The following is a 61317-nucleotide window of genomic DNA, read 5'->3' as shown; positions in this document are numbered from 1 at the left end:
TTGTTGTATTTTGGCATTAAAAGGTTTATTTATTTTGTTTAGTTTCGATGTTGTAACTGGATACAGACTGACTTCGCATCGACTTGCAACGAATTTATGGTTTAACGTTTTTACTTATCTTTTTTGTTCGATTTAACAGTCCCGTCGCGAAGCGCGAGTTCTTATATCCTAGTTATATTACATTACATTAACTGCATCTTAAATCTTAAATGTATATAAACGAAGCTTTTAAAAGCTCTTTGGTTGCTCCCCGTCTCCTTTTAAGCCACCAGATTACTTTGTTTGTAAATAGATATCTCTCATACATTTAACTCGAATTCACGTGTATGGGTCTTACCAAACCCAGATAACCCTTAAACGGGTTATAACATTTCATTAAATTAAATATTAATTTTACCAATCATATTTTATGAAAATCCTTTAAAATAGGGATATACTAAAGATTAATGTTCGATTTTTTTTTAAAATATATCATTTATAATTAATAAACAATTTTGTAGTAAAATAATAAATGGGTCATGGGTGTCACCAAACCTAGATAACTTTTAAACAAATTATGACATTTAATTTATTTTTTAAACTCTTCCATCATAAAATTCAAAGTATATTATTAACTTCCTTACAATAAATAAAATTAAAATCCAAAAAAATATATAAATATTAGAAACGAAAATTGTAAAACAACCCCCCCCCCCCCCCCAATACGAGAAATACAAAACTAGTTATATTTTATTAGTAAACACCAAACATGTCTATCTCAATTAGAGCTCAATCTTAGACAAGCTCAGGGTTAGCTTGACCCGTTTACACTTTTAAGTACTCTTTATTAAAGATAACAATAACTTTTTTATATTTTCTATTGAATGCGGACTTTTTTTTATGTTTAGGTCACCGTACTCTCCAATTTAGAGAACCTTATTACTATTATAAAAAGCAGAGCGAAGTAATTAAGCTTATTAGGAGAATAGGATGAAGGAAAAAACTCTATAGTTATTGGATTCAGCTTCAAATTTTACAAAACTAGGAAGATTCTCGGCGCTGGGTTGATCTTATTGACAGTCATACTCGTGCAACTTATCAAATCGTGTAGTGCGTCTGCGAGTCGAGGTGAATTCGATCAATAATAGGTTACGAAACCAGGTTACGAAACTAGTAATGACCCCACCTCCCCCCACCCCAAAAACAATGCAACAATTAACATAACAAAACACGCATTACGGTTATGAACGGATGTCACTTCGATTGGTATATGGTTACTACCCAAAGAAAATCATAAATTCGTCACTCTTAAATACACAACAATTGAACATATTTAAAAAATTTTAAAAATGTAACGAACAAAAAAAACATGCGCGTTGCAGTTGTGAACTGGTACGAATTCATTGATTATGAATCGAGGATAAAAAAGCTATAAAAAAACCCCCACGCAATGCATTTGCGAACTAACGCGAATTCAGTAGGAATCGACGTTGTCGAGACTAAATCGTACATATAAAACCATGTATTGTGGTGGTGAACCGATACGGGTTCAGTTGGTATCAAGTTACGACTCCAAAATAAGCAATAAGTTAATTCGTCCACACTCTAAACACAACAAATTAACATATTTATATAAAAAAAACCATGTCAAAAACCAAAAATATAGGCGCGTTGTGGACTTGACCTTACGCGGATTCGTCCAGAATCGAGGACTAAAAATAACTCACGAGGATAAATAATCTTGGGTTGCAACCGCGAGCTTACGCGAATTTGACCGGAATCATTTGACGTATCAAAGATAAAAAATACCCCGCATTTTCCGGTAGCGAATCGAAACGAATTTGGAATTATAAACAAACTAAAAGCAAATACGAAGTTTGGCGACCAATCACATGATTGTGACCAATCACATGATTGTGTCGCCAAACTTCTTAATTATCATATATAATAATATCAACAATTCCACTCAAACCCATATCTGAATCAACATCAGTTTGAACACCCTTTATTGATTCACCGGAATTAGCAACATCCACCGCCATTTCCGCCGGCGCTGTCGCCGAATATACGCCGGAGATTTAGTTGAAATATATCTTGGCTGCATGTTATCTGGGAAAATTTTAGCGGCACTTGATGATTCCATTTATTGGATTTGAACACGAGATTAGTGTTATCAATATACAAATAAAACATTAGGGTTTTACATTGGGTAACTTAGGGTATGTTTGGCAAAACTAGCTGGTGGCTGTTAGCTGTAAGCTGGAAGCTGAAGGCTGGAAGCTAGTAGCTTTTTAAATTTATTTAGGTGTTTGGCAGATTAGTAGAAGCTTTTAATAAAACTAGCTGGGTGTCCGCGTGGTGCGGCTGAATGAGCGCACAACCTAACATCAACCGCATAATTAGTGTCGGTACATGATTCACTTGATGACGGTGCATGCATAACCTGAATGTAGACGTGTAATTCATGGAAAGACTGTAAGCGTGTAACTGATGGCGAAAATCAAGAAACAAAGCTGAAATATATAGTAATTTCAAATAAATAATTTTTTAAACCAACCTATTTTTCTATGAACCCCTCTCTGAACATGCACTGTTCTAATCTGAAACATGTTCTGACATGACCCTTTTCGACTCAAAAACGTACCGACACGAACCGAACTAATTTAACCCTTTTTGTATCGACTCGTTCTGACCATAATTTGGTCTTACACATGACTCAAGTTCATATGACTCGACTCCTAATTCGGTCTTACACATGACTCGTGCTCACCTGACTCAACTTGTTACCGATCATAACTGATAATCACGTAGTATGTTAATTTTTTAAAGTTAAAGAAGTATAACAATATCATACTCAATTAAAGAGAATAAAATGCTCGTTTTTATGATGTAATTTGTTTAAAAAATTATTAACGTGTGAAAAAGTTACGCCCCTTAAAAAAGTCGTGGGGGTAGTTAGTTTTGAATAAGGGTTGAATGTGTAACTATTATATAAATTAACAAAAGTTGATAGAAGTTCAAGTACTAAACTTGTAAATTCAAATGTAAAGCTTGTAGCTAGCTTTTTCTCAAACGCTACCAATACTAGCGTTCAAATACAGAGCTTTTTCTACCATCTAAAAGCTTGAGGCTACTTCTACCAAACAAAACTTTTTACTAAACATAAGCTTTTTTTAAAAAACTTAAAGCTTGAAGCTCCTAAAAGCTCTTAAAAGCTCATTGCCAACATACCCTTAATAGAGAAAAGGGAGAAGATGGAGAAAATAAGATGAGTTTTAGTTGAAATATATTTTGGCTGCATGTTTATTCGTAAATCGTCTCCGGAGTTTAAATTCAGATGAATTCAAAGAAACACCAAAATCCACCTTTTTAGAAAACTCACGTGTAAGATAGAGCAAGACCAAATATCACGTATAAGATGGTTTTCATAAAGGAAATTTTCAGATGAAATCTAACTCTTCAAACAGATTTATATGGAAATATATTGTGGTAGGTGAAGACCCTTTACACGTGTCAGAATTATTTAATTGGAGAATGAAATATTGCGGCGGTATTCCCAATATCACGTGGCTGATGGATTTAGATGGGTTAGATTGGAATTTTGAATTTCTTTGGATCATTTTGATAACTTCTTTCATCAGATAGATCATTTTGAAAATTTTCCCTTTAATTAATCCTGTATACATTATATTTAATACATGTTTTCTGCAATAATGAGCTAATAGTGAAGTTGTAAAAGAGAAGCTTTGTATTCTATTTAACCCACTTTCGATTCCTGCACTTAACATTTAGTTTCATAACACCAGGATGATAATGAGAGACTATGTGAATATGTGACTTTCACTGGTTAGATCCTTGAATTGAATGAATTTTATCTCACCACATTGTCTTGCCTTCGGACGAGTGCTCACAAGCTTGGCCTTAGGTGATGTTTTTTATTGGATAAAGAATGAGTGTATTTTTGATGTGGTGAATTTAGCCAATATTTCATTTGGAGGATTCGTTGGCCGTTTAAAAAATAAAATACATGTTTTTCTAGTAAGTTGATTTCACTTGTTTTATTTGTTTATATAGGTGAGGAAAAACCCACCCGGCCGACCCGACCCGAGAAGACAAATTTTATAAATCTAATGTGTTGTTTGTTTTTTCAGAGGTAAAATGTATGCAGTCTGTGGAACAAATCTGCTAATCTATAGCAGAAGAGGTGGACCAAACCTCTACAGTCTGCAACAAGAAGACTGTTTATTTTTTAACGTCTGTAAACTGCTAAAATAAACTAAAATTTAAATAAAATAAAATTTAAATAAACTGAAATTTAACAAAAAACTTTAACAATTTTTTTAGTTTAACATTCAGCTACTACAAAGCGATTACAATAAAGTGACAGGCAAATGGGCAACAAGCTGCGTCGCAACCCCCCTTTTGAATAGCAAAGCCAATCCTACTAAAAACGAAGCATTGGGACCTAGGAGTTGAAGAGGTTCCGTGTACAACACACTAGGCCATACTCAAACAATTCACAGCCTCTGGGTCAGAAAACCAAATGTATCAAAAGCAAATTGGTGAAAGACATGTTGATTCTCTAGAAAAGCTTTCTCGTGTTTAACAACTTTGTCCGATTCAGCCTTCAGCGGAGCCTGACCCACAAGAAACCCATGGTCCCTGAGCCCGGAAAGAGGAGACACTCCTGTAAGATCCACACGGGCGTACTTTCCCCCTGCCCACCCGAACACAAGAATATAACAAAAAACCTTAACAATTAAAAAAAAACTACAAACTTTTTTCAACTACAAACTAATAACAATAATTCATCAAACCTAAACTTTCTACAAACTAATAACAAGTTTGTAGTTTTTTGTTAATTGTTAAAGTTTTTGTTAAATTAGTTTATCTAAATTTTAGTTTATTTAGCAGTCTGGAGACGTTAAAAAACAAACAGTCTTCTTGTTGCAGACTGCATAGGTTTGGTCCACCTCTTCTTCTATAAATGTTTGCAGATGTGGTCCGCAGACGGCAGACATTTGTTAAAACTTGTGGAAAAACAAACAACATCTAAGTGTAGTGTCCGGGTCTTGATTTTTTTGGAAAGGGTATGAAGCTGAGAGTGAGGCACAGGACACGTTGTTGTTTGTTTGCCCATAAAAAATAATAACAATAAAAAACACATTATTTGCCTACTACCATAACAACCTTTTAAAATATCTAGCTAGCTTAATAACTGAAACAACACAAGCAAGAGCATCAGTGTTCAGTGAGCATAAAGATGGCTAGTGGAACAGCAAGACGACGAATTGAGACGATCAGCGCTCACTTCTCTGCCGCCGATAACATCTCCGCAACTCATCTCTTCCCTTTGGTAATCTTTTTTTGTACCAAGTTAAATATTTGCTTAATTAGAAATGATTAAAGATTATTATTATTTAAAGGGAAACTTTAGTTTTAAGGTGTAAATTATTTGAGTTTGTGTTATTCAATGGATTATTATATCTATGGTAAAGTGATTATATATTTATATATAAAATCAATATTGTGTAGTGTTGTAAACATCAGTGTACTCGGTAGAGTGTCGGGTGATTTTCTTCAACTCGGTCAATGTTACTTGGAATCGGTTAAATTCGGAGCTAGGCAGTCTAACTCGAACAACTCAGTCAAGTTGGATTTTCGTTGATTTTCAAGGAGATAACTTGGAAGACGAGAATTAAATAATTACTATGTCTATGTATCATTTTGATTTATATTAATATTCACGTTATTTTGCTATACATGTTACTAAACTTATGATATTTGACATATATATAATTTCCTGAAAAAGTAATTCTTTAAACATGCCTGAGTACTCCCCGCCTAGGCCAAATACTCACAACTCCCCAATCAACTAGCCTGACAACACCTAGCGACTTATGCAACATTATCTTGTAGAATTTAGGGGTGTAAAATTTATCCATGTGATCAGTTTATCTAAATGAGTCAATAAGTTGAAGGTTGACCTTACAAAGTACAAAAAATTTCTTAACTTTATATTCAATTTTAAAAGGTTGACACGTCAAACTTTTTAGTTAAACAGGTTTAACATATCAACTGTGGACCGCAACGCGTTTAGTTAAATACATTAAACAGGTCAACACGAACTGTTTGGTTGACCTTATAAAGTATAAATATTTTCTTTTATATTCAATATTAAATGGTTAACACGTCAACCTGTCTAACTAAACGTGCTAACAGATCGACTTTGAACACGACACGTTTAGTTAGATAGATTAAACAGGTCAACACAAACTGTTCATTAAACAGGTAAGATGTGACAGGCCAAAACCTTATTATTTTTGTGTCATATTTCAAGTCGTGTCAGAAACCATTTACTTACGATGTTCTGTTTCGAAAGATATAGAAGATTATGCGCATATTATATTATATAACTTTAACTCTTTTGGTTACTTCATTACCTCAGAATTGCAGTGGCGGGTTAACCACGATCAAGAGAAGATGCGATAACACTATGCATTTTGCAAGACAAGATTCGAGGTCCCAAGGTGGTTTCATGAGGCCAACTTCAACACAACAGGTCCTGGTCAACAAAAGTCAAACAACGACAGAAAACGAATATATATTTCTTTACAAATGCATATCAATTCCTAACTTAAGCATACTAACATTCACAATATCTTTGGCAGGATAGCTTTGACCAGTCAAGTTTGACTTTTAACTCAACTCTTTCTCAACAAGACTTGTCATCTGAACTTGTGACAACACCTATGTTTTCTCAACCAGCAAGTATTAATTCCAATCCTCCAAAAGTTAGAAATATTCAATATGATGTCGGTGATTACGTGTCACCTTCGTTACAACCCCCTAAGTTTTCCAGAACAACATTAGAAAGAAATGTACCAATGAGACTCGGTCACAACAACACGCATGCTACTAAACGTCTCGGTGATAAAACTTAAGACACATCAGCTATTTGTTATAATAATATTTATATATTGAAGAAGCGCGAAACGTACCAGGCATAGTTCGGATCGTCTTCTACGGGATGATGTAACCAAATCTCGCTCTCCTCCGTTCAGATCTGCAATGGTTTTTGGGGGTGTGGAGGTGACTGCTAAGAAATCTCGAGGATCTCTTGTTTATAGACACAAAAATGGTTATGGTGGTGGCTCTTATTGAGAACAACAACCCTTAATAAGGAGGTGGAGACCTCCTTATATAGGGAGCCTCATGGCCACCATCATGGTACCCTAATGGGCCTAGCCCAGTTAGGGTTACCTCCACAAAACTCCCTCAGCCCAATAATATTGTATTAGTCCATATAATAAAATAAGCAAGACATAATAAATTAAGGACGTAAGCCGGTTTTAGTACCATACCCCTACAAGCCCCCCAAGTCCAGTGTTGCTCCTAGGCGTGCAAGCGTTTAGGTGGAGCGCTGGACTTCATAAGGTGTGTTAGGATATGAGGCGGTTTTTTCCCCTTTCTTCGGCCTTGTCTTTATTGTCTTTTAGTTTTGAGAGGTTTTCTCCATGATGGTGACATGTTGTGATCCTTATGATAATAATGGTGCACTGGCATGAATAAGATATAGCACGCATCATAACAATAGTGGCGTGGGGCCTGATAAAAGATAGAGTGCGCATCTCGATAATAATGTAATGCAACTTGCGCGCGAGGCAGCTTACGAGCTATAAAAATAATGAAGCTTGCGCGCGAGGCGACTTACGAGCTATAAAATAATGGAGCATGCGCGAGTTGCGGCTTATGAGCTATAATATGATGATAATGACTGGCCCACAAGGGCCTCTTCTACGCAGGATGACTATCCCAACTTGTTTTCAAAATAATAATGGAGGCACAAACGGCCAGATAATAATAATAATAATAATGTCATAGGTGCTTGTGCGACTCGTAGCCGAACCTGCAAAAACATATCAACTAAAAGTGGATGTATTACAAGGTTCCCATCCTCGGGCCAATTATGAGGTGTGCCCAACCTACGTTGGCGCGTGGCCGTTTGGGATATTATTAGGCTCCCGACCTTTATGTTTGGCGCGTGGCCATGTGGGATATTATTAGGCTCCCGACCTTTATGTTTGGCGCGTGGCCATGTGGGATATTATTAGGCTCCCGACCTTTATGTTTGGCGCGTGGCCTTATGGGTTTATGAGGATTCCCAACCTTTAAGTTTGGCGCATGGCCGTATGGGTTTATAAGGATTCCCAACCTATATATTCGGATGTCTTCCATCCTTAGGCGAATTATGAGGTGTGCCCAACCTAATATTCGGCGCGTAGCCGAGCGGGTTTATTAGGATTCCCAACCTATATATTCGGATGTCTTCCATCCTTAGGCGAATTATGAGGTGTGCCCAACCTAATATTCGACGCATAGCCGAGCGGGTTTATTAGAATTCCCAACCTTTATATTCGGATGTCTTCCATCCTTAGGCGAATTATGAGGTGTGCCCAACCTAATATTCGGCGCGTAGCCGAGCGGGTTTATTAGGATTCCCAACCTATATATTTGGATGTCTTCCATCCTTAGGCGAATTATGAGGTGTGCCCAACCTAATATTCGACGCATAGCCGAGCGGGTTTATTAGGATTCCCAACCTTTAAGTTTGGCACGTAGCCATATATTTTGCATTAATATAAGCACTTTTTGTGCCATTTCATGCAAATCCTATATACTCATACATCAAGAAAACACCTTCATTCATCATACGAAAGACATCCAGATCGCTTCTTCAGTCCCCGATGATGGTGGTAGAGTGAATTTCATCCATGCGGAAGCGTGACGAGCCCCGGTAGTAACCCGCAAAAGTTATTTACGGACGCGGAATGGCGCGAATCAACCCGCTATGGAACTCTCTCGTGATCTGCGGGAGCCAGAAATGACCCGCGATACATCCATGATGGCTGAAGTTAACTTGTGGGAGTGCGCATGCGGCTCTTTATGGTTGCTGGTTGATCCTCGTGAGTGCCCAGATGACACGCCGTTAGTGTTTCATGGTGGCACTGTGTCGGGGCAGAAATATCTGAGCGCTTATGTCACCCGCGGGAGCGGCTGTCACGTCTTGCAGTCCGCGTATATGACCTGCCACGGACGGCTTTTAGCACGTCTACTCACATGTGACTGGTGGTGGAGTTGGTCTACTAGAGGGAGTATGGAGCACGCATAATGCCTGCGGGAGGCGGAATCGACCCGCCCTAGTTTTACTCGGAGCTTTCATGTGGTCTACGGAAGCCATAGTGGTGGAATTCATTCGCCGGAAGTTTTGCACGTAGCTCGCGGGAGCCCGAGGCGATCCACCAGATGCTTTGGATTCCCGTGATTGTTGGTGAATATTGTGTTGATCTATCAGAGCTTGCATGCGAAACGAGAGGGTCCCACCATGAGTGATTAACACGCCATCAATAACTTAACCTGCCGGAGTCCGAGGTTAACTTCTCTTCCCGCAGGTGTTGATGGCATTGCCAACCCGCAGGTGTTGATACGCGGATCGCGGCTATGATCCGTGGGTGGCGTTGCCAACCCGCAGGTGTTGATACCCGGATTGCGGTTATAAACGGGTTTTTCCTTCGCACGTGTATAAACTTTCTTGGACATTTTATACTTTGTAAAATTTGCTTTTTATCAAGCGCGGTGCAGACAAGCGGACTCCGTGGATCTAACAAGTTAGAGGCGCGGCTCCTCGGCGGAGGTGGTGGGTGATCCTTAACGGTGTGCATGCATGGAAGCGGAGACTTGATCTCCGATGGCGCGTATGCATGGAGCGGAATCTTGATCCTTGGTAGTGCGCATGCATGGCGGCGGAGTGGTGACTTGTGGGCGCACATGCATGGTGGCGAAGTCTTGATCTTCGGCACTGCGCATGCATGGAAGCGGAGACTTGATCTCCGGTGGCGCGCATGCATGGTAGCAGAATCTTGATCCTCCGCAGTGCCCTTGCATGGCGGCGGAGTGGTGATCCAAGGTCGCGTATGCATGGCGGCGGAGTGGTGATCCGCGGGCGCGCATGCATAGCGGCTGAAAGTTGAGCGCGCATGCATGGCGGAGAGTTGAGTGCGCATGCATGGCGAAGAGTTGAGCGCGCATGCATGGCGGCGAGTTGCGCACAAGCATGGTAGAGGGTTGCGTGCACATGCATGGCGTTGGAGTCTTCTACGTAAAACCAAAAGCATAGAGTCGTCTTTCGAACTCACATGGTGGTTTCCGCGGGCGCGCATGCATGGCTGCGGAGTGAGGATCCGCGGGCGCGCGTGCATGGCGGCGGAATGGTGACCCGCTGGCGAGCATGCATGGTGGCAGTCTTGATCCCGGCGGTGCGTACGTATGGTGGCGGAATGGTGATCCAAGGTCACATATGCATAGCGGCGGAGTGGTGATCCGCGGGCGCGCATGCATAGCGGCAGAAAGTTGAGCGCGCATGTATGTCGGGAGTTGAGCGCGCATGCATGGCGGAGAGTTGAGCGCGCATGCATGGCGGGAGTTGAGCGCGCATGCATGGCGAAGGGTTGAGCGCGCATACATGGAGTGTTGATCTGCGGCTGCATGCATGGCGGAGAGTTGAGCGCGCATGCATGGCGGGAGTTGAGCGCGCATGCATGGAGTGTTGATCCGCGGCTGCATGCATGCATGGCGGGGTAGTGCATTATCCGCGGCCCGCGCATGCATGATGGTGGAATGTTCATCCGCGGGGACGCATGCATGCATCGTGGCGAAGTCTTCCACAGGTGGTGGAGTGTTGATCCAAGGTCACATATGCATAGCGGCGGAGTGGTGATCCGCGGGCGCGCATGCATAGCGGCAGAAAGTTGAGCGCGCATGCATGTCGGGAGTTGAGCGGGCATGCATGGCGGAGAGTTGAGCGCGCATGCATGGCGGGGAGTTGCGCACAAGCATGGTAGAGGGTTGCGTGCACATGCATGGCGTTGGAGTCTTCTACGTAAAACCAAAGGCCTGGAGTCGTCTTCCGACCCACATGGTGGTTTCCGCGGGCGCGCATGCATGGCGACGGAGTGATGACTCGCGGGCGCGCATGCATCATGGCGGAGCATGGATATTTCCGTGGTGGCGGAGTTTTTCCGAGACTGTTAACTTTAGTTGCTCCGGTGGTGATGGAGGAGCACCGATATGCGTGTGTGGGGTACTCTTTTTTCATCACATAAAGGCAAAATTTTTTGGGGATGATTAAAAGCTGGAGTGTGTCATGCTTTCTTCAAATGAGTCATCCCAAATCATCATATTGTTGTATGAGAGTTAGAACCAGATCTGATTCCAGACCTGCGAAGGAATTAGAACCAGATCTGACCTCCGTCACTCCAGAAACACAGATCTGGACATGAAACCGAGAAGATTGAGGTGTGGTTCGTTGCCGGTCCCACGGATGGCGCCAATGAAGAAGCGCGAAACGTACCAGGCATAGTTCGGATCGTCTTCTACGGGATGATGTAACCAAATCTCGCTCTCCTCCGTTCAGATCTGCAATGGTTTTTGGGGGTGTGGAGGTGACTGCTAAGAAATCTCGAGGATCTCTTGTTTACAGACACAAAAATGGTTATAGTGGTGGCTCTTATTGAGAACAACAACCCTTAATAAGGAGGTGGAGACCTCCTTATATAGGGAGCCTCATAGCCACCATCATGGTACCCTAATGGGCCTAGCCCAGTTAGGGTTACCTCCACAAAACCCCCTCAGCCCAATAATATTTAGTCCATATAATAAAATAAGCCAGACATAATAAATTAAGGTCGTAAGCCGGGTTTAGTACCATACCCCTACAATAATATATATTTATTATTATTTTTTATAAAATGAGTGTTGTACATTTGTACAAGATTAGAGAGGAAAATATCCCCGAGAATGGACGTTGTAGAATCCGGAGGAAAATATGTTGTGCTGATAGAACTGCCCGGGATTAGTATAGATGATATAAGAGTTGAAGTTGATAATACAACGTAAGACTATTTTTATAAAGTTTGTGTAACAGGTGATCAAAACGGTTTTGGGTTGAAACGGGCCATTTTTTTAATACGGGTTGGAACTTGGAACGACCCAACCCGCAACTTTTTTTAGTCAAGTTTACTGATTTTGACCTTTTTACCCTTTTAATACAACGTAAGATTATTTTTATAAAGTTTGTGTAACGGGTAGGATTTGGGTTGGAACGGGCCATTGTTTTAATACGGGTTGGAACTTGGAACAACCCAACCCACAACTTTTTTTAGTCAAGTTTACTGATTTTGACCGTTTTACCCTTTTAATACAACGTAAGATTATTTTTATAAATTTTGTGTAACGGGTTCGGGTTTGGATTGGAACGGGCCATTGTTTTAATACGGGTTGGAACTTGGAACAACCCAACCCGCAACCTTTTTTAGTCAAGTTTACTGCTTTTAACATAAGATTATTTTTATAAAGTTTATGTAACGGGTCAAAACGGGTATGGGTTGGAACGGGCCATTGTTTTAATACAGGTTGGAACTTGGAACAACCCAACCCACAACTTTTTTAGTCAAGCTTACTGATATTGACCTTTTTACCCTTTTAATACAATAGAAGATTATTTTTATAAAGTTTGTGTAACGGGTCGGGTTTGGGTGGAACGGGTCATTGTTATAATACGGGTTGGAACTTGGAACAACCCAACCCGCAACTTTTTTTAGTCAAATTTACTGATTTTGACCTTTTTACACTTTCAGCCGAGTTTTTTTTATTTTGACCCGTTTGAGATAAAAGACAACCCAAGTTGGCCCGTTTATAAGTTAATGGGCCAAAATTGTTAAATGTCAACTCTTTTGATTTTCTAATGGTAACTGGCATAATTATTGGTAGTTTGACTGTACAAACAACCAATGGGAAGACTAAAGGCTGCTATATAAGTGACTCTGCAAACTCTTCATATTACAAGAAGGAGATTCTAGAAGGACCATTTGAGATCAAGTGGGCCCTACCGTTCGGAGCGAACCCGGATTCTGTTTCAGCTGAATTTTTGTAAGTCAGCATCTTTACTAATATGACAGTGTTATTTTTTAGAAAGATGAATGGGTCGGGCCCGTTAAGTAGAATATGCAAACGGGCCTTTTAAAACTGGTCGGGTCGGGTCAAGCGTAACAGTTTTTTACTAGAATCATGTTAATTTTGAAGTAAAATGATTTGGAGGGTTGATAGTTTTTGACTCGGTTGACCGGTTTCTCATTTGGTAAGGAAATTTGAGGTTGATGGAATGTTACTTGTGCAGGGACGGGCTTTTACGTATTACGATTACTAAACTTTGAGTCGTGGTCTCGTGATGCAACGAATCGGGTTATTCGTAAATATATACTTGTATATTGTAGAATTGGTCTAAAGTTATATTGTTGTTGTATTTAATGGTTACAAAGTATAGACTACTTGATATACCATATGTAAACAACATTATCATGTTGTTTTGTAATGTTAAGAACTTGTGTTTGGAAGTGGCCTTCATAAAGAGGATATTATTGAAATGATGCGAAAAGACGGTTAGACCTTATGCTAACCGAAGAACGCAGAGACTTAGCCACAGCGCGTGAAGAGAACTACAAGCGACAAATGCAAAAGTACTACAACACGCTGGTAAAACTCTGCAACTTCAATGTCGGAGACTACATACTGCGTAACAACGAGGCTTCGAACCAAGAACGCCCAGGAAAGCTGGCCCCGGTCTGGGAAGGGCCATACATTATCAAAGAAGTTTTGGGAAAGGGCGCATACCGGCTCGAAAGGCTCGATGGCACCCCCATCCCAAGAACATGGAATGGAGCTCAATTACGCAAATGTTACATGTAGATCAATTCCAAACTTATAAAGAAAAGGCCTAGAGCCACTTCTAATGGAAATGATTCTCCTTTATCACATTGTGTTGATAGCCTTACCTTTATACTTATTCAAAACACTGATATGCCGGTATTCACCGCATAAATAAGTGGGGAAGTAAGTCGTTGCGTGTGGAAGGCGGCAAAACCCGCATAAACACAAGAAACGGCAAAAATTTCTAAGGAAAAGATGAGGAAAACCTTCACGCAGGTCAGATATAGGTAAAGTTTAGCCAAGTGAAAGTGACGGTCTTACCCGCACAATCACGAAAGAGAGCAAAACTTTAACCTATCATCTGCCACGTTGAAAGGTTAACTTATCCAAACTACTCAAGAAATTGCTAAGTTAAACTAAAATATGCGTGAAACAAAGATTCAAAAATAAGAGGGAATATACCCCCTTACCTTGGTAACCAACAAACCGTAAGACAAGTGCGGGTACAGTGTCAAGGCGAAACCCTTCACATACTTAGCACCTGTAGGGAATTGAAGCCAAGAATACCTTGGAAATCAAGTAACTATAAGACGAGTGCGGGTACAGTGTCAAGGCGAAACCCTTCACATACTTAGCACTTGCAGGGAATTGAAACCAAGAAGGATCTTCTGGGCCATGCTTGTGGAAAGGGAAATAACATCCCCGCATAGCGGGAACGTTGACAACTAGATTGTTTGAAGCTCCAAGATGGAATTGGTTGTTTAACATAATTGATCACTATGTCTAAAACTCCCAAAACCTTGTGGAGAATCTACACAAGTGAAACTCAACGCTCCTGGCTTGCGAGGAGGTTACACACCTACCCGCATCATACCCAAAGATCAAGCAGAAAAGTCGGGAATTTCTGCACGTGACATTAGGAAAACCGCGGGAAGAATCCCCACGGAAAACCTTAAAACTAAAAACCCTTTTCAAAACCCTTTGCTTAAGTTCAAAAGTTCACCTCACTTATTAACAATTCATGAGAAGAACATTGGACTGGGGGGACTTGAAGAGGTAGGTCCCAGCAGGGCCCAGTTGGACCCGCAAGACTCACCTTGAAGAAGGACGTCTGCGCAAAGACCAACTGGTTCCGCAGGACCCACCATGCTCAGAGAGATGAAGACCTTACGCGCAGTACGCCAGCTGTTCCCGCAGGAAAAGCCTCCCAATGGTGAAGTACCCCGCCTGTTCCCGCAGCTGCGGATACAAGCCATCAGGGAAGGCTACCCGCACTAATAGCAAGGCTACACGCACAAGGCACTAACTCTCAATAATTCAGTAATGTCACCTGAAGAAGGAATGAGCAAGGCGGGAATACTCCCGCCCAAATGAGCCAGTCTGTACGCTTCTGGAGGATCTTTTGTACTATACCTGCCAAGGTATGGACAAAATAGACAAGATCTGACCAAAACAGCCCATGAACCAATCACAGGGTGACAGCTCACTAACAACAGTACGACGAGGAGCACGCTCTAGTACAAAATGTCACTATCAGCCGCTGCCTACTCACCAACCCTTGTCGTGGCACGTACATAGCCTGCAGTTGGTGGAAAATGAATAGTACACAGCCGGCCATGTCACTATCAGCCGCTGCCTACCCACCAACCACCAGCATGGCACGTGCGTAGCCCACAGTTGGTAGAAAAGGAATATTATACAGCTGGCTGTACCTGCTTGGAAACCTACCTTCGGCTATAAATACTCCAACACCTTGGAACGGTATCATATACTTTCTTATACCATCACATATCTTATCTGCTCTAGCTATTTCTCTTAATATACATTTATATTCAGAGCAATCTAGTCTGATTCTCACGCCGGAGGGTGGTCACAAGGAGGTACCCCCCCCCCCTTCTCAGTGACGAGCTCACGGTGTCTGTTTTGCAGGTCACCAGAAGAATAACCATCTTTGCCGGACCTAACCCTCGTGGGAAACATCTACTTAACCCTAAGATTATCCGTAATCTGCCGGGGTCACTTAGTGTTTCTTCATGGACTTATATACAAGTCCAGTTATTCGTATTGAAACTTGGAGACTTATTTATTTACATACTTAAAACCTTTGCTTTTTATGAAGATTTTACAATTAGTATTAGATTAATATTGTTAGAACAAGTTGAAATCCTATACTAGTTTGCTAGTTGCATGGTGTTCTATTGAAACTATTTTAAAACCATAATTATCATGTAACGATAGTCGATAGCTAGCAATGACATTAGAAGTCTAATCAAGCGCTTGCTTGTACTTCGAACCTTCGAAGGGTATCTTGCTTTGATGTCGTGTTTTAAAAATAAAATACGCTATTAAAACTGGTGTCTTTCGTGACAAAGTTGTTAAGCTTGGAGAAATGGGAGAACAAACTTTTGGGCCATTTTCCCTTAACATTTGAGAGGAAGGGGTTGTGCACAATCGGGCCAAGTTAACCGAATAACCGATATAAATCATATAATTAGCTCAAAGTGAACAAAACAAAGCAAGAACCCTAAATTTCAGTGCGGTTTGTTTTTGCAGCTGGAACTGAATTGTATTAACGGAACCAACACACTATATATATTATCTAAATTTTAATATATTTTTATAATCATAGCTTTAAGTAGTTCATTTGGTAATCTGAAAATGTTCATATTAATATATGAGACTATTTTACAAACAAAAAAAAAAGAGGATTGAAAATTTTAAATTATGTTTGTTGTATTTTAGCCCAAAAGTATGGACTCAAAAATTCAAAATTGTGTTGGCGGGTGAAAGCCCAATGTCAATAATCAATTTAATCAAAACCGAAAAAAGAAATATAATTAAAAAAATCATTTTAAGTAGTACTTGGATAAAATTTTAACTATATGTACTTTATGAAATCTTAAATATATCACGTACTATAATAAAAATCAATTTTGCACTATCATTACAAAAATAACATTACTAGTCTCTAATTCTCAAGATTCATGTAAACATTTTATTACATAAAGCTTTCATCCGATGTTGTCGGCAACACTAAAAGTTTTATCTGTCCTTTGTAAGTAAAATAAAAAGTTTATTACATGTTATAAATCTTGGTTTAACATTACAAGTCACTTAATTAATCAATTATGCGTTGAAACAATTTTACAAATCACTAAATTTTATGTACTTTTCATGACATTTAAGTCATTAGACACCTTTAGGCCAAAATTGATAAGAACAAAGCCCAATACATACTTACTTGGACATAGCTAAACTATAATAAAGAACATTAAAGAAAACTGTTCATCTATAAGGGGAAAGGGGGCACTTATGTCCTCATGAGTACCATACATGCATTAGCAAATTCTGCAATGTCATCTGACTTTTATCCTCAATTACCCATAACTCATAAAATCAACAACACCAAAATTAAAAATATTAAACAATTAAAAATATTTCATCAAAATTAAACAATTTTGCTACTATCGTTTGAAAAATTAATGTTATCAGAATCGTTTGGTGGTATGATTATCCTGAGATCTTCGTTTGAGAAATTAGCTATTGAGGGTTTGAGTGAATAAAAATAATGAAGGTTTGAGCAAGTAAAAATCGTGAAAAGTTAGTGAATAAAAATGATGAAGGGTTGAGATATTTATGTGTAATAATAATATGTAATAGATTAATTATTAATTCACTTTAATTCTCCGACCTACAATAATTGACAAAAAAAAATTATCATGTAGCAAACATTTGTCATGAAATAAAGTCAAACACTCATACATCTACTCACAATGAGTGAGGCGGTATTGACATGTAGTTTGAAAGTCGTACACATTAGTACATTACCCATATGGGTGACCCGTTCTCTCTAATAAAGTTTTATTTCAAAAAAATTTAAGATATCTTGATAAACACTTCCAGAACCGTTTTTAAATTTAAAAATTAAAATGTAACTATGTTTAATATATAAGTTTTAGAACTCACATTGTATATTGTATAACCTATATGATACAAACCATAGAAACTATACAAAGCCCAACACTCCTCACTAGCCGACACCACATGTTGCCAATAGTCGTCATTTTTGCCCATATTGTGCATGATTCATGTTGGTTCTAACCTCCTTAACATAGTATAACGTACACTTCATCTAATTTATTATTCTTTTCAAACTTATTACCATAAGTTTAATATTTATGTTGTAATGATAAATTAATCTCACCAACCGAAAGATTAATCATTTATCTTAATATTTTACGGTTGAATTACATTCCAGATGCGTTTGTAGCGTCTGATAATCTTCATATGTACTAAATCGGAGAGCTTGAAAAAAGACATTGACATAAATATAAATGCACTAAACAGGTTCGAGAGAATATTCATGCAAACAGTAAATCTATAAAGCTGATAAACTATTAAATCTATAAACAGTTTATTGTTATTGGTTGATCCAAATTTTTTTCTAGCATAAGTGCATAACATATGGTCTTTCATGCCAACCAATATTGTGCATATAAGTATTAAACCACAAGAATTCAATTGTTTTGGGTTGTTCGAGTAGACCTTCCTATATATGAAGTCACTAATTATGTATTATTTTCACTCAAGCATGTTTGACTGTAGAGTTCTTATATAATTTTGCCCAAAACGCATTGATGATAGTATATTTGGGACATTCCATAATTTATGACCAATATCTCTCTTATTGATAGAGAACGTCATGTGATTTACCTAAAGTGTCTAAGTCGGGGTTATTCCTCGTCTGTTACACATAAAAATGTGAACTAATTGAACTTAGGTTGCTCTTCAGTGGATGATTTTGTGAAAGTGTATATTTGAATTGGATTGCGGTTGATTGTGTGTGACCCCCGACTACATTTTTGTTTTTTAGTTGGCTTGTTTTTTTAGGGTTTGAATTTAATTAAAAGTTACAAATATATATTTGAGAGATAAAGATTAAATTAAACAAATATATATTAATTAAATAGCCATCGGTTGTTTTTCTAATTTTATCGGCTCTATAGCCGTCTAACGGGAACATTGAAAACAACACCCAGGCAGGTCTGGATTGCAAAGGTATTGTCTATTGAGGAAGTCTGTAGCATAAAGAACGTTTATTACCAGCTAGTTAACATTTTTGAACGACACTCATAAGGTTTGAACCCTCATCAATTAAATGATGGATAGTCTTTAGTTCTTTACCACTATTTCACAACCACTGGCACACCCTCTTCAAGGGCTAAGAAAACTAGATCGAACCAGAAATCGGATACTGTTAACACTAAAAAACAAACTCATATTTACACGTAAAACTATCATGTACCACATAACAATCGAAAACAAATCTTAATACTCTTCTTTCGTCTATTACACGTTAGACAAGAATGTAACACTAGATAAGACAACAACATTCGCAAATAATATTCTTCAGTCGTTAATACTTAATACCTAAACTCAACAAATTAATCAACAGTTGACTCTAAATGTTATTTAGTTGATTTAAGGAAATAATATATGAAATAAAAGGGTCATGTGAGTAGGTCACGTTCATGTGTCATGGTCTCATAATATAAGCCACACAAAAGTTATAAAAAGTTAGATTTGGATGAAAGCATGTATTGTCACACCCTCAAAATCCACTAACGGAGTTTTACCATCAGAGGGTGTGAATTAACAGGATCAGAATCATTAGTTATAATCAAACCATAAAAACAAAGTTTCAAAACCATGAAAACGTTTACGAGTAATTAAATGCGGAAGCGTAAAACCATAGAAACCAATGTTGCGTCAAGCAGGACGATTTAAAACCCACTGATAACAGTTTAAAATAAGTTTGCATAATTAAAAATTGTTTCAAGCAATGCATGTTCCTAAACCGCGCGCCCGCCTCGGCTACCTGAGAATAACATACTAAAAGTGTCAACACAAGGTTGGTGAGTTCACAAGTTTAAATAAAATAAAGCGTTTAGCGTTTGCATTCAGCGTTTTGCGTTACAGCGTTTTGCATTACAGCGTTTTGCGTTACAGCGTTTTGCGTTACCAGATAGTGTTATGTCAATTATATATCTATAGGTAGCTAGCCTATAAAACAAGTATCACTAAGTGTTCGACACCGAAGCTGACTGTTTATCATTTGCCTTGCCACTAGGTCATCCAGACCATGGTATGTGTTTAGCCAAGATTACACCCACTCGACCTCCAGTCGAGTTTAGCGTTGGGTGGGGTTTGTCAAACCCAGTAGTACTACTCAACAATGACTCGCTATTATCCAAATATTAACCGGTTCGATGTGAATGAAGGACTTTAGTTAACGCGTTTGCCACTTAGTCTTTACAAGTGATATATAATCTATATTAACAAAATCTTAAATGTGTTTCGGAGTATGTTATCTCCCCCAAGTGAAAAGCGTTTAAAAAGTTTAAAAAGGGGAAAGTGAAACTCACTGTTTGCGAAGAAATTCCCAAATTAAATCACCAAGATGCGCGTCACAGAAAAACTCTCTCTAGCGTTCTAAAACAACAAAGAGATTTTTCTAAGTGTCGGAATATTATCGAGTCTCTAGACCCGGCACATAATACCTATGCACATAACATGTTTCGTGTTTCGTTTGTGGATCGTGTGTGACTTTAACAAGTGTAGTTGTGATACATTACATGTGTAAGCAAGTATTTTTCGTGTCATGTATTCATAAAGTACATCACTAGCAATTACTCCCCGTAAGGGCAATTTGGTCAACACATAACAATTAACTAGCAACTATTCCCCACGAGGGCAATTTGGTCAAATCATTACAATCAATTAGCTATTATTCCCCGCAAGGGCATTTTAGTCAAAACGCGATAATAAATTAGCAAGTATCATGTTTCATGCATTTTCACAAAACTCAGCAGCTAGTTTCACCGAGACAGAAATTCTACTTGAAAGATTGTACTATTCCACCGATCATAGCATCTCAATTAATTTACCAAAAATCATCACAGAAGCATATATGTCTTAGGTTTCCAGAACATATTTTATTATATTTTTATTCCACATATTTTTCTCACAATCATCAAATCATTACAGCAAACTCATAACAATCAAATTCATGCGCAACAGAATGTTATTTGCAATTCCCGTTAAACGAAAAATCCAATAAATACAAGACCACTTGGGTTAGGTTCCTAACTCAATGAGTCAACTTCCAGAAGTGGAACCAACCCAATTGGTCTTGTAGTTCATGAGATATAACATTTACAAAACAACCTAACAGCAGGTCTAACAGCTCAGCTTTGCACAACGTTTTTGTAAAATCATAAAAGTTAACCTTTACTTGTCCAAAAATTACAAGTTTATATTCCTTAGAAACTAGACTCAACCTAGTTTACTGTAGTATCCATAATCTCAACCAATTCTCACATTTACACCTCGTTACAGTCAATTAAACATCAATAACACAATCTGTCCAGAAACTGTTTGCATCCAAACTCAACATATTAACTATCAATGAACCATAACTCATTCATATAACACTCTAGACTCCATAATCACTATCCATGCACATCAATTACACATTACATACATGATTAGGGTTTTTGTTTGAACTTAAATCAAAGACACAACAATTAACACGTAACAATATCAATTCTATTTATCAAATCATCATCAATACATCATCAATACATCATATGAAACACATACACACATAATCGGCTTCTAGGGTTTTCAATTAACCCATTAAACATCAAAATTAAGTATAAAGGATGCATAGGATAGTCGTTTATACCTTCCTAGTACCTTAATCTTCGATCAAAACTTGAAATTGATGGTGTATATGTGTGTATAAGTCGACGGCAGCCAAGGGAGTAAGGGGAGGGGTTTCCGATCGGGGTTAGAGGGAAAGAAAAAAAGAAAAGTGTTTTAGGGTTAAGGTTTAGTATTATTTATAAACATAATATGTTACACTCAAGTCCCTCAACTTCTAAGTATTACTTATCTAGCCTAAATTAACTAGTTTGCATCTTGAGTTAACGTTTATAACCATGTTATCACATAACACATAAGTCTAACACATAATTATCCATAATTACTGTTTTGACGTTTTTCGTTTATTCACCAATCGTTTGCGTCAACTCGTTTGCGTTTCGGTGCAATTCCCGAAAGACTACACATGTAGTAAATGTTAAGCGTCATTTAAATCCTAGTTTAAATGTAATGAAGTGTGCGTTCTAGATTCAGTGATCTTAAGTTTGAATTGACGGAGTTGAGTTAACGGAGTTAACCTGAAATTGACGATTGTCACATCATTCCCATGTTAAAGAATTTTCGTCCCGAAAATTTGAGTCAAGTCGTGATGAGTGTCTGAAAAAGTAAGAAAAATTTTCAGTTTGTCATATATATGGGCCATGCAGAAAGCGCGTACGGTCCACTACGTACGTATCCAGACATGCAGTCTGCAGTACAAAGCGTGTTTGCTGATTCATTTGACTAATTCAACTATGTTAGCATGTTCCAATCTATTGGTGAAATCTAGTATTTTTAAATTTATAAGTTAAGAAACTTAAATATGTTATTTTTCAATACTTCTTAAAGTTAACGGGACAGTATTATTTTATAACTTTTGAGAGATTTATGAATGAATAATATACCCTTTTACTTTTCTTTAGTGGCATGGTGACAACGGTATTTATCTTAAAGGTCGGGTCATAACGCTTACCAACATCTTCTTATTTAAATTCGATTCTATAACAGTGATGTTTTTTTTTCTTTTTATTGGCACACATTTGGATTCGAATCTGGGACCCACACAGTAGGAAAGTCTTATGACAAAACTCTCTAACCACCCGAATGAACATGTAATGACAGGGATACTCTTTTACGGATTATTTTTTACACACATATATATATATATATATATTAAAATCAGTGCAATCCAAAAGGTGGAACCGGTAAATTTATTTTTTGGTATATATTTTTTTTTGTTTTCATTTAAACAAATAAAATTGATTTTTACCTAAAAAGTAAGAAGTGCAAAGAAACTTGAAAGAGTTAATTTTATTTTCGCTAAAACTCACTCCAAGAGTTAATTTTATCTTCATAATTTTTTATAAAAAAAATATGTGTATCATATTCCAGGCCACTTGCTAGAATCCTAAGCAAAATATGTATTTATTTATAAACGAATTCAAAATTTAAAATTATCCTTAGCCTCCAAAAGGGTTGAGTGAACCTGATTTTTAGTTACAATTACTATATACACCATGAATTCATGATATATGGTTTCTATGTAGTTTATATATGTTGTATACTTGTTGAACATATAATATTTGTAATGATATGTATAAAATCTTTTAAACTTGGAAGTATATTAAAAGTATTAGATAAAAACAACGATAAAATAATAAACTTAAAAAGATTAACCGATAAAACTACATAATTAATGTTAGCAAGTCATATGTAATGTCCAAATTTATGTTGGCTTATAGGCTCTATAGAGCAACAATAAAATTGGTATGATTCAACAAAATAACTGACAACAACATAATTTAATCATTTAAACGTTCTCTCAAGAATAAATATTTATTTTAATGTGTATGTAAAATCTATAGAAAGAGAAAACGATATCAATCATCTAAATTCAAATAAATCAATTGAAAACATTCATTTAGCAATCAATAGCTTGATCCTGTGATAAATATGTATGACATTCAATTAAATGGTTGTGTACGCGTTGTTCATGTCGGTGGGTACGTTAGGACAACATCAATAGTCTTCAGTTAGGCCGATTCACGAATGTTTTGTACTTAGTTAGATATAAACATTTGTACAAAGTATATACAATTTATTAAAAGAAAAAAAAAACAATGTATCGATGAGAATAGTGTTGGAACTGTTGACTAAGGTGATTGCAAGTGGAATAAGATGTCGTGATCATAATTCATAAATGAAACCTGCATGTTGGTGAATAGTTGGACCGGGGACAATATTAATGTTTGTAATTTTCTCTACAACATATATATCTTTCAAGGATTATAAATATTCTCAAAGAGGACAAAAGGTATTGACTTGCAAATAATTGAGGGACCATCTTTACAGCTTTTTAATTTTGATAATCACTTAGACCTTAGAAGTTACAAAGGCATGAATTACTTAACCTTTTAATGTAAAATTAGTAAAACTTAGTGTTTGGTTTACAAGTATTTTTCAAAGAGTTAAAATAAATAAAAGAAATTAGAATTTGAAAGAGTTTATTTGGTTTATACGATACTAGGTTACTAACCCGTGTACGACACGGGTGGAAATATTGATATTTTCGAACAAACACATGTCATTTGAAAGGACAACATAAGTTGTTATATGTTACTCGGGACAACAACATACTTAAAGTTGTAAATGATATTGGTACGAAAACAAATGATTGTGAAACACGAAGATAAACCCAAATAACATTCAAATTAAAATCTTTGAAAACATAATCAAAGGTTAAAAATGTAAAATTTATAAGCTACAAAAAAGACTTCCTAATAAACCATACTTATTCTTATTTGTAATTTTGTCTTCCTTGTTTAATATAAGAATTTTAACACCACTCTTTGCTCTTGATAAAGCTACATAGAGTTGTCTATGTGTAAACACCGGGTCTTTGAGATATATGTCAACTTTTGCTAGAGATTGACCTTAACTTTTATTAATGTTCCTTGCAAAACAGACTACAACTGGAAAAAACTATATTCTCTTCAATTTAAACGAAAGTTTCTTATCTGAAGATGTTAGACCACAACAAATTATATAAGTGCGATAACCAGTATTAGTACCTGAAATAACTTTTACTTCAACAAAACGCCTACCCAAACTCGCAATTTAGTTTCATTACACAAACCGTTATTCTGATCCATATTGCTTATTAACATTATTGGCACACCGACTTTTAAAACCAATCTATGAGTCAAAATAATTTCGGTCTATTTGATTTTTTTAGCATAATGTGTTTATGAAAGTTTTGGTTCAAATTAAAATATAAAAAAAATAATTGGTATGATCTTACTTGAAAACCAAAAAACTGTTTTTTTTATATAGACCACAACTAAATTTGTGAATTTTGTTGCTAAGTTTGGAAACAATATAAATTTAGTAAACCAAATATAAGTAAAAAAATAATAGAGAAATATCTTTGCGCATCTAATTAACATAAATTGATTCGTATACACATCTTAATTAAAACACATATTTTAATTGGTTTTTAAGAAAATAAAATAGTATTGGATAACTGAAAATTATGTTTCGTATCATTTTTAAAAAAGAAAATAGAAAAAAGTAATGTGTAAGCATACATTCAGTGTTATTAAAACTTTGTTTATCAAAAAGGTATAATGTAGTTAATAATAAATATATTAAAAATCGTTTATAAGTTTATGTTACAAGTGCCTAATTTTTAGTTAATAACCTATTAATTATTATTTACTATATTTTAGTTAATAAAAAAATTATATTAATACAATATAGTGTATTAACACGTTTAAAATAAAATGTTACCGTTCAAAATGCTAATAAGTAGTTCTCTTGGTGTTAAAGTTGCACGTTTAAAAAAGATGCATTCTTAAAAAACATTTAAAGGGTAACTAAAAAAATATTAAAATGACTAACCGTTTGAATAACTCCTTTTATTGGAAGACGTTGATTGACCCCAAAAATTCCGTTTTCTTTAATTTTGAACAATCTATAATTTAATATAATATAATATAATATAATATGAATAACATAAATATAAAAACAAAATTTTATAGAGCATGATGTTTCAATTTTGTTGATTTAATGAATGATTTTAATACATAAAACAGAAAAATTAGAAAACTGAGAAACCAAATACTATTAACTTTAGTGACAATTATAGGTTATTTATATTTGGTGTTCATAAAGATATTAAAGACATGGAAATTATATAATTCTTTTTTCAACTGTATACATTAATCTTGACATTTATGCGTAATTAAAAATTTGTTAAATATAAAAGATGGAAAGTTTGATGACATTGAATACTATTAAGAACTACAAAAGATGTTTGCAAAAGTCGTCAATTTCGGTTTTGTAAAAACATAAATAAATAAATGTAAATATTATTATAAAAAACTTTACATTTTTCTTGAAAATTCAGTAACTAAACAATATACTATTAATTTTTTTAATTATCACGAAATTATTGTCAACACTTTAGCGTCATTACCTTATTTAACAACAAATTCATTAGATAATTCTTTTTTCAATTTTATACATTAATCTTGACATTTATGCCTAATTAAAAATTGGTCAAATATAAAAGATGAAAAGTTTTTATTTTCTATTTAGTATTAGTTTATTTTTTAATTTGGCCGGAACAATTTAAACGAATCGGTAATTCTTGACATTTATGCCTAATTAAAAATTGGTCAAATATAAAAGATGTAAAGTTTATTGAGATCGAAGAATATTAAAAATAAAAAAGAGTGATCAAATTCGGTTCTTAAAAACAAAAATAAATTAATGTTTAAATGATTGAAATGTATCATTAAAATTAAAGATGATGACTATTTTAAAATAAATAAACAATTATAGTAAATATTTAAGATTTTTTAAATGTAAATTTGAAAGAAGTAAGACACCACTTATTAAATTGGTTAAATAAATTAATGAGTTTTTAATACAAAATTTATTAACATTCGAGTATAATCAAAAGCAAATTATTTAAAATTTCCAGCTACATTAAATTTGCCATTTATGCTAATTAAAATTTGGTTAAATATAAAAGATGGAAAGTTAGTTGAGACTGAATACTACTAAAAACTACAAAAGATTGTTGCAATAGTAGTCAGCTTTGAATTTTAGAAACAAAAATAAATAATTGTAAATATTATTATAAAAAAACGTTCCATTTTTTTTGGAAGTTCAATAACTAATGCTAAAACTTTCAAGATAAGATTCAAAAATTTTAACACAAAAAATAAAGTTTGTCATTCATATAAAAATGAATTAATTTACATGAATTGTCTAAGATACATAAAATAAAAATGATAGAAAATTAACAACTAAAATACATTCGTAATGACCAGAACAAACATAATCAACCTATCTCCATCAAATACTTTTTTCATGCAATTAGTCAATCTACCAAGTTGGGCGGTCATAAATTGAAATTACTAAAAATAAATTAATGTTAGATACACTGAACTATTAAAAAAATTAGTAATATTAGTGGATGTAATCGGAATGATTATCATAATAATTTCGATAAGGAAATAAATCAACAATATTTTCGCATATCTCAAAACCTTCAACATGTCTATTGAATCTTGGAAGGTGCAGGTGGAACTTTGGTGATCTAGTCATACCATGGCTAGAGTTAGTCTCAAAATGGTTCTTAAACTGTAAATATGAATAGAGGGAACTCTCAACATATAAAATTAAAAATGTAAATATGAATTTCAAGAAATCTTACATCAATCACAACACGCATTTGGTGACCAGGTCCTACCATGGCTCGAGCTAGTCTCCGAATGGTCCTCAAACTTCATGATCCGACCTACCTAAGTAGCAGCAAGATGTGTGCAACGTATAAGATGAACTGCAAATAATACCAACTATTCAAATAATTAAGTTTCATTCAAGGTACACCAACAATAAGAACAAAAGAAATATATTTAAGTAGAACTGACAATACGAAAATTTAAACATGAATCATTCACTTAACCAGTTTGCATACATCAATTCTCAAGCTAACCTGCCTGCATAACAATCAAAAGACCAAATAAGGCAACATAATTAAATTAATATGTGAATTTCACTTACAAACAATAACAAACGATATAAATGTGAATACAAAGTCGTAGTTATAAGTTATAACAGCTTAAGAAGAGTGAAAATGATTATATAAACAAATGTATACGGAATACCGAATTTATAGAAATGATTGTTGAAATGATTTTCGAAGTATAAGATGAGGTCAAATAAGTAGTGGAAATTTGAAATTTTAAAAATTGGACATCTAATACTTGAGGGTTTGACTATAGTTATTACACAGTTTTTATTTATAGATGATTAGATTTAAAGAAAATACATTTAGTAAGGATATGAATTAATTATGTTGTTAGTTTTGGTCTAAATTTGAATATTTAAAATTTGAACATTCATTATGTTAGTTTCAGTTTAAGTTTGAAATTTAAATCTGAATATTAAAATTGTCGGTTTTAGCTAAAAATTAGTTTATAGATAATTTAAGTATCTTAGTATGTGAATTAATTGTGAGTTATTGATTAATTTAATTAATTTTTGAATTATTTAATTGTTAAGAAAATCATAGAAGTGATTGTTATATATGGAAACAATAGAGTTTATTCAATAAAACTCAATTGTTTTAAGAAGCTATAATATGGTTGTGTGGTGGTGACGACTGATATGGTAGTGATATTGTGATAAAGAAGTCATGGTAACTAGGAAGATCTAATTAAGATTATAATTTTTTTTATCATACGAAAGAATGTTGAATTTGCTTACTTGCTTGAAAATGAGAGAATTCGGTTATCCCCTATTGAAGAGGTATGCACCCGCCTTAACATCAAGCGGGGCGGGTCAACCCACAAGATATAGACAAGAGGCTTGAAATCAGGATGTCATGAAAACGCAAAGCCAAAACCTATGCGCGTGGCGCATATCACATATGCTCACGCATCACATATGCTCATGCATCACATATGCTCACGCATATCATATATGCTCACGCATCACATATGCTCACGCATATCGCATATGCTTACGCATCACATATGCTCACGCATCATATATGCTCACGCATATCACATCTGCGCGTGGCGCATCTGCGCGTGGCGCATATCACATATGCTCATGCATATTACATATGCTTGCGCATATCACATGCTCACGCATATCACATCTGCGCATGAAACATCTGCGCGTGAGAATAAAGAGAAGACCTCGCGCATCCCCAGGATAGGCGCATATCACACATGCACACAATCAACCACGTCCTTATCCAAATCAGGATAAGGACAACCATGATTGTGCTCATCAGACAACCTTCCAGAAGGTATCCTTTAAGGAATAAAGAATATGCTGATGTTGACAGCTGCCAATGAAGGGTGGACAACTCAGCAAAGCCCATGTGCTACCACGTGATTGAACATGGGTCAGGCGAAATACCTTGGTCAGAGAATAATCAATGAAAAAGCACCAGGTGTCCTAAGGACACGTGGCGCGAAGCAATAGGAGGAGGCCAAAAAGGCCCTAATTGGGTCTGAGCCCAATCATTGGAAACCCTAATACTATAAATACCACACCACCTCCACAATGGGAGGTAAGCAAGAAAATATATTCTAAGTCCTTACTCACTTTCACATTCTTATCATCTTCTCCTACAATATCTTATTCTCACACCGGAGGGTTACCCCAAAGAGGACCCCTCTGTCCCTTTCTGAGGGGTAAGTTCAAGGTGCTGCTCATTTTGTAGGTGGAAGAACTCATATTCCGGAAAACCATCGGTGATACAGCACACTCATACCCGAGGAACGTTGATCGTATATAAGTAAGTCGATCCACGCTTCTTCATCTATTATCTTAAAAATTTTGGCTTTTAGATTAAACGAAAACGAAGATTATATAAATCAAATAAACCCTTAAATAGTTAAATGCTTAATAAAAACTAAAAAGGAAAATTGAATCTATCAAACGGTTAACGGTTCAATAATAAAAAAACTACATTCAAATGTTATTATTTTAAAACCCTTTTATTCAGTAAACCTTAGCTGATGACTTATAACTAAGTTGCCATTTGCTAATGGGTCAAGTATCCTGAAACTATTACCCGATCCGACAATTTTGTCACATGCATACAATATTATCATATCGTTTATTTGTGAGTTATACATTACAAATCTAGAACTCTTTTTCACATAAAAGGTGATAAAAGGGTAAAGTAAGTAATTACTTTAAATTTTAGAAAAGTATGAAAGGAACATCGAACTAATTATTTCATTAATCGAAGATGAGTATGAATCCACTTAGAAAAAAAGTAAACTTTATGTTATACTGTTACATAAACGTAAAAACAGTTCAACGCTAGTGGCATCAGTTGCAAGAATTGAACGAACTAAACTGTGAGCATTGACAGAGACTGCGTGTTCAACACAGTTCCTTTAAAGAGTGCTCATCTCTAACATCAAGAAATATATGAGTTACTTGTTGCTCTTAGAAATGAAATTCAATTTCATTCAGATCGTAACAAAAATGGAAATTGAAATGCGCATTAATCTACAAAACTGACATACAAATGCATTACAACTTTTTTATCGGCAAATACACATTCTCTTTACTCTATATGTACTATACTCCTAAAAAAAATCGCGCATGCCTTCACGTATAGGATTTGAACTCACATTTACTTGGTTAGGAAGTACATCATTTTACCAACAAGATAATTTAATCGGGCAGTAGAAATGCATGCCCGATAATAAGCTATTTTAAACCTTATTCATTTTATCCTCGAGAATAAAAACTACTTTTAATTGTTTTAAGAGCATGGTGTGTTTATAGGAATTAAAAATAATATCAATAAACTAATTCATATAAATATAAAACTTATCATTTATATAAACCGATGGATCCCAGCATTTGTTCCATGTACAATCGTAGTCAAAGCTCTAGAATTGGGACGATATCACATGTTAATGACGTTAATCGTGTGAGTCTTATTGTGTGATGCATGTGCGATTCATGTGCCTTATGTTAGACGGATGTACGAGATTTTGTCATTTTGATTATAAAAGGAAAATAAAATAATGAATAAAGTGTTGGAGTTAGTCACCGAACTGTCTCTTTGTTATATGTGGCTTGCAATACAAGAAATGAGTTTTGAAGTGCAAATATTTATTATACGTGGCTTGGATTACAAGAAATGAGTTTTGGAGTGCAAAGTTAATTAAAGGGTTATAGATAATTATCAAGTTTGGATATCTTAAGTGTTTTTATTATTTTTTTAGAATCCTAGTTATAGTCCAAACGGAATTATATTTAGTTATATATATTGAGTCATTATAAGGGTTGCAATCAAGTTTTGAGTTATTTTCTTGGTTAACATAATTGAAAAACTTTATTTCCAAATTAATCATTTTACTCAAATACGTTTATATCAACTCACCACTCTGATAAAGTAGCTCGAGGGTATTGCTTTGAGCCCACAATGTGATTTTTTCACACGACATACTTCTTTTTGTCCCATGAACAACAAATTCTCCTTCAATGTTGATGAAATTCTTCTTGTCTCTAAAGACTTACTTGAATTGACTCAAATAAGCTTCTCTTTGCTCTTTGTCAAAAACAAATCCGAAAACCACACATGTGGATGAAAATTAAAATCCAAACACATAAATCTGAAAAGCAAATAGAAATTATATTTATTTAACTATCAAATTAGCACAACTTTTAATCCGAACATATTTAAATTACAAAAATTTATACACTTGATAATTATTAAGTGTAGATTTTTGTTAGTAAGGGTGCATGTTGATTAAGGTGAGCGTAAGTGGAAAAATTGTCTTGATATTGATCTTAATTGAAACGTGAAGAATGAAGATTGAATGATACTAATAAAATGTTTGTAGTTTTCTCAACAACATATCTTCAATTATTTATAGGAATACTGCCTCAAATGTAATTATTTCTCAAAGACGACAAAGTATTGACATGATGGAAATAATTGTGGGACCTAATAATCTATAATCACTTGCATTGCTTCACCTTTTTTCATTGGTTCAATAGTAAAATTGGTAAAAAGACTTAAGGTATTTGGTCAGCATTTCTTTTAAAGAGTTAAAAATATATAATAGAAACTGAGGTTTAAAGGATTTATATGGTATACTATTTATCTTAAGAGATGAAATTCGAGTGTGTGGTGGCCATGATGGTTCCGGTAGCATTTAGTCTTTGCTGTCATATAAAGCATGGCGATGTAGCGTCTCTATGTTATTGATTTACCCTTTTCGTTTACCTTTTTAAATATTATAAATAATTTTAAAAGACAAAATGACAAAAGGCGTCATTTATGTTTAATCGTTTTTTCAGTGGACATCCTTTAGCAAAAGAAATGACAGAAAACATCTTTTACATTTAAAAACTCTATCACATTATGTTTTTGAACCCTAACACAGTTAACTTTTTTCGTTAAATATGGTCATGTGCCCTGCACATGGGGTTTTGGTCATTTTACTATTGCAAATTAAAATAATATTAACTCTGAACCATTCACTTACCTAAAGATAAATAATTTTCAAGAGTAAAATGACCAAAACCCTCATGTGTCTGCACATGGCCAGATTTAACGAGTAAAGTTAAATGGGCTAGGATCAAATGGCATAATGTGATTAATCTTTTAAATGTAAATGATGTTTTCTACTATTTCTTTTGCTAAAGGGCGTTAACTGAAAAACGATTAAACATAAATGACGTCTTTTACCATTTTGTTTTTTTAAAAAATTAAGGAATGAAAATGATGTATAATATTGGTTGAATGGTAATAGTGAATGTTAAGAGAGTTGACGAGGTGACGAAACATGTGAAATGAAGAATGGAAAACATAACACATTACCATAGAGGGGAAGGGAGATGATTTTTTTAGTTAAAATTTTTTATTATATGGGAAAATATTGAATTTGTTTACTTGGGTTAACGATGAGAGAATTCATTTCAATAACTAAGTTACCATTTTATTTACTAATAATACAATTGTATAGTCATATCTACATTATTTTTTTTTTCAGAAAAATCCAATTATTTGATTAAAATATTATTAAACTCAATGATAAATATAAAACAGTTTATAGTGGATTAGTTTACGTATAGGTCAAACACTCGACAAGGAAGTGACTAAATAATAAATATATTACATTCAAACTTTGAAGCTTTGTGATTTCTGTATTTATATTTGATCAAATATTTTATTATTTTCTTATAAATAATATACTGTGTTATGAGGATAGAGTTGATTACAATTTAGAAAAAAGAACTTAATCGTCACCATTTACTAAGTTTATTAATTTTTAAGATGAAAAAAAGTTAATTTGTGTCAACTCAAACTAACCAACAGATCTAAATAAATCAGGCGAGCAACACTCATGGCTATTATCTATCAGTTATCGTCTCCTCCATCTAAGGTTGACCACAATCAACGCAACGATCACTAATGTTGTCCATTTCACAAATATGGAAACACGAATAAAAATTGGGTTTCGAAACTTATTTGAGACATAATTAATTTAAAACTTAATATTTAATTTTACGAAAGAGGAGAATAATCGAATATATATCTACAACAAAGTGGTTTCTAATCAATCCCACGATGTGATTTGATTAGACCTTAAAGAAAAAGTGTATATAATAATACAAACTTATATATAACAAATGTGTATAGCAACTCAAACAACCTTATAACAATAAACGAGACATAACATCAACATCTTAATCAAATGCTATAAGACGTATACAACATATCTACTGATTCGGGTACAAGTGAGCCGAGTCAAGCCACTCGTAAGCTACTTGAGCTCGGATCAATAAACAGCTCGAAGCGAGCCGACCTTTTTCGAGCCCGAGCTAAGCCCAAGCTTCAATTAAAGATGGTTGAGCCTTGCGTTTTTTTTAAGATTTATTTATTTTGAATTTCTATGTATTGATTTTACAATTCACATTGCACAGAGCTTAGGCTCACTTACATAATAAAAAACGTATAAATAAATTTATATGTTAATAAATAATAAACCAGCTGAGCTTGAACTTGAGAAAAATTCACGTGCCAAACTTTAGCTTTAATAACTTAAAATGAATCAAGTTCGAGCACAACTCCTTTACACCGCCACTATTGGTTCCCTTTTTTCATGACGGGTAGCAATGCCTTTTTACAAGATGATAAATCATTAATTGGGTGTTTACATAATAAACACATGTCACATGTGTTTATGGAATAATATTTATTTCGACAAAACAAAAGGTAGCTTGTTTCTGTATCCAAACATTCCAAAATAATCACATGACGGTGGCTTCAACTTTCAAGAATTAACTTTATATTCCGTAAATTAAGTTAAAAATCATTATTATTATTATTATTACCCACATTTTAACTATTTAACAAAGTTTAAAACTACATTCAATATTCTTTGAGATGAAATGTAAACCATTTGTACTGATTTGGCACTCTAGACCCAACTTGTTCAGAAAAATCATCAAAAAAGAAAACTCATTATGATAAAAAAAACACTCGAGCTAGGTTTCGAACATAAGACCGTAAGATTCAAAGCCTTAACCATACCCCCATGGTTAAGGCTTGAAATTTGATGGTATGAGGTTCGAAACCCGACTTAAGTGAGGTTTGGCACAATGTTGAGTTTTCTTTTTAATGGTGTTCATGGGTGAGTCAAGTCTGAAACATCAAAATCAGTATGAACGATTAACATCCCGTCTCAGAAAAACTCACTTAGGTATTAAGAGTAGTTTCAAATCCAGGCGTTGTTAATAAAAAAATTAAACTAAAAAAATAATATAATTAGGAAGACCATCAAGTAGAAAACTCACCACTATAAGAAAATCCGCCTGGGTAGGTTTTGAATATGAAACTAGGGGTGCGAATAAGTTGAGCTGCTCACGAGCTACATATCGGTAAAAAGCTCGAAATGAGTCGAACCGAGTCTGAGCCTAAAAAAAACCTTATGAGTTTTGTGTATTTTTATTTATTTATTTCTTTTTTAGACTTCTATGTTTTAAATTTACACTTCACAGCTGAACTAGAGCAAGCTCGTTTAAGGTTTTATCAAAATATATAAAAATAGATAAGAGTGTATATAAATTAATAAATAATAAACAAGTTGAGTTTGAACTGACCCTGAGCTATAAAACAACTTGAATCAAGCCAACTCTAACTCTCCTAAGTCAAAACGAGCTGAGCTCGGGCTTTGTTCGGCCCAACTCAGCTTGTTTACACCGTGCAGTGTTGTAAAAATTTCTACTAGACGTCGATGTAATCCCCATTTGTCCAAAAGATGTCAATTTTGTAGACTTTATACATAAAATTTGGAATATATATGCATATTTGAAAATTTACATATATCCAGACTAATCCCGATTAATCGTTTGTCCCTACCGTATCACCCAACTAACGCTTAACGATTTCTACAACACTACACCCGTATCTAAAACCATAAAACCTCAAACCTTAACCATCAACTCATAGTTTCACACCATCCAACTCCTAAATTAATTAAATTAAACTAAAAAATAATTAAAATTAATATAATGACCACATGTGTCACATCAACAACCTTCATCTTCCATCTTCCACCTCCCCAATATCATCATCATCATCATCATCATCATCATCATCATCGTACTCAGTATATCCCACCAATAGCAAAGCTATGGTAGGGTCTGAGGAGGGTAAGATGTAGACAGCCTTACCTCTACCCCATGGGGATAGAGAGGCTGATTCCGGTGAGACCCCCGGCTCGACACCTCCCCAATATTATTAATATTATTATTCCCTCCTCACTTCCTCAGTCCACCATTTTCATCTCTCCTACACCTCTCTCTCTATATATCTATACATATACATATAAATATATATATACATCCACAAGTGTATCATAAACAATCAATAACTGGATGCACTACCACCATGAACAATAATAACCTCTTCCTCTTCATAACCTCATCAATCCTCTACTCAATTCTCACACTCTCACACTCCGCAAAACTCAACACTCAGGAAGGTACGTTTTCCGTTTAGTTATATATCATTAGGTTTTGCGTACGATTAATAACAATTAATGTATGTATATGAACTGAATTGACGTGTGTTCACTGGTCAGTGAATGTACTGAAACAAATTGGAGTGAAATTAGGGCTAGCGAACAGTAACGTGTGGGATCTGAGCAAGGATCCGTGCACCGGTGAAGGTAATTGGGGCGTTGGCGAGTACAAAAAAGGATATAATGTATCTATTGTCTGTGACTGCTCGTTTGACAGTAATGCCACGTGTCACGCCGTTAATATGTACGTATTATTATTCTTCTTATTCTTCTGAATATTTTTAGTTGTTTTGATTTGATTGATATTGTGAGATAGATGTTAATTAAATACTTATGAAGGTTTATTAATCTATAAGCCCTAGCTAGCTAGCTGCTGCATTAGTGGACGTAGGTGACTGTGACCAAACCACGTTATATTGTTTCCGTGTGTTTTTTAAGTCGTTTGTGTATTAAACGAGCTTACTTTTAGGCTTGAGCTCGGGCTCATTTAAGCTCGACTCGATCGAAATTTTTCACGAGCTGATCTCGAGTAGCTTGTGAGCAGCTCAGCTCGTTTGTGTGTTGGTTTCCACTACGCTGCTTGATATTTAACGAATCGAAGCCGTTATCGTTTGTGACGTATTCCGATTGCTTAAATCGTTTGCATTAAACGAGCTTACTTTTAGGCTTTGAGGTCGGGCTTGTGTAAGCTCGTTTTTTAATGAGTAGATCTCGAGTAGCTTGCGAGCAGCTCAGCTCGTTTTTGAATTGGTTTCCGCTTGATACCTAACAAGTTGAAGCCGTTATCGTTTGTTACATATTCTGATTTATAATTAATTTGGTAAATTTGTGAGATATACTGATGCTTACTGTGGATGATTATTATTATTTTTTTGATGTTTTTAATCACTGTGATTTCTGTTTTTTAAATATTTAATGAAATATGAGTAAGCATAGGATATTGTCGTGTTCATTATTTTTCTGTTTCCGCGTGTTTAAATTGTTTGTGTATTGTGTGTTGGTTTTCGTTGCGCCACTTCATACCTAACGAATAGAAGCCGTTATCGTTTGTGACGTATTCTTGTTTGTAATTAATTTGGTTAATTTTGTGAGCTAGATGTTAATTATGTTAGGATTATGAAGGTTTAATTAATCTATAAATACTGTCGATGTTAACCCTAGCTGCAGCAGTGGACATAGGTCACCATGACTCAACCTCAATATATTGTCGTGTTCTTTTTTTTTTGTTTCTGTTTCCGCGTGCTTAAATCTTTTGTGTATTGTGTGTTGATTCCGTGGCGCCGCTTGATACCTAACGAATTGAAGCCGTTATCGTTTGTGACGTATTACGATTTATGATTTATTTGGTAAAGTTTGTGAGCTGGATGTTAATATTTCGGTTTTGAATCTGGAAACTATAATTAATTTGGTTAGTTTTGGTTAATTTTGTGAGTTAGATGTTAATATTTATAATTAATTTGGTTAATTTTGTGAGCTTGATGCATATTGTGGATGATTAATTAATCACTGTGATTTCTGTACTTCAATATTTAATGAGTTATGAGTCCACATAGGATATTAAAATATGAAAAGAAATGATATATCTGGAGTATGTATTGAATTCATCGCTGATTTTGCTGACTTTTAAGAAATAAAACATGCGAGTACCTAGAGGCAAGAGAGGAGGCAAGGATAGTAGCGTTGACTGAAATTGTGGTCAACCCAGCTTGTTGACTGCTGATCTGGTATTAGTTGTACTCACTGGCCCACATTTTTTAGATTGTACACACTTTGACTTCATCACCCTGTACAGGAAAACAGACCCATCACTCTCTAGAATATTGCATCACTTGTAATTATTTTTTTTAATAAAGCATTCTTTTATATATAACACAAACCGAGCTACATCTGGATAATGGGTAAGCGAGCAACAAGCTGCGCCGCTATCCCCTTTTTTAATTATTTTAGAAATATATTAAAAAACTGTATTTGAATTTATCTGTTTACTTATCAGCAAATATTATAAGAAAATAATGAGATTGGTTATAGTTTCAAGTTCTTTTGATAGTGTTTAAATTTATTTTAATTGTCTAAAATATTTTCTTTTTTAATTAAACTGTGTATCAGCACAAATATTAAAATTGTTAGGCAGGAGTGTTATTCTAAAAATCAACTAACCTTGTTTGTTTGATTGTGTAATTGTTTAAATATTTTTGAGTCACTATCACATGCTTCCTATTAAACAATACTCAAAATTAGTAACCTTGACCATGGCTAATACTTAATATACGTTCTATATTTTGTGCTTATTAAGTGAGATTTTGGGAATTTTTTCAATCAATTTAAATAATACCATTGTTAAACCGAAAGATATGATTTCTGGACGTAAGTAATATAGAATTTATATAAAACACCGGAGACAAGAAACTTTTTTGAAAAGTTAACAGCACACAATTTTTTTAAACTATTAGTAAGAAAAGTTATGTTTATGAGCTATTTAATTGAGACGTCACACACATCAAGTGCTTGTAAAATTTCATAATATATTGGTACAAAACACATATGTATATATTACTATCATTCTTTGTTGCAATGCAGATATATTAAATCCCAGAACATCTCGAGTACTCTTCCATCTGAGTTTTCCAAGCTTCGGTACCTTCGAGTTTTGTAAGAAAATATCCTGGCTTAATAAGATATTACGCTATAGATTTCTTTTTCAATTTTTTTCTTTTTAAGCAATGATCATAGTGATATGATAATCATGTTTTATTAATGCAGGGATCTGAGTCGTAATTACATCAATGGAACCATTCCTGCTGAATGGGCTACTATGCGATTGTTCAACCTGTATGGACATATATATCACTCTCATTGCCAGTTTTTTGCTTGCAAGAATACCTATTTGACTGTGATAATTTAACATAAAATTTTATTTACCTTTTTTACGATGGATATATATATGCAGTTCTCTCATGGGAAACCGCTTATCCGGGCCATTTCCAAAAGTTCTTACCAGAATGACCTCCCTCCAAGAGTTGTAAGCCACATCACTACTTCTTTTGTCCTTAAATAAAAAATAGTAAAAACAAAGTAAGATGACACACATTTACACTCCATTTTGATGCTTAATAGCTTCTTGAATTTTGTAGGAGCTTAGAAGGAAATCGCTTTTCAGGACCCATACACCCAGGGATTGCAAACCTGAAAGATTTGCAGAGACTGTAATTATTTTTCACCCTTTTCCTTATACTTATTTTCTTGAAAATAAATTCATGATCAAGTAAAACTTTGTATTCTCAGAGTTCTAACTTCAAATGATTTTACCGGAGAGCTGCCTGCTGCACTTGGAAAACTTACCAACTTGACTGATCTGTGAGTATAATAAATCATATAAACTTGAATGATAATCCGTATATGTTTGGCATTTTTCTTAACTTATGTGTTTTTTTTATTTATATTTTTAGGAGATTAAGTGACAATAATTTCACTGGAAAGATACCAAGCTTCATTAGTCAGTGGACACAGATTGGGAAATTGTAAGAATTTTTTTTGCATGTATTTGTAAAGTTCCCATCATGCTAGGGGTCTATTAATCATAGGGGTGGATATTATGACCCGTTTACTTATGAATGGGTGGATACGGGTTATCTCTTACCTCTAACGGGTCAAACAGGTAAAATAACAAAGGCCTGCAAAAAAGGTAACAAGTCAAAAGTTGGCCAAAGTGTATTTTTGCATAAACCTTTCCAGATTATTAAATTCATAACTTTGAGTACTACAAAGGTAAATTTTGTTAAAGAGGTTGTTTTTTGGACAGAAAGTATTTTGGTTCAACCATTAATGGTCAGATGCATTAATCGAGCCACTTATTATCCATCTCTATCTGATTTTAAAGACGTTAATATTTGGTTTATTTTGCAGGCATATGCAAGGTTGTTCTCTTGAGGGGCCAATTCCTTCTAATATCTCTGTCTTAACCCAACTAAATGATCTGTATGCATTCTTTATTTATCTTTCAAGTTTTTTTTGGGTTGTATTTGTTCGAATGAGGTGGCAGAATATACAAAGTGATTGATACTTGTTTAGTTTTTTCACTATATATTTCTTGTGTTACAGGAGAATCAGTGACTTGAAAGGGGCAGCTTCTAGTTTCCCACCAGTGCAGAAAATGAAACTGAATAAATTGTGAGCATTTATATTTGTATGATGATTTCTTATTTTAGCATCCAAGTGAAGATATTAGTTACAATATGTAAATTTACAGGGTACTTAGAAATTGTTTGATCCGTGGGAAAATCCCTGACTATATCGGGAGTATGCTTTCTCTGAAAACTATGTAAGCAAATCATATCATGTATTGGATATATTTGGTACTTTTTAAATTTACATTTTCGTGGAATTTATTTTGGATCGACTTTCATTGATTTAGAGACCTCAGTTTCAACAACTTGACTGGCCAGATCCCGTCATCTTTTGCCCAACTAGGAAAAACAGATCACATGTATGTGAATTGTCTTCAACAATATTATCTAGTCTTCTTATAACTATGATAAAGTTTCTAAGGGTAACCACTATTTAATAGTTATTTGACAGCAAATAATCTTACTGGACCTATGCCTGCATGGATCTTCCCAAGTACCAAGGACGTGTAAGTATAATCTTGCCCTAATAGTTATCATTTCACTACATGTTTATACCAACAAATGGTCAGAAATGAAATTTTAGTGGTGTGCCATGTTTATATGTTTACATGCTTTTACAGGGATGTTTCTTATAACCAATTTACTTGGGATTCTTCTGCTCCAAATACATGTGAACGAGGAACAGTGTAAGTTTATTTTCTATTTTCATATATATAAGCTGGATTTGTGTATGGTTTTATGTTATAAACAAACTTATCATTACTTGACTCAGAAACGTGGTGGAGAGCTATTCTTCGACAACAAATAAACAGTAAGACACATGACTCTATTTTCATTTAAGGTCACACTATTACATTGGTCATTGTGAAAGCATCATAACTTGAGCCTAACCGGGCCTAGGTCCATGCCTGGTCCTAAATAGTTGCTAAAGCCTGGTTCTTCACATAAAAAAAGGAGTGATTTGGGCCTCACTGTTCCAACCGGTTCTGATTTTTTACTATGTTTTCATCTAGATATTATCAAAAAGTAAAACACAGTTAAAAACTAGGTTTTAAGTTACAGAAAATTAAGCTATTTGCTTGAAGAATTAAATTATATATTTTTTAATTGATTTAATGGAGCATAAAAATATACAATTTGCATTTCACCAGATGTAGAAACAATTTAATTCAGTATACAAAAGTTATTGTCTATTTAGTTTTGTCCCAAAAAGATTGTGTTCTTCCAGTATTTAGATAGTTCACACTTTTTCCCATTATACCCTTAATTACCTTTGAAAAAAATTAAATTTTCTTTTAAATGCAAATGCAACATTGACATTTTACTATCTAAAAACTACATTAATTACACACATCTTAAATTGAGATTTTCTTTTTAGTGTATGGACAATTATTTTGAGATGGAGAGAGTTTATATGACATGGAAAAACCAATATATACAGCCTCAAGGGATCAGGCGGTTAGCAACAGAAACAAGGGTCTAACTGGGCCTAAGAGAGGTACCGGACCGAGCCTAACTTGATATTCAAGGTGGGCCCAGGACTGCTCCGACTGGGAGCTCACACGAATCACATCAAGCTATAGAGCTATATATACCATCAAAACTACATAGTGATTTCTTTGTCTTGTATTTCTTATGCAGAAACAATATATCTCCATGCCTCATGAAAGATTTCCCATGTACTAAATCGATTAAACAACGTAAGTAAAGTTATTTACTTCATTACATACAAATCAACCCTCACCTCATTTCTTTATTAAAATGTCATCTTTTGCATCAGAAATCCATTCTCTGTACATTAATTGTGGGGGTAAAGAAGTAAATATCAACAACACCATCAAATATGAATCCGATACAGAAAGCAAAGGCGCCTCAACGTATTACTATGATAGAGATTGGGCATTTAGCAGCACAGGAAACTTCTTAGATGATGACCATGATTCTGATGTTTATATTCTTTCCAACACATCTAGGCTCCGTAATGTTCCCAGAACCGAGACAGAATTGTACACGTCAGCACGCACAACTGCTATTTCTCTTACTTATTATGGATTGTGCCTTATGAACGGGAACTATACGGTTAAACTCCACTTTGCAGAGATTCTTTTCACCCAAGATAACACATTTAACAGTCTAGGGAATCGTGTATTTGATGTTTACGTGCAGGTAAGCCACTTTTGAATATAATAATAGGGTAATTGCATAAATTTGTAACCAACTTGTTTCAAAAGGTCTGATTTAAGGCAACCTTAGCCAGTTATTAGTCTTCAAATCAAGAAAAGAAAGTTAGCATCTTCTAAGAAATTTCAATGCAGGGAGAGTTGAAACTAAAGGATTTTGATATAGTACAAGAGGCCGGAGGTACTGGAAGGCCCGTTATAAAGAGTTACATGGTTAATGTGACGATTAATACACTCAAGATTCAACTATTCTGGGCTGGAAAAGGCACTATTGGAATTCCTCTTAGAGGAAGTTATGGTCCGCTTATATCAGCTATATCAGTTGAACCAAGTAAGTATTTTCCCATATCTGATTTTCACCAATTTTTAAAATTAAAGATTGCATAAACCCAACCCAACAAAAGGATGAATAGAAAGGTATGCTTTGACTTTTGAAGTCAAAGTTGACATTCTGAAGGTGGCTTATAATGTTATAATGTTGCTCATTCTCCATTCATTACCTTGTTTGCAGATTTTAAGCCACCAGATTTCAGAAAAAAGATTGATCTTCGTTTTGTAGTCGCGGCGGCTGGTGGACTGTTTTTTGTGTTTTTAATCATTTTTATCTTGTGGAGAAAAGGCTACATTATGGGAAAAAATGCAGCAGACAGAGGTAAATATTTTGTTATTTACTGAAGAATGGGTTGCTCTTGTTTCAAATGTGTCACATTAAAAGCTTAATACACGGCCCTCCTAATTCGTTTTATTCAAGGATTCAATAACTATTGTAATAAACTAATAGTTAAACCACACATATACAGACTTTTTTTAAAATGGACAAAAAAGTGTCAGCAGCGAGTCAATCAACCCAGCTTATATTCAACCTGTACTAAAAATGACATGTTTTAATGCAACCCGTTATCCAATCCTCCCAGATTTCCACTTCTATTTCTGTTTGCTAACAAGACTTATTGTTTAACAGAGCTTAAAGGTCTAGATCTACAAACAGGAATATTCACTCTAAGGCAGATAAAAGCTGCAACTAACAACTTTGATCCAGTAAACAAGCTTGGAGAAGGTGGTTTTGGTGCGGTTTACAAGGTAACATTATTCTGTTAAACTGTCAATTGATCAAAACACAAGTACAAAAACACAGCATTTTACTATCTTGTGTTACTAAAAAACATATGTTATGTAGGGTCGATTGTTAGACGGGACAATAATTGCCGTGAAACAACTATCATCAAAGTCAAAACAAGGCACCCGTGAATTTGTCAATGAGATTGGCATGATTTCAGCACTACAACACCCGAATCTTGTCAGACTTTATGGATGCTGTGTTGAAGGGAACCAGCTGTCTTTGATCTATGAGTACATGGAAAATAATTGCGTATCTCGTGCTATTTTCGGTAAGCTTAAAGTATTAATTAGCAGAGATGCTATTGACGGGTTGGGGTAACGGGCAGGAGTGTAAATGAGCCAAGAGAGATCGACCTCGAGTGGGCATGAGCTCGGCTCGTTTTCGAGCTCTCTTTCTAACGTTCTAGCTCGGCTCGGCTCGGCTATTATTTATTAATTAATTTACATATGTTTTTATTTATTTTATATATACAACACTAATATTTATATACAATATAATATATATTATTTAGTTATTTTGAACATGATTTTATATATTAGAATAATAATTATACAGATATATATTTAATATATCAAATAAAAGTTATACAACTTTTAGCGAGTCGATATTGAGTAGCTCACGAGCGGCTTGGCTCGTTAACATCCATAGTAATGGGTAAAGAAACGGGACAAAACTCAAAAACATGTGATTTTTTTGTACAGGTCAAAACGGGGCTGGGTTGACTGACAAAATATCTTTTTGTCCGTTTTTTGTTATCTTTTTTGCAACTACTTAAGAGCATTCTTACAAAATCTTTTCACCTGTTTGACCCGATTTCCTTTTAGCTTGATCTTTTATTTGACCCATTTGAGATAAAACGCAATCCAACTAAATCAATTTCCTAGTAAATGAGTAGAAATTTCCAACTCTATATTAATCATCAAAATTTATTTTATTTGGAAAAAAGAAACATATTGATCACACTAATGTGGAAAATCTAATTGTTGTGATTAAATCCTACAGGGCGAGACAAAGTGTCGAAAGCAAAGCTGACATGGCCCGTGAGGTTGAAAATATGCATAGGGATAGCCCGAGGTTTGCTTTACCTTCATGAAGAATCACAACTGAAAATTGTGCATAGAGATATCAAGACTAGCAATGTTTTGCTTGATAAAAATCTCAATGCAAAAATATCCGATTTCGGGTTAGCAAAGCTCAATGATGACGGAAATACACATATCAGCACTCGAATTGCAGGAACATTGTATGTTCTCTAATTACACGTATGTATACGTGTCAAAATTGGTTTGGGTTGAAATGGGCAATCTTTTAGTTTTGGTCAAAACAAACCGTGTCGAGTTAGGTATACCCACAAACACTTCTTTCTCCATTAAAATTGCAAAAAACATATTCTTATAAAAACTATCTAAATCTTTGAATAAAAACTGTTTACGAGGTTCTCTGTATTAAAAACAGAGTTCGGGGGACTTTCAACTTGTATGATCCGTTCCTTTTTTAGCTCATTTTTAAATTAAGCCTATTTGGGGTGTAAACGAGCCGGGTTAAGCTTGAGCTTGATCTGGAGCTTGGCCGGTTTCGAGCTGTATTTCTAAAGCTCCAACTCGGCTCGTGAGTTGTTATTCAAGCTCAAGTTCAGCTTGAGATCAACTAGTTTATTGTTTATTAATAATTTATATACATGTATAATTATTTTTGTACATTTTCAATATAGTTTTTTATATATGTTTTAAATAAAATTTTTATATATAACATAATATATTATTTAGTTATATTATATATTTAATTAATAAAATAACAGTTGTATAAATAATGGGTTCGTTTAGGCTCGCGAGCCAGTGCCAACTTGATAACTGAAACTCATGCTTGGACTTGTTTATTAAACAAGCTTGTTTTTAGGCCCCGGCTTGTTTAAACTTGGCTTGATTTAAGCTTTTAGTGAGTCGATCTCGAGTAGCTCACAAGCGGTTTGGCTCGTTTACACCCCTCAGCCCACTAGACTTGTTTGAGATAAAACATCGACCAAATCAACTCATTCATCAGTAAATGGATCAAAATTTCCACCTCAAATTTTCAACTACCTGATAGTCGACAACCGTTCTTTGGTTCTCATAATTATTTGTTTTATTTTAATTTTTGGTTATCAGAGGTTATATGGCTCCAGAGTATGCCATGCGCGGGTACTTGACTCCCAAGGCAGATGTTTATAGTTTTGGAATCGTGGCGCTAGAAATTGTTAGTGGAAAAAGTAACACCAACTACAGGCCAAAGGAAGACTTCGTTTACCTTCTCGATTGGGTAAAATAACTACCAACTAAAAGCCCGACACTCTTTGACCCAAAAAGTCAAACTGTAACACGTGTGTTTGTTTTGTAGGCATATGTTTTACAAGAAAGAGGAAGCTTATTAGACCTGGTTGATCCAGACTTAGGGTCCGAATATTCATCCGAGGAAGCAATGACGGTTTTGAACGTGGCTCTTTTATGCACGAATGCATCACCAACACTTAGACCAACCATGTCTCAAGCGTTGAACATGCTAGAGGGTCGAAGCAGCGTTCAAGATTTGCTATCGGACCCGGGGTTTTCAACTATAAACCCTAAGTTTAAGGCCTTAAGAAATCACTTTTGGCAGAATCCTGGTGAAACCCTCACCATGAGTAATGACCCGAGTACCGAGTCCTTGCTCCCTTAACATAGGTATCTAAAAATTGTAGGAAAAACAACTAACAAGCATGCAAATGTGTAATTTAATGTGTATATGACAATAAGTACTCATAATGTAAGAAGGTGCAAGTAATAAGAGTCTAAACTTATCAAAGGATGATTTAGACAGGCAGAGTAGTTATATGTGATGCATTCTAGCAGAGTAAAAACTTATCAAAGGATGATTTATATAAACACTATGATATTCTCGCGCAATCCGATAATGGGAAACGACTAAGGCTTGGAACACGGGTGGCTAGGGTGTCAGAGAGCATGCTATTTATGTTACTAGAGTTTCAGAGAGCGGGTTGTTTTCTGCTATTAAATTCAGATAAAAACATTTTTTATGCTTGGGCTTTATATGACTATTGTTAGAAAATGTTGTGAATGGTTCGTTGCATTGACAAGGGTTTCGGAGAGTAGATTGTTTTTGTAGAGAGACTGATTCTATAAAAACCCATCGCTTCAAAACAACACAAAACTGAAACTATAGAAATAGGAATACGCGGATAACAAAATGAGTACCGCAAAAGTAATATTGTAAAATAGTAATAGATGTAACGATGTAAACAACATATGAACATACAATCAGAAAGACAATCACTTGTAAAGTCCATGTAGAAGAATCAAAGCTCCTAAGACAAACTTAAGATGCAAAGGTCCTACATGTCCCTCTTAGATGTGCAACTTGAGCAAACCCCATCTAATCTGCTCATCCCAAATCAGTTTGGGCCTACTATACACCTCCCCACTATAGTGAGTGTTTTCACTGCTCTAATATCGACTGTCTATAAATTAACGGGTTGACCTGGTTATGTCTTTTTTTACTCGTCAAATGAATAATTGGACAAAATGTCAAATTTCTCAAAAGTCATCCAAAAGTATATCTTAATTTTTATTTTATAAAATTATTTCCAAAATTTAAAACAAAACAATTTCCAAATGTAACGTAAGCTTATTTTACTTGATCGTTAAGTGCGTAACATTCGTTACATAATAAAGCGTTACAAGTGGAAGGATTCATTGTATTTAAATATGGCATAGATATGGATCACGAATTATAAACTATTGAACTTAAAACATAGGTGGTCCTATGAAGGTGAATGGTATATACATCGGACCATTATCCATAATAAAATATATGCATAGATGGATTCTTCGTATCGAATATAGCGTAAAATGATATCATTAACCATTAACTATAAACAATGACGAGTTTACGACACCATGAAATAATGTGAGATCACTAACCATAAACTATAAATAAAGCTTCTTTCATGTATAATAGTAATATGTATATTGTTCATTATTGGTCTTAACTATCACCATTTGGTAGTTGTTGGTCATAACTAGCAAATTGGTTACTGACAGTCCCAACTTTTAACATATTTATTCCCAACGGTTCGCAACTAACAGAATCCTAACGTCGTTAGTTGCAGGTCGCCGAAAAACGTTTTCGCCCAGAAAAGACATATTTTTTTCCGGAAAACACCGCCACCACCAACCGATTTCGACGATGGTTTTAGGGTTCTGGCGACCTCATAATTGAAGCTTTTACTAGAAAATTATTCCTAAAGGTTCGATACACAGTTACAAAGATGTTTGAGGCAAAAAATGTTGAGTTTTCTGGAAAAAAATGTGACTTTTCCGGCCAAAAATGTTTTTCCGGTGACCTGCAACTAAAGCGTTAGGATTCTGTTAGTCGCGAACATTTGGAAACAGATACGTTAAAAACTGGGACCGTCAGGAGCCAATTCGTTAGTTGAGACCGCCAACGACCAAAAGATAATAGTTGAGATTAATAAAAATCAATATACATATATAATATATAAAAGAAATATTGGTTTTTAATACTCTCAACTTTCACTCATTGAACAATAACACTCCCAACTTACGATTTGTCTCTCATCACTCCCAACTTGTAACTTGTTTTCTTCCATCACTCCTGAACTTAACGGACCCTAACTCCGTTAGTTTTTTTTTGCTGACGTGGCATGTATTCGCTGATTTGGCATCCTATGTGGAAAATACATTATTTAAAAAAAATAGAAAACCCAAAAACACAAATATTGTACACACATATATATATATACACACACAAATAGACATATATACACACTACTACAAATCCATCACCACCATCTACACCACCACATCGGCCTCCACCACCGCCGGTTTCTTCCACAGCCGCCAGCCTCCACTGCCTTCACCATCACCACCAAACCCTAGACCAAACTTTGATAAAATTGAGTTCTTTTGTTTATGGTTTGAATACATTAGTATAGGGCTTTTGATTGGAATAAAGAAACAAGTAGAACACAATGTTTATTACCTCGAATTTCTACTCTATCATTACCGGCAAAACTCGCCGGAAAAACGTGGTGGCGACACTTGAAGATTACTTGTTAGATTCGCATGTAGTTGATGGCGGTGTTTTTTTAACAACAAAGACTGCATAATAAGATTAAGGAGACCGACGAGTTCCGCCAGCAACCACTGCTGGTAATGAAGGCAGTGAGGCTAACGGTGGTGTGAAGCTGACAATATAGGCCAGAAGTGGTAGAGTTTTGTGGTGGTGGTGGTGGTGGTGTAGACAGTGGCGGTGTACACACGGTGGTGGTGTTTGTGTCTGCATATATATATATATATATATATATATATATATATATATGTGTGTGTGTGTGTATAGACATTTATATATACATAGTATTTGTGTTTTTGGGCTTTCTATTTTTTTTAAATAATGTATTTTCCACGTAGGATGCCAAATCAGCGAATAAATGCCACGTCAGCAAAAAAAACTAACGGAGTTAGGGTCCGTTAAGTTCGGGAGTGATGGAAGAAAACAAGTTACAAGTTGGGAGTGGTGAGAGACAAATCGTAAGTTGAGAGTGTTATTGTCCAATGAGTGAAAATTGAGAGTATTAAAAACCAATATCCCTATATAAAAAAAACAAGTCGACATTAAATTTCGATTATCTTCGCGTTATAATTTGGTTTTGTTTAAATCGGCTTTATAGGTTTTGACCCACTTGGTGATTCTAATAATCATGGGAGTTTATTTGTTTAGTACGGAATTATAGCTAGATAATGAACCATCGTATCTGCTAACCAAAAATATACATAAGTGGATAATTAAAGTATGAATCTGTAATCAGAAAATAAGAACAAACCATTTGGCAAACTCTCAATTGTTATTAACTAGTAGCTCAGTAGCTAACCCATCGCATTGCGCCATGACAGGTTGGTACAACTTGGGCGATTGTATAACCCAAGAATTTTCTGTCTTGGGTGTTGAGGTGGTAAGTCAACGCAAATTTGATCGATTTTGGTTACGTACATTATGCATTGAAACTAAAACAAAAAAAATATAAAAATTGAGGTGGCCCAATGGGGTTTGTCGGTCGGTAAAAGTCGAATGCTCGTAAAACTTGGGCGTTGTCAATCCCGGATGTTGAGACGGTGAGTCGACGCAAATTAGGTTGGTCTCCGCCACGTTTGTTACGTATTAGAACTAAAACAAAAACAATTTGGCATTTAGTCAGTTTTCGTTATGATACTGAAACTAAAACAAAATGTAGCGAGCTTATGCAAATTTGCTTGGTTTCCATCACGTTCGTTACGATACATGAACTAAAAAAAATCTTACTCGAAACTGATTTACATCAAGATTATTTAAGGACAAGATATCTCCCGATTATACTCGACTACTAATAGAATTCAAAATTTAAAAGAAAATATTTATCCAATAAACACAATTAATTAAACAACTCTTTTTATTAACTCTTTTTATAATCAAATTGTAAACCAGTTGTCATGTTTGTAATAAATGGTTTATCGACCGTAAACAAATTGACCTTACATATCCAGATAACTTAACATGTTATACTCGACAATAAAAATAAAAAGTTAAGCATATGTATTGGAAAAATTCCAAACTCGTCCAAATACCATATTCACAATAAATATTCATAAACCAATAGAAAATTGACACTTAGGTATCCAAACTTACCGTGAAGATGAATTTGAGCTCAAAACTCATCGTTAAAAATCTGATTATTTCCAACGGTATAGTTTTCCTGGGAACGCCTAAGCCAAACTTTGAAGTTAGTGTGAGCTCAGTTAAGATAACATAGTCTGACAAGAGTAAAACAACATGACTCTTCAAAATTAAAAAGTACGGTAACTTAACACGCAATAAAATCGTCGTTTAAAATCGTTTAAAATATCTCATTATTATTTGTCTAGCTATAGATATTTTATTTACAACCTATACATACATACATAACCCACAAAGATTATAGACCATATATTATATTAGCCCCAACAGAAAATGGACCTACTAATAATACTTTATACATAATTTATTCATTATAATAATAATTAATAACATTTACACCCAACATATACCTACTTTACAAAAACCTAACAAATGCCACCACACAAACTCCTTAACATTCATTCTTCTATATATACAAGAACCAGAGTAACAACGTGTATCAATTGATCTCTTCATCAAACACACCAAACCCTAAATAAATCCCCAATTCCAAAATCAAATCCAATTGATCAATTTTTTGCCAATTTCACCGTAAGATCTTCGTGGGTTTTCATCTACCCGACCCGAATCGTAGATTCCGACCGTCAATTTGAGTTTCGGATCATACCCATTTCACCTAGGGTTTTTGAGTGAATCTGCAATACGCATGAGCTGGTCGGTGAATCTGGGGTCTAATTCGTCAAATTCAAATAATTTTAATACTTGTTTGCTTCTGTTCGTGGTTCATCACTTGCCGCAATTAACACCTGCTTCTTCCAATTTTCAATTTAATAAACCTTTGGATTATAGAAGTAGTCGGTTTAATCGGTGGTTATTATTGTTTGGGTTAATATGGATTCAGGTGCAGACAAGCGTAATCGCCAATTGAAACAAGGTAGTTGGTTAAACCATTCTTCATTTTGCCTTAATTTTGTACTAATTTTGCACTAATTTTGTAATAAATTTTCCTAATTTTTGCTTTAATTTTGCACTGATTTTGCCTTAATTTTGCTCTAATTTTGCACTGATTTTGCTCTAATTTTGTATTAATTCTCCCTGATTTTGTACTTCTTTTGCACTGATTTTGCATTTAATTTGCTCTGATTTTGCTCTAATTTTGTATTAATTTTCCCTGATTTTGCTCTAATTTTGCACTGATTTTGTATTAATTTACTCTAATTTTGTATTAATTTTTCCTAATTTTGTCTTAATTTTACACTAAATTTTCCTTAGTTTTGATTTTTGCACTAAATTTCCTTAGTTTTTGATTTTTGCACTTATTTTTGCCTTAAATTGGTACTAATTTTTCCTTTATTTTGATTTGTGTCCTAATTTTGCTCTAGTTTTTTGTTATTTTGATTATAGTGTTTTATTGATTGTTGTATGTGATAATTAAGATCAGGGTTAAGATTATAGTATTGGGTTTTTGATTTGAACTTGATATGAAGTTATTTAATTTTTAGGGATAATAATTTTGTGTTACTGTGGATCGACTTGAGAATCGGTGTAGCTGATGTAATATTATTGTTCCTGTCATGTGAGCATTCTAGCAGGTTCTGCATATATTTGTGATTTTGTGAATAGGTTTTGCATATTATAGGAAGTGATCGTGAGTGACGGAGAGATAAACTGTTACCGATCGTCTGTATATTTTGGAAGACATCGTTCACCCCATTAATGTTTTTAATATATTCTTTTAAGTGGTTGTGAGCGGAGAAGAGAGAAAAGTAATGATAAAGATATAAAAATTGTTATTATTTAATTGAAAAGAAGGGTCTAGAGAAATGGCCGTGTTTTTTCGTGTAATTTTAGGTACGGAGACGGGGACCTACTGTGAACGCTCTAAATGAATTAACTTTATAAAAGACTTTTTTAGTGTTGGGTAATTGAGTGTCGGTGTGTTTTCTATAAAGTCATGCATATGGGAATTAATGTTTTGTGGTTCCCACAATTAGTAATTTTCCTTGTATTTTAATATGATTATATGCATGTGGTGTGGGTTCTACATGTGCCATTTGGGCTGTATGTGTTGTGTGCTGATCTTTACAAGTTTAATTATTGTTGTATGATTGGATTCTATAGCCACCATCTGTATGTACATATATATGTATATAATGATTGCAACTGCTGTGCAAATGAATATTATTGTTTCTTATCATGCGGTTTTTAGCACTCATTTATGTTATATGAGGAGAAAATGTTGAAGAAAGAAAAATATTGTAATTTCTTTTGCATACGTATATCTTATGCTTATAAAAAATTATAAATACACGCATACATATTTTTTCAATATATATATATGGGGAGGGTTAACCTAAAAACAAGTAGTTTCCTAGGAGGACTAAGAATAAATCATAGACATTGGATCATGTTAATCAATGGTTGAGATTTAAAATCACCAATAACCGACATAGTGGTAGGAAGGAATCTAAGTGGTAGGATATGGATAATCAATGGCTAAGATTAAATGTGGGATGAAATAGAGGAGTGTTATATTTTAAAGGCTAAATTTGATGTGTTAAAGGGTATTTTTGTCATACAATATTTGGTAACATGCTATTTTTATGCAATTTTCTCTGGAACTTCCGAAATATGCTCAACTACCTAAAATCTTTTAATTATTCAACCTAATTCACACAACAACATTATGAACTAAAACACAATAATTTGAATACGAAGAACTAAAACACACTATCTTAAGCACTATAAACTATATTCCAGTGTGCTTTTGATCCAAGAACAATGAACGCAATCATATAAAAAAACACAATTATTCAAGAACTAAAACACACTATCTTGAATATCAAAAGTTTGTGAACATAATTACAATAAACAAAAACACAATTACAATGAAGAAACACAATAATTCATCTACCAATACTAAACAAAAACACTACCACTATGAACTAAAACACTATACGAAAACATTGACATGCTGATGAACTAAAACACAATCGCTCGCTTCGATTTTGCAAAACAATAACCAGATTTATAGAAGAATAAATCTTTGCGCGAGAACACTTCATCCACTTCAACTACATCAACCTGGAAACCAATATAAATTCAATAGAATATATAGTAACACTAAATTTACTAAAATACGAAAAACACATTAATATCCAGCACCTCATTAAAAAAAGAAAAAAAAACATATCCACATTCATCAAACCATTTTTCTTAATCAGTAAAAAAACCCATATTCACCAATTCAACCAACAAATCTGCACTTCACACTTCCCTGATCTAAATCCCTAACTCAATTTGAGAAACCCTAATTCAAATAACTCATCCCTTACCTGTTTACTCTCATCATAAATTTCACAATTTGTTACAATATAAAATACTCCATCGTCTCTCGATCTTTGACAAAACCCCAACTCAGTTTAAAGAAGATGTCGCTGGCTGGTTGGTCAGTCCGCTGCAGGGTTGCCAATCAGTGTCGTCGTTGTTTTTGTCTTTGGTTCCGTCACAGTAGATGGTTGAGCGCGGCGGAAGCGGTGGATGGTTGATGGTTGAACGTGATGGTGGCGGTGGATGGTTGAACGGCGATGGTGGATGGTCGACTTGATTGGTGGTGGTGACTAGTTGAACGGCGGTGATGACCGGTTGGATGGATGTGGCTGGTTGTAGAGATGGTGTTGTCACAATTGAATGAGTAGTAGGGTTTTGTTATTTTGATTTGAAGAGACTGGATGTGATTATATTAAAGATAGAGAAATAAATATTTTCCCATCTTACCCTCTTGTGTTATGTTTAATCCAATGGTTCTAATAACTTCCTACACTTTTTAGGAAATAGTTACTTTTTATTTTAACCTCACTCTCTCTCTCTCTCTCTCTATATATATATATATATATATATGGTAGGGTTAATGTAAAAAACAATAATTTTGTGAGCAGCATAAGAAGAGATCAAGACCCTTGGATCTAGGATCTGACGGTTGAGATTGATAGTTTCTAAAAACCGTATAGTTTCCTATTTATATGGTATAGTTTCTTATTTAGTTGGTTTGCTTTATTTTAAAGCATTCTCACACTTCTCATAAAACAATTGTTTTTTATTTGAACCCTCTTCTATATATATATATATATATAGGGGTGAGTTAACGCACAATAATCGCTTATCGTACATTACACACGCGACTTCCTGCACCACCGATTCTAATTGAAATTAAAACTGCTTAGTGGCATAATTGTAATTAACCTAAAAATACTTAACGCATACCCATCAAAGTCCACCATCGCGACCATCGTCTACTGTCATGAGCACCACCATCGTCCGTCACCACCATCGATCGTTGGTCACAGGTCAGTTAAGCAATTTCCAATTGAAATTGAAATTGTTGATGAACCTAATTGATCAATTAACCTTGAAAAATTGATCCAATTAATCATCAATTTGAAGCTTTCGTCGATCAATTTTGAGTTTTGAGTTATGGGTTTTGACATTGAACGTATTAACATTAAGTTTATACGATCTGTTTATACGTTCTGTTTAAACATATTATACGTTTTGTTTAAACGTTCAGAACATAATCAATTAAACTTTAAAAGTTCAGTACAAAAAGTTTATACGTTCTGTTTATACGTTTTTAAATAATGTTGTTTATAAGTTCAGTACAACATAATGTTGTTTTTAAATAATGTTGTTTAAAACGGAATACCTTTAAACGTTATGACAAAAAAAACATCTTTAAACGTTCTAATACATTCAAAGAAGATCTGGGTGTTCAAAAAAGTAGTGAAGTTCTGAGAAAGTTTAGAAGTTCTAAGAAGTTCTGGGTGTTCAAAACTGATAAACTTTAGAAGTTCTAAGAAGTTCTGGATGTTCAGAATTTCTAAAACACCTGTAAACATAAAATTGAACATCGAAATCACTTCATATAATCTCATAATCATCAAACAATCGTCAATTGACCGTTAATTTGATCATTGATTCGATCATATGAACAAAAAGTGGAACGTCTGCAACTGGGTTTACTCAAAACTCAAAATTGATTAATTGAAACTTCAAATTGATGATTAATTGGACCAATTTCAAAGTTTAATTGATCAATTAGTTCAACAATTTCAATTTTAATTGGTCAATTTTATCAAATGACCTGTGAAAAAGGCATGACGAGGAAGATGGTGTTCACGACGGTACCGTCGACGGTCGCGACGGTAGATGCAATCATTGGACGGTGACGGTGAAGGCGTACGGAATCGATGGAGCAGTGGAGCAGAGGATCAGAACGGTCGCGTGTTTTTTGAAAATCGATGGTGAAGAAACTCGCGTACCTATTGTACGATAAAGGATTTTCGTATTCCATCCTTTACCTATATATATATATATTTTAATTATTTATGATGTATCTGTATTGGGCCTAGTTTTTTTGGCCAACCTAACTAGCCAACTTAGAAAAATACAAATGTATCGTGTTTGTCTAATGACTTATTATTGAACTTATATGTGACACTTGGTAATATTAAGGAGTTTATCAGTCTTTATAGCAACTCCACTGCCTGCATTCTAATTCTGTTTGTTATTCCTTAATATAGCAATCTGCTATTCAAACGTTGCATCAAAGCGTTCAGCTTCCCCGTCTGTTATTGTGATTGGTAGTGGCTTTGCTGGCATATCTGCTGCTCGTGCACTTCATGATGCTTCATTTCAGGTACTCTACACTTTACAAAGAACATATTTTCTTCAGTAATTTGGATGATAGTATTCGGTAGTGTTATAACTATATAAGATCTGGTTTCATTAACGTTACGCCTTTTCAGGTTACTGTACTTGAATCACGTAACAGAATTGGTGGTCGAGTTTGCACGGACTACTCATTTGGTTTTCCTGTGGACTTAGGTGCATCATGGTGAGAAAAGGCTTCATACACTCCACTATTTGCAATATACATAATACCATCTTCTGAATTGTTTAATAGTTTTATATTGATATTAAATTTTGCAGGTTGCATGGGGTTGGTAATGAAAATCCTTTGGCACCAGTTATTGGAAGACTTGGACTGCCTTTATACCGGACCAGTGGTGACAACTCAGTGTTATATGACCATGATTTGGAGAGGTAACAAAGTTCATTTTTTATATTTAGTGTACGTTGTTAAGTCTATTTTAGTTTTTGTCTTTATTTAAGAGAAATAAATTGATCCAAAATATCTGAACAACCTTTGACACTGTTTGATATAAGCTAAAGATTATTCTACATGAAAATATTTTTCAGAAAACTCAAAATATGCAATTGCATGTTTTTAAGCATTACAGAAGCAAAATTGTATGCTTGTTAAGTTATAAAGGTGATAAACTTTGATTCTTGTTGATGTATACATTAATTATTTGTTTATTTTTTATGTTTTCCAGCTATGCATTGTTTGATATGGATGGAAATCAAGTTCCTCAAGAATTAGTCTCACAGGTTGGAAAAACATTCGAGGCCATATTGGAAGAGGTATGCATGCTCTCTATCTCTCAAGTTTATTTTCTTCGAAAGAAAAATGAAAAAATAAGTTATTTTATATGTAACTTCAGTTTTACCTTTTGTTCATTATTGTTTCGTCATGTATGCAGACTAATAAAGTGAGGGAAGGAATGACTGAAGACATGTCTATACTGCAAGCAATATCAATTGTGCTAGAAAGAAACCCAAAACTAAGGTATGTTTACCTATTTTATTGTCTTCAAGAGTTAAATAATTAGTTCTCATATATATTTTTTTTTGTTGTTATAGACTGGAGGGGCTTCCTTATAAGGTGTTACAGTGGTACTTGTGTAGAATGGAAGGCTGGTTTGCTGCAGATGCTGAAACCATATCTCTTCAATGCTGGGACAAGGTATGTTTTTTATTTTATTTATTTGTATCATAAGCAAATCTTTATTTTTATAAAATATGCTGTCGTTTGGAGCTGAACATATTCCAATAATCATTATAAATTTATAATGCATATCGTGTTCTTTTAATTGAGCAGGAAGAGTTGCTTCCTGGTGGGCATGGGCTTATGGTGCGGGGTTATAGTCCAGTTATAAACACACTTGCCAAAGGCCTAGACATCCGATTAGGTCACAGGTAAGACGTAATGTTATCGGGTATGTAAACGAATGGAACAGACACAAACAGGGCATTTTGTTACCTTTAACTAACAAATGATCGAGCACGGACAACTAAACGAACGGGGTTTTTTGTTCGTGTTCGTTTGTTAAGAAAATGGATGTGCTCGATTATGTTTGTTTGTAATAGTACAAAGCAGTTCACGAACGTAAACCAATGAACATGGATGAAAGAACGTAACTGCTTGAACACTAACTAAAAATAAACTTTGAAAAACAATCTGTTGGGCAGTTGGGGTTAAAAAATAAAAAAACGATACTAAATTTTAGTGGGTGATATTTTAATTTCATAAACTAAAACTAAATGGTAATGAGCCTAAAAATTTTGAATGAATATATAAGACGAACATACAGGCGTAAACTAACGATGATAAATGAACGAACATAAAGAAACTTAAATGAACGGACATGAACTCATAAATGAACAAAAATGTTGTTCGTATTCATCCGTTTCTTAAAGAAACTGACATATACGAACTTCCCCACTGAACGGTTCACCAACCCGTTTAATTCGTTTACAGACCTATAGAAGGTTGTATGCTACTCCAAATTAGACACTGCGTGACTTTCGTCTTAAATTATTTTTATCTGACCAATATGGGATGGAACACAACCCAAATCGATCTGTTTGTATGGAAAAAGGATGAATCTTTTTACTAAGTTGTTTTTGACCTTTAACTTACATCTTTTTTGTCCTATTCACAAAGGGTTACAAAGATTAACAGGCGTAAAAACGGCGTGAAGGTAACTATTGAAAACGGGACCACATTTTTTGCTGACGCCGCCGTTATAGCGGTACCACTTGGCGTTTTTAAAGTCAAATTTAATTAAATTTGAACCAAGACTGCCCCAGTGGAAAGAACAAGCCATCGCTGACCTTGGAGTTGGAATTGAGAACAAAATAATATTGCATTTTGACCGAGTTTTTTGGCCAAATGTTGAGTTTTTAGGAGTAGTTTCAGAGACTTCTTATGGATGTAGTTACTTTCTTAATCTTCACAAGGCGACAGGTCACCCTGTGTTAGTTTATATGCCTGCAGGACAGCTGGCGAAAGACATTGAGAAGTTATCTGATGAAGCTGCTGCTAATTTTGCCTTTGTACATCTCAAAAAGATTCTTCCTGATGCTTCTACCCCTGTAATCTCTCTTTCCCGTCGCTTACTTACATTATACTAATCATATTTAAAAACTCGGTTTTCTAAAAGGAAAAAGATAATGACTTTATTTATAACAAGTATGTCATGTTTTACATGATTTAAGTCTTTAAATTTATAAAATTTAAAAAACCAGGTTGATTTTTTTACATCAAGTCTCTATGCTTTATATAAACTTTAAAGTACTGTTATCTTAAGTTTTACATGATTATTTTTTTTTATTTTTTTATTTTTGGATTTGACTGAGAATAATTGAAAATGTTGTATGCATTATACTCTTCTTTTGGAGAAAGATAATTTGATTGTTATATTATTTGAGTTAAATGCTACTAATTATTTTTTGTGAAAAAATTATACTGGCCCACATTGAACAAAAATATAAGAGATTGATAAATTAAACATGTGTTTTATTGTGTAATCAAAATTTGAACATTTTGGTTTGACCATTTGACACAGTTGAGATTAGATGCAGCTCAAGTTTTTTTAGCTCTAGAGGTGTGGACGGTTCGGTTTGGGCTAAAACCAAACCAAAACCAAAACTTCGGTTTTTAGATTTTTGAAACCGTTCAGTTTCGGTTTTTTTGGTTTCAGTACGGTTTCGGTTTATGCTTTTGAGCTTGAAAATTTTAGGTCAAAAAAAAGTTTGCCAAAAATAATGAATTTAGTTATAACTAGTTTTGTTATTTATTAACTAATTGATTATTATACATTTGGCCAAAAATATTTGAGTTACATATTTATTAAATTCTTATAGATTATTTCAAATGGTTCGGTTTTATTACATGCAAAACCAAACCGAACCGAACCCTAATTTCGGTTTTTATAAAAACACAAAACCAAACCGTCGGTCTTTGTTTCGGGTTGGATTTTTTGGTCTTTTTGGTTTCGGATCGGTTTTTTCGGTTTCTTGCACACTCCTAATTAGTTCTGTTAGACCACGGAATCTTAATATGGCGTTTTTTTTTAAAATGCAGATTCGACATCTCGTTTCTCGTTGGGGTAGTGATGTGAACTCACTCGGGTCATATAGCTACGATGCAGTAGGAAAACCCCATGATCTGTATGAAAAGCTAAGGATCCCTGTAGATAACTTATTCTTTGCAGGGGAAGCAACAAGTGCTGACTCCCCCGGTTCAGTACATGGTGCGTACCACACCGGTCAGATGGCTGCAGAGGACTGCAGAGTGCGCGTTCAAGGGTATGGTGAGCTTGATATTCTCCACCCGGCTATGGGCGGTGAGGACGCCCCTGCTTCTGTCCCGTTGTTGATATCGCGTATCTAAATGGTAGTAAAGATCTGGTGTGGTAAAGGAGGTTTAATATTATGGACATATAAGTAATAAAGTTTATGTGAGTAATGAGTGTGGATGGTTTTATTAGGGAATGGTATGGTATGAACTTTGAGACTTAGAACTTGCTAATATATGTTTATAATGCAATAATGAACTTGGTGGTGTGTTTAATTTGGCTTTTGTATTGTGGTGTGTTGACATATAGTCAGTCATTTAGGTGTCTTTGGAGGTCCTGTGCGTCGTTCAGTAAAATTTGGCACTTGTTTAGACACGATAAGACCTTGTTAGCAAAAAAAAGACACACCATACAATTTTATACTTTTTAAAAAAAATTAAATTTTGGAGGTTAGAAGAGATCATTTATCATTATTGGTACATAAAATGTGTTCGGTCACACTAAAGCCACCAAAGCTGAGTGTTAAGCGAGTCGTTTTCATGTTTGATGCATGTGTTAATCGCGTCGTCTTTAACCTGTTAAATACGTTAAGAAACGAATTGCCAACCCTTCTTGATTGGACCATTGGCACTCGTCAGTGAAGTGACCCCCAACTCCTAGTTAGTGGTGACCTGAGGAGTGCAAGCATTTTCCGGTTTATTTAATCCTGGAGACTCTTAAAGATATGTAAGAGTGGCTAGAAGCTTAATTTAATAGATGCGATCTTTAAACATTTGGCAGATCACGATATGATAGATTTCCGAGATCTTTAAAATCAACTGCTGTTAAAAAAAAGGTCTCTAATCTAGAAAGGTATTAGTCTCAAGTCCCGGATCGATAATCAAATACAAACTAAACGAATAACTCTCTAATGTATTAATCAGAAAATATCACTCAAAAAACTGATTACAATATCTCAAACCCTAACTCGGTTTGACTCTTGATGAACCCTAACTCGGTTACATCTAGATGAACCCTAACTCGGTTACATCTCATGTGTGTCTCTAGATGAGCCCTAACTTGGTTGCATCTCACACTACCAAATCTATAATGTCTAACCATAACTTGGTTTATATATGACTAACCTAACTTGCTATCAAATAAACGTAATTAAGAAACATAACCAACTATGACCGACTTGTCATCCTTGGTCCCTCAAGTTCGCCGGCTTGTGACTTGGAGTCCAAAATTACTTCCAACATAGTCAACATATATCGACTTCAAAGTTAAACATGTTTGAGTGGGAGAAAATATGTAATTTTGTTGTTCGATTTAACTAGAACAAACAAGCTACTCTTTGATTTTATTATTGATCGAACCATACAAAATAAACTGAATAAAATAACACCTTATTTATACTAACACATGACCCAAACTTCTACTATCACTCAAATAACTAATAAACAAATTATATGTATAATACCTTTTAACTCTTAATAATTATCTTATTTATACCAACACATGACCCAAACTTCTAATATTATTTAAATAATTAATTAGCAAATCATATGTATAATATCTTTTAACTCTAATAATTATCTCTACAACCTGATCGTTATCTCTTATCTGACGACTATTTTTTTTTGATAGCCTGAAGTTATAGTTACTTCACCTAATTATAAATAATTGAATAATCCATAATATCTTTTGATATTCAAAAATATAATTATGTTTATATGGCCATTAACTAGTGAGCTTTACTTCAACTAGTATTAAAAGAGAAGTGAAAATTTATATGGATGACCGTAAGGTCTTAAATTCAAATCCAATCTTAATCGGGTGTTTTCCTAGTGGACCAATGAGATGGTGGATTGGTTGGGCTACCAAGCACTGTATGTGATCGCAGACTACGTCTGTTAGGGGTGAGCAGAAAACCGAGCTAACTGAACCGAAACATAATTAACCGAAAAAATCGAATCGAACCATTAGCCGACGGTTGTTTTTTCGAATTTCTATTTCGGTTACCCATTTTAAAAAAACCAAAAAAAAAACTAAACTGAACATATTGTTGATGATGAAGATTACGAAGATGATGAAAACCGGGACTAAAGTTTAACTTTGAAGATAAATAAAATTTTAATGAAAATCGCCACATCTTTTGTCTGTACCACGCAGATGTGGTGATCCGCAGTG

The 61317-nt window shown here is 34.6% G+C and overlaps 2 protein-coding genes and 1 pseudogene across 3 annotated transcripts; all 3 read left to right on the top strand.

Moving 5' to 3' along the window:
• Positions 1 to 5152: 5152 nt before the first annotated feature.
• On the top strand, positions 5153 to 13456 carry LOC143589195 (uncharacterized). The gene is made up of 6 exons (XM_077070029.1): positions 5153 to 5335; positions 6428 to 6541; positions 6651 to 6909; positions 11816 to 11930; positions 12808 to 12966; positions 13214 to 13456. The coding sequence occupies exons 1-6, from the start codon at positions 5243 to 5245 to the stop codon at positions 13248 to 13250; spliced, it is 777 nt and encodes a 258-aa protein (XP_076926144.1). The 5' UTR covers positions 5153 to 5242; the 3' UTR covers positions 13251 to 13456.
• A 21830-nt stretch (positions 13457 to 35286) lies between these two features.
• On the top strand, positions 35287 to 45778 carry LOC143589191 (putative LRR receptor-like serine/threonine-protein kinase At1g07650). The gene is made up of 24 exons (XM_077070024.1): positions 35287 to 35498; positions 35598 to 35781; positions 38115 to 38186; positions 38298 to 38366; positions 38485 to 38556; positions 38669 to 38740; positions 38820 to 38891; positions 38984 to 39055; positions 39441 to 39512; positions 39636 to 39704; positions 39784 to 39855; positions 39949 to 40020; positions 40102 to 40167; positions 40282 to 40347; positions 40434 to 40472; positions 41303 to 41361; positions 41442 to 41827; positions 41977 to 42172; positions 42353 to 42493; positions 42803 to 42921; positions 43019 to 43229; positions 43964 to 44204; positions 45106 to 45256; positions 45335 to 45778. The coding sequence occupies exons 1-24, from the start codon at positions 35405 to 35407 to the stop codon at positions 45650 to 45652; spliced, it is 2985 nt and encodes a 994-aa protein (XP_076926139.1). The 5' UTR covers positions 35287 to 35404; the 3' UTR covers positions 45653 to 45778.
• A 4286-nt stretch (positions 45779 to 50064) lies between these two features.
• LOC143589190 (polyamine oxidase 2-like) lies at positions 50065 to 59402 on the top strand (annotated as a pseudogene). The gene is made up of 10 exons (XR_013145230.1): positions 50065 to 50597; positions 55243 to 55358; positions 55468 to 55556; positions 55652 to 55765; positions 56059 to 56146; positions 56266 to 56351; positions 56426 to 56528; positions 56664 to 56761; positions 57510 to 57940; positions 58932 to 59402. The product of XR_013145230.1 is annotated as a polyamine oxidase 2-like (transcript).
• Positions 59403 to 61317: the final 1915 nt, after the last annotated feature.

Source organism: Bidens hawaiensis, unplaced genomic scaffold (genome assembly GCF_021521415.1).
Source record: "Bidens hawaiensis isolate Kalapana, Puna unplaced genomic scaffold, B.hawaiensis_p1.1 tig00037265_1, whole genome shotgun sequence".
Lineage (NCBI taxonomy): Eukaryota > Viridiplantae > Streptophyta > Magnoliopsida > Asterales > Asteraceae > Bidens > Bidens hawaiensis.
The sequence above is the reverse complement of the archived record's forward strand: the minus strand, read 5'-3'. Positions and strand labels throughout refer to the sequence as shown.

What these genes read in the sequence shown, in the direction of transcription:
- LOC143589191 (XM_077070024.1), top strand. Translation starts at nt 35,405, where the DNA reads ATGAACAATAATAACCTCTTCCTCTTCATAACCTCATCAATCCTCTAC. An exon ending in TTAACCCAACTAAATGATCT is followed by an intron (nt 39,513 to 39,635) that starts GTATGCATTCTT and finishes CTTGTGTTACAG; the next exon opens with GAGAATCAGTGACTTGAAAG. An exon ending in GTTTTGGTGCGGTTTACAAG is followed by an intron (nt 42,922 to 43,018) that starts GTAACATTATTC and finishes TATGTTATGTAG; the next exon opens with GGTCGATTGTTAGACGGGAC.
- LOC143589195 (XM_077070029.1), top strand. Translation starts at nt 5,243, where the DNA reads ATGGCTAGTGGAACAGCAAGACGACGAATTGAGACGATCAGCGCTCAC. An exon ending in GCATGCTACTAAACGTCTCG is followed by an intron (nt 6,910 to 11,815) that starts GTGATAAAACTT and finishes GTACAAGATTAG; the next exon opens with AGAGGAAAATATCCCCGAGA. An exon ending in GTTGAAGTTGATAATACAAC is followed by an intron (nt 11,931 to 12,807) that starts GTAAGACTATTT and finishes AATTATTGGTAG; the next exon opens with TTTGACTGTACAAACAACCA.